Raw genomic sequence first — 72089 nt, 5'->3', positions numbered from 1 at the left:
CAGGTTAGCTTGGTCACCTGTGCGGCACGGCTCGGTTTGACACGGCACAGTTTATAAAATGTGCCATAACCTCCACCTTGTCAGATTAGTGAATTAGCTACTAATTCAAGAACAGAAAAAATTTTGAAAGGAATTACAAGATGCCACTAATAAACTTGAACTAATTAATCTTATGCTTTATTTTTAGAAGTGGAAATATGACTAATTCAAATTAGTAAGATTAGTGTTTCAAGTTGTCATGGAAATCGAATTAACCAATGAACTATCGATTACTTATTGTGACCACAGTTCATTATATTGCTCGTGTATTATGCAGACGAAGACAACATTCATTAAATCGGTACACAGTTGGTTAACCGCACTTTATTGGGCTTTATTAAAAGTAATAACGATTTTCTCCATTAAAACGGAACCGTTTGTATGTTCTAATTACATGTCGTCTCATAAAAACCGTTACTTTAAAGTTTTGTCAATTAACATCATTGTCGATGTTATTTTTTCTGCAATTGGAAGGATGTAGTTTATTATGATACACTTTACATCTTTTTCATGGAAAGGAAAAGTTACATCTTAAATTGCTTCTGACAGTTCAAATTCGATGCATTTTATACTTAAGTTGTGTCCTAATTGATAGAGGAACTAACATGGGCTACAAGGGGAAATCAAAGGGTGAAAGACCGAAATAATCGCCCTATCTAGCAGGAACAAACTTTAATTTTGGGTATACATTTTTGATGGTTATAATTTTCGTGATTTTTATATCATTTACTATTAGGTTTCCTCAATAAACTTTATTCTCATAGCTAAATATTATCACACAAGGATCATCAATTCATAAAAATCAGAATCTATTTGCAGTTACACAAATGAGCAAAAAAATATTTACTGTTATGGCAATCTAAAAAAGTTTCTATAAATTGTTTGACGTTAAATAAATGCATTCCTGGAGATATACCTTTTGTGGGGAACGAGGAAACACAACGCATCAATTTGTCGGAAAATTCTCGTTTCTATGATTGTTTTCATGCAAGGTTGTGATATTCTAAAAGGTACGATAAAACTCCTGTTCTTTGAATATTTTTTTCAACTCTAATTGGTAATGATGTAATGATGTTCCTAAAACATCCAATGTCAGACAAGGTGGAAAAAAATGTCAAACATTGTCATATCGCTGGAATGACTCGGCTTGTAATCCACAAATATTTGCAACTTAAATGCAGATGACTAAAAGTTAAAATCGAACGAATGACATTTCATAATTTCACTGCCTTTGATGTGCTCCCTCAGACAAAACTTCGTTGCAAGATCAACAGCTAACCTATTTTCAAAGCTGATGACAATATAATTACTGTTTAGCTAGTTGTTTGTTTACATTCTTGTTTATTTTTCTCCTGGCAAAAACAAAGCCACAGAATATTAACAGGAAACATGGACAGGCGTGAACTTACGTCAATTTCAATTAACTAAAATTGCCAATATTTGTTGTTAATTTCCGATTGGTTTCTTTGGTAAATGTTGTCAACAAAAACAACACGTTTTATGAACTGAAAAGTACTGGCCAATATAGCGTATACGTCAATTCATTGATGCCATAAAAAATGTTGATTTACGTTTTTTTAGATTGCATTCATATCTCTGCACACTATGAAAATTACTTAACTTTATCAAAATGATTCTGGACTCTTAAAAAAAGTTTAAAATCTCTGTGATATATCAGTTTAACATTTTTCTATTCGACATGTCTTCAACACAACTAAAGCAAAAAGTCAGTAAAATAATACAATGCTCCATGAAAACGGTATAGTATCATAATTCTGTTTACCAAAACGTCATAGTTACCAAACACCAATTAATTTATTGTTGGTACAAAATTTTTAATTATTTCTAGTCTTTATGTCGAATAAAACAATAGACAAGCTAAACACTGACTGAAGTCAAAAGATTGTTAGAAGGCCTGATTGTTCCAACATTACTTGATGCAAAAAATGCTTTAAAAGAGTTATTAACTTCTTGATATGAGAATCATGAAAACATCCGTGGGTGTGATTGCTAAAGATTGGCACATATGTTTCACAAAACAACAAATCAAATCAGTTTTTAGTTGATAAGTGAGTTGTTGTTATTGTTATTGTTTTGTTATTGTTTTTTGTTTCCCTCATGAGTCAAGTCGCTTAGACAGAGCTCAATATGAATAAGAATAAGATATGTACTTGTTCGGGGTGGCTCAATTAATTATTACGTTTAAGCTCATACTAAAGTTACACAAGAGACGACATTCGATTCTGTCATTTGTCAATTTTTCAATTTGAAATGTCTATACGGAAAGGTGCGCAGGTTAAAGGTTATTTCCATGTTGTATGTCGGTATTTGTTTGTTTGCTTTTTGTTTTTGTTTTCTTTTTGTATTTGCTTTGTTTGTTTCCTATTTCGTTTTGAAGTTTCTCTTGCTAACATCTGTCACTCAGTAAACAACCGTGCCTTATTCCGTGATTCATTTAACTTGGATAAATTACCTCAAACCAAAAAGAAGTTTCTTTTGAATTTTTAAGCTTTTCTTTAAAAGAGGATGGGGAAAACTAACCTTGACGTCACACGTGCGTTGACATGATTAGAAAGGAAATGTTTTGGAATGACTCCAAAACGGTGTGCGCAAAGGGATAAACCTCAAAATAATTTGAGCATTTTAAAGGGAATAGGAACATTAAATCTGAAAGTATCGAATGGCGCTCTTTTTTAATATTGGTAATCATTTTTATTAGTCTCCAACTTCGCCTCCAGCGCATTTTTGTCTCTTACCAGTGAAAGTCGGCGCAAAATGCGCTGGACACGATACTAAGTTGTACAAATATGTATTTTTTACCTAATCAAGTCAAAATAACCTAACAATAACCTTTTTTTTTATCCGTTATATCTGCAAAAATTTATGGTTAATAGGTTAGGAGCCCATGAAAGTAGAGTATCGTACGGAGGCTTATTGAGCTTGAAATTCTTACAGTATTACATAGAGAATTTAGTGGTTGGTACCTTACATTGTGTATGGCCAGTTGTTGTTCTTTTACATCGTCAGGTCATATCAGATAATAGCCCCCGAATGTTGAAATGAAACAGGAAGATTTCCCTTACAAATTTTAAAAACCCATACTAAGTTTTAGTTTCTTTAAATATTGTGATTTTTATCATTTAACGAAGAAAAAAAAAAGAAAAACATTATTTCGTGCAACCAGTGTTGAAACAATGCCATCATCAAAAAACGTCTAAAAACATTTTTAGGCTGCAAATTGGAAGAAAATTAGAACATCCAAAGAATTGCATTTAAACAAGTTGCATCCTAACTAAAACTTCCCTTTTCCAAAGAAATTTTAGACTCTACATTTCAAAAGAAAAAGTTATTTTCTTTTAAAACCTTCAAGATTCTCTTAGCTTTATAAAAACTATAATGGTAAGGAAAAAGAGATACAATCTCAGCCATGATGATGTCACTATTCTAACCCTCAATTGTCATTGTTCAGTTATTTCATGCATGTCCGTCCAAACATTGTTAATCGTCTACATCTGTATACACGTTTATATAATCTAAAATTTGATCGAAATATTTTGATTCCAGATAAGGTAGTGTTTATGCACTTATACATACTGACTAATTGTTTTTCTTTTGAAACAAACGCGACACAAAAAGACTACACAAGCTCGAAATAACTTATTGTTATTCCTAAAATGCTTGCTTATGATTTAAATTTTTTTTAACATGGCACAAAAGATATATATTCGTTTTTAAAATAACTTTTGGTGATTCCAATAAAATCCATAGCATTGCTTATCATTTTATTATTTTTACACATTTTGCACGTCCATTCTTACGATTAAAATAACTTTAGGATAAATTCTTTTCGCCGATCTTAATCATTGTTTGCTCTTTGCCACCACAAATGACTCTAACATTAGCATTAGCAAGCTTTCATTTCATCACACAAATAATCATTGCTAAAAAATAAATAAATAAAAACAAATCTGCGCTCGGATTTTTTTTAAAATTGGAAATGTTGTCAGATCTCTCTCTTATTTACCCAACTGTAATGACTTATTGAACTCATGTTTCAGTGCTACGCATCTTCCTTATATCCATCTAGATGACTTTTTATTCCATTGGATAGACAGCTTTTGTTTTTATTCCGCAATGCCTTGTATACTTTCTAAAAGGGTAGCAGCACCTCGTTACAATTTCGTTACAAGTATACGCATCTGCATGCTATTTATGCTATTTTTAATTTTTTTTCTGACATTCCAATTTTATGTTAACCAGACTTCTGTTTCGTCCAAGAAGTACAAGTAAGTTACCCTGTTTAAAAATACAAATAGCTTTCGCTTGTACATAATCAAACTTAAGACAACTTTTTATCAAAACGTCTTTGGCCGCACCATCCAGCGTTTAGTATATGCGCATGCACATTAGATTTTTTTTGAGCGCAGCAAGTCAACATTCAAGCGTTCGCATACGGACAACTCTTTAACATCCAATAAAAAATCCGAACGCTATCATTTTAATGTTATGGAATCATTGAGCATCTACGTTTAACCGCGTGTAGTGCAGTCATGAACGCCTTCACGTGATGCAATATAAAAAAAAGTATATAATATAAAATAATTCAGTTATGGTACTTTTTTCTTCTTACAAGTCCCTTTCGGGTTGAATAACATATCGCAAACAAACTTAAACGACTGCTTGTCCATTATTAGCGTCTTACCCTTCCCTTAATAAAAGTTGGGCAAGGTATTAATCTATTTATGCGTCGGCACATGCACTACGAAAGCTGTCATCGGCCCATTCTATAAACCTAACCAAAACCATAAAACTGAGCCAAGCCGAATCCAACAGAACCCTATCAAAATTTTCACGATGGTAGCTGTATTAAACAACAGTTTTTTTGCTAAATAAGCAGTTTTTTGAAACGCAATGGGCATGCCGCAGCACAACGCCGGATCGACATTTCGTTTTATTCAGTCGAACCAGGTCAAGCAGGTTAGCTTGGTCACCTGTGCGGCACGGCTCGGTTTGACGCGGCACAGTTTATAAAATGTGCCATAACCTCCACCTTGTCAGATTAGTGAATTAGCTACTAATTCAAGAACAGAAAAATTTTTGAAAGGAATTACAAGATGCCACTAATAAACTTGAACTAATTAATCTTATGCTTTATTTTTAGAAGTGGAAATATGACTAATTCAAATTAGTAAGATTAGTGTTTCAAGTTGTCATGGAAATCGAATTAACCAATGAACTATCGATTACTTATTGTGACCACAGTTCATTATATTGCTCGTGTATTATGCAGACGAAGACAACATTCATTAAATCGGTACACAGTTGGTTAACCGCACTTTATTGGGCTTTATTAAAAGTAATAACGATTTTCTCCATTAAAACGGAACCGTTTGTATGTTCTAATTACATGTCGTCTCATAAAAACCGTTACTTTAAAGTTTTGTCAATTAACATCATTGTCGATGTTATTTTTTCTGCAATTGGAAGGATGTAGTTTATTATGATACACTTTACATCTTTTTCATGGAAAGGAAAAGTTACATCTTAAATTGCTTCTGACAGTTCAAATTCGATGCATTTTATACTTAAGTTGTGTCCTAATTGATAGAGGAACTAACATGGGCTACAAGGGGAAATCAAAGGGTGAAAGACCGAAATAATCGCCCTATCTAGCAGGAACAAACTTTAATTTTGGGTATACATTTTTGATGGTTATAATTTTCGTGATTTTTATATCATTTACTATTAGGTTTCCTCAATAAACTTTATTCTCATAGCTAAATATTATCACACAAGGATCATCAATTCATAAAAATCAGAATCTATTTGCAGTTACACAAATGAGCAAAAAAATATTTACTGTTATGGCAATCTAAAAAAGTTTCTATAAATTGTTTGACGTTAAATAAATGCATTCCTGGAGATATACCTTTTGTGGGGAACGAGGAAACACAACGCATCAATTTGTCGGAAAATTCTCGTTTCTATGATTGTTTTCATGCAAGGTTGTGATATTCTAAAAGGTACGATAAAACTCCTGTTCTTTGAATATTTTTTTCAACTCTAATTGGTAATGATGTAATGATGTTCCTAAAACATCCAATGTCAGACAAGGTGGAAAAAAATGTCAAACATTGTCATATCGCTGGAATGACTCGGCTTGTAATCCACAAATATTTGCAACTTAAATGCAGATGACTAAAAGTTAAAATCGAACGAATGACATTTCATAATTTCACTGCCTTTGATGTGCTCCCTCAGACAAAACTTCGTTGCAAGATCAACAGCTAACCTATTTTCAAAGCTGATGACAATATAATTACTGTTTAGCTAGTTGTTTGTTTACATTCTTGTTTATTTTTCTCCTGGCAAAAACAAAGCCACAGAATATTAACAGGAAACATGGACAGGCGTGAACTTACGTCAATTTCAATTAACTAAAATTGCCAATATTTGTTGTTAATTTCCGATTGGTTTCTTTGGTAAATGTTGTCAACAAAAACAACACGTTTTATGAACTGAAAAGTACTGGCCAATATAGCGTATACGTCAATTCATTGATGCCATAAAAAATGTTGATTTACGTTTTTTTAGATTGCATTCATATCTCTGCACACTATGAAAATTACTTAACTTTATCAAAATGATTCTGGACTCTTAAAAAAAGTTTAAAATCTCTGTGATATATCAGTTTAACATTTTTCTATTCGACATGTCTTCAACACAACTAAAGCAAAAAGTCAGTAAAATAATACAATGCTCCATGAAAACGGTATAGTATCATAATTCTGTTTACCAAAACGTCATAGTTACCAAACACCAATTAATTTATTGTTGGTACAAAATTTTTAATTATTTCTAGTCTTTATGTCGAATAAAACAATAGACAAGCTAAACACTGACTGAAGTCAAAAGATTGTTAGAAGGCCTGATTGTTCCAACATTACTTGATGCAAAAAATGCTTTAAAAGAGTTATTAACTTCTTGATATGAGAATCATGAAAACATCCGTGGGTGTGATTGCTAAAGATTGGCACATATGTTTCACAAAACAACAAATCAAATCAGTTTTTAGTTGATAAGTGAGTTGTTGTTATTGTTATTGTTTTGTTATTGTTTTTTGTTTCCCTCATGAGTCAAGTCGCTTAGACAGAGCTCAATATGAATAAGAATAAGATATGTACTTGTTCGGGGTGGCTCAATTAATTATTACGTTTAAGCTCATACTAAAGTTACACAAGAGACGACATTCGATTCTGTCATTTGTCAATTTTTCAATTTGAAATGTCTATACGGAAAGGTGCGCAGGTTAAAGGTTATTTCCATGTTGTATGTCGGTATTTGTTTGTTTGCTTTTTGTTTTTGTTTTCTTTTTGTATTTGCTTTGTTTGTTTCCTATTTCGTTTTGAAGTTTCTCTTGCTAACATCTGTCACTCAGTAAACAACCGTGCCTTATTCCGTGATTCATTTAACTTGGATAAATTACCTCAAACCAAAAAGAAGTTTCTTTTGAATTTTTAAGCTTTTCTTTAAAAGAGGATGGGGAAAACTAACCTTGACGTCACACGTGCGTTGACATGATTAGAAAGGAAATGTTTTGGAATGACTCCAAAACGGTGTGCGCAAAGGGATAAACCTCAAAATAATTTGAGCATTTTAAAGGGAATAGGAACATTAAATCTGAAAGTATCGAATGGCGCTCTTTTTTAATATTGGTAATCATTTTTATTAGTCTCCAACTTCGCCTCCAGCGCATTTTTGTCTCTTACCAGTGAAAGTCGGCGCAAAATGCGCTGGACACGATACTAAGTTGTACAAATATGTATTTTTTACCTAATCAAGTCAAAATAACCTAACAATAACCTTTTTTTTTATCCGTTATATCTGCAAAAATTTATGGTTAATAGGTTAGGAGCCCATGAAAGTAGAGTATCGTACGGAGGCTTATTGAGCTTGAAATTCTTACAGTATTACATAGAGAATTTAGTGGTTGGTACCTTACATTGTGTATGGCCAGTTGTTGTTCTTTTACATCGTCAGGTCATATCAGATAATAGCCCCCGAATGTTGAAATGAAACAGGAAGATTTCCCTTACAAATTTTAAAAACCCATACTAAGCTTTAGTTTCTTTAAATATTGTGATTTTTATCATTTAACGAAGAAAAAAAAAAGAAAAACATTATTTCGTGCAACCAGTGTTGAAACAATGCCATCATCAAAAAACGTCTAAAAACATTTTTAGGCTGCAAATTGGAAGAAAATTAGAACATCCAAAGAATTGCATTTAAACAAGTTGCATCCTAACTAAAACTTCCCTTTTCCAAAGAAATTTTAGACTCTACATTTCAAAAGAAAAAGTTATTTTCTTTTAAAACCTTCAAGATTCTCTTAGCTTTATAAAAACTATAATGGTAAGGAAAAAGAGATACAATCTCAGCCATGATGATGTCACTATTCTAACCCTCAATTGTCATTGTTCAGTTATTTCATGCATGTCCGTCCAAACATTGTTAATCGTCTACATCTGTATACACGTTTATATAATCTAAAATTTGATCGAAATATTTTGATTCCAGATAAGGTAGTGTTTATGCACTTATACATACTGACTAATTGTTTTTCTTTTGAAACAAACGCGACACAAAAAGACTACACAAGCTCGAAATAACTTATTGTTATTCCTAAAATGCTTGCTTATGATTTAAATTTTTTTTAACATGGCACAAAAGATATATATTCGTTTTTAAAATAACTTTTGGTGATTCCAATAAAATCCATAGCATTGCTTATCATTTTATTATTTTTACACATTTTGCACGTCCATTCTTACGATTAAAATAACTTTAGGATAAATTCTTTTCGCCGATCTTAATCATTGTTTGCTCTTTGCCACCACAAATGACTCTAACATTAGCATTAGCAAGCTTTCATTTCATCACACAAATAATCATTGCTAAAAAATAAATAAATAAAAACAAATCTGCGCTCGGATTTTTTTTAAAATTGGAAATGTTGTCAGATCTCTCTCTTATTTACCCAACTGTAATGACTTATTGAACTCATGTTTCAGTGCTACGCATCTTCCTTATATCCATCTAGATGACTTTTTATTCCATTGGATAGACAGCTTTTGTTTTTATTCCGCAATGCCTTGTATACTTTCTAAAAGGGTAGCAGCACCTCGTTACAATTTCGTTACAAGTATACGCATCTGCATGTTTTTCCAGAACGTTTTTATTGGACGCAAAGCCAATTTGTAAGACATTTGGCACACTTCGTTTTTTCATATTAATAATAAGTGGGAATACTGCTATTAATAAAAATTTTGGATTCTTCACGCAAAAGATTAAACATTTGAATAACGAAATCTATGTTACTTTTTCATAAGTATGTATTAAATAAAATTGCGAAGAGCAGCAGTTATATACAAGTCATATCATATATATATTTTCTTTGTATATATACATATTTATCTGTACATTTTATATATATATATATATAAGATTTGTTAAACCAAATGCATTTTATCTAGGTTTTTCTTTCTCTATACTTTTTTGGTAGCTTTTAACCAATATAATTATGGACTATCAATCATAAAACGACATTTAATAATCCATGCCTTATGCTGTAATAATGGTCATGATTTGCAAGTGCTAACTCTGACATCCATTGTGGTATACAAGTATTTGAAATCGACCTTGTTACCTTCCAAAAGTTTCTATCCTCCTATTTTATCACATTTTCTTCATTTATCAGGGTTTAAAAAGAATTTTTGCTCTTCTGCACTTGCAGGCTTTGATTGTAACATAAGTGTACTTTCTTCTGCCTCGCTTGCCACATTTTAAAGTAACAGTTTTCCTCTCGTAAGATGCTGGAAAACAAGACGATGCGTACTGCAGTTGTTTTTTATTTGGAACATAAATACTGTTGCACTGTCCTGTACAATATCCATCTTCCATTATTTTCTTCCTGCATCCTTTAATTTTGATTATTTTCATGGATTTTACCAACATACAACTCATTTGGGTCGAAGATACCTCAGATATTTTGAGTTTAGTTTTATGTGTTGGTTCTGCCACAGTCTGTAATCTTGCTAATTGAGATGGCTCTGTCCTCTTTGTGTATTGCACTGTGTATTGAACGCAATGGCATATTGTCAACACGACAAAATATATTGCTGGTACGACAAAATACTTCATTTCTAAAGAAAGAAATATATATTTAGGACATGATTTACTATATTGTGGTGAACGACATTCCCCATCAATTCCTTTGACGAAGAAATGGATTATATTGCAAATAAAATAAGTCAATGTTCGGCGTTCAAAAAGAAAGAGAATATGATTTCCCTTTTATGGAAAATTTCTGGGAGTAAAAAAAAAACAATGTTGATCACTGACATTTTGATGATAACCTAGCAAGATATATAAATGTCTGTTATAGCCTATTGTGCTTTCTTAACCATAAATAGAAAATGAGAACCGAAATAGATTACTAGTGTTGTCTGTGGTTAAATTCCTGACTGTTTATAATTTTTATACGGTCTAAATTGTGTGAAGTCTTGCCAATATGTCTATTCAATTACGCGTGCAGGATAATTCTGATATTTTTTTCTTATTCAAACGGTAGACAGTTTTCATATTATTTTTATTCTTGGCTACTTAATCACATCCTGTCCAACGCAATGGCATAGAAACAAAACGAAATGAAAGTTATGTGTCTTATATTTTAAGATCTCAGTAAAAACTTTTTCAGTTACTCAGAAGAGACCTTTGAACAACGCAATTAGCCTGTCATGCGTTATTCCTAGAAAATATAAAGTTTGTACAACGCCCTTTTCGCTTGTTTGGTATATATGTCTCCCTAAGTTCTCATCTTGTAATATGTAATCTTTCATAGTCCTGGCAAGTTATTGCACTTAAAGCTAGCTAGGATAGATAGAGTTTATGACATCAAACAACCTGACTACAATTTTTTTTGATTCCTTAATCGCTGTTTATTTTGGCACCGTCTAAATTTTTGATTTTTTTGTAATGTTTTGAATTTTGCTGTGTTTTATTTTTAAAACAAAAATAAATTATTCTTGGATATCTATGTGTAAATATACCAGCTAGGACAGAACTTGTTGTTCTGATAAAAAAAATATTCGAAGGAACATTGACATGTCTAAGTAAAAGATTTTTAAGAGTTTGACGTGGTATTTACTATGCCAGCAAAGTATTTTCATAATAACTAGATGCTTTTATATAAAATCACTGCAACATTTTAAGGTCGACTCAATTTGCGCTAATTGAAATAAAGACAAGCCTGATCCCATAGCTAAAGCGTAAAAGAAGATTCAAGTTTTATGTTGCTAATTACAATGCCGGGGTTTTTTTTGAGAATAAAAGCCACAAAAATATTTAAAATCCCATTATAATCCCATAGACAGTGTAGCTAATATAATTCCAAGACATCGTTAGCCTACGCTAATGACATTTTTGATAATAAAATGCAAATTAATATACAACTAGTTACAAAAATAAAAACGATTGTTTTACCTTTAAATATGCTTCCAAATTCACTTTCTGAAAATGTGTGAAAAACACTGTCTTTTCCTTCACGATCAAAACAAACAACTAACTCGTTAAATATATATTTCCAACCTCTCCTATACTGCTCATGTCAATATATAATATTAATAAAATTGTTCCTTATTTGTGTCTGTCAGGTTTTAAGTGTACAAAGGAAGGTAATTGGAGCGCATACACACCATCGTAGGATGTTTTCAACAACGCTTTGGAGAATATTGTTGAAATTATGCATAAAAAACAACACACAAGAAGGACATGGTCTTTTCATTGAACTAATAGCTTCATGTAGAGGGACGCCTGGTCTAATTACATACTATTAGCGATATATTTAGTGGTAATTCTCTTCAAATTGTTGCTCCAACATGGCAATTTCTTGTTTTTGTCGCAGCTGAAACATTGTCGGCAAGGAAGGAAGTGTATGAAAAAAACAATTTAACATTCTTAAAAAAATAAAGTAACCTATATTAAAAGAGAAGGACAATTTTTGAAAGACGCAATGGTGTCACCTAATGTCCGTTTTTAAAGTGATGCTGTTTTTAAGTCAATTATAAAAAACATGACAAGTCGATTTGTGTGTTTGTATATATAAATGTCGACCTTTTTTAATCAGACCACATAAGTTGACACTGAGGAGTCGATGAAATCGATGAAGTCGATGTCAAATTTCTTATTTAGTAATTAACTTTTTTGTTATCCTAGACAAAAATAATTTAAGTTCAATGTTGTAGGTCTTCTATTGTCGCCACTCTAAATGTTAGCTGGTATCAGCCTTGAAGTAAATTTCAGAAAAACGGGCTACTAAGAATATAATTTTCATATGATTTTTATTGCATGGAATTTTAAAATTTAGTCAGCTTCAAAAAAAAAGTATGGTGGAAGAACCACTAGAGATTATTTTGATCTACTTTCATATCAGCCTGAGTTGAGGTAACCATTTTTGCACTTTAGTCTTCACATCACTTGCTATCCTACTAATTTTAAAGGTCCAGGTTTCCATTCCTGTTTTAAAGTCTCCTCCGACAAACACTAAAGGAACACATTTCCACACCGTTGCAGCATGCGTTCTGCATTTTTCAGCTTCCTTATCTTCCAGTAAATTACATAAAATTGGAATATTATCTCAGCGATCTTGCGGTGATTTTGACGTTACCACTGCCACACGAAACAATTTGATTGTCCGTTCTACAAAAACTCTTCTATATTTATTTCTTATAATTATTGTTTAACTTAGTTTTGGCTTGTACAGAATAGTTTATTTTCCGAATACAATATTTCATCCCCCTAAAAAACATTTATCACACAGCCACACATATAGGTGAATGTAGGCGTTAATTTACATACAATGGTAATATAGATAGAAATCAAACTGACCAGACGTAGCAATGATGCAGAAACTGAAGATAAACGCAGGGGCGTGGAAAAACTATAATACAACAGCTTTTCCAAAGATAAAATCCTGAAAAAATTTCTGTATAATTTGTTAATCTTTAAATTAACAAGTGAAGTCTTCAATATTATGTTTTGATAAAAAAATGATTACGCAAAGCAAAAAATAAAATAAAATCGGATACATTGTTCCTCTTTCCATTTTATTTTTCGTGCTGACAAACGCCTTATTAACGACTCTGAGCCGTTATTAAACTTATGAACAATTACGAGTTAATTAGTGTTTATAAAAACACACACCATTGTGGAGCTAATTAAAAATGGTGCCACCCTATGATTTGAAGAGGAACTTAACACACAAAATTAGGCCCCCATCTAAAAATGTGTGTCTGTCTTCTTCCAGGGGTGAAACTTTTCAGAGCGAGAAAATGGTATAAACTTGCAAGTGCGTGTTAATTAAGAAATTACGAACGTTTGTTTATTTTCTTCTGTTCAACCATTTTTATTTAATTGAAAGTCAATTATTTAAATTGTAGCATATCCCTCTTATGTTGATATTAATTAGTCGATGACGGCTTGTATGACGTATTTAGGATATTCTAACAGTTCACAGACGACAGTGGCCGTTTAGTTCCGATTCGTTTTTTTGCTATTGAAAAATCTATTTCTGTAGTATGGATATTTTTAAGATTGTCTATGACCAGACTACAATTTTTTACATCAGTACTAACTCGAATTAGGCAACACAATTGTTATAAGCTAAATATAATTATCACTCTTATTGTAAGAAACAAAAGCTAAAGTATAACGGAATTTGATTACGTCAGCATGATGTGGCTAAACATGAATGTTTTGGCTAATAATTATCTTGTTATTGTAACGTATTGTTAACGTAAAAAATATGGGTAAAAAATCTAAACGCAACTAAGCTATATTAAATCCTCAATATTTCGGCGTTGCGTCATTCTTTTTACACATGATTTATTACATTTTCTTTTCAGAGCCACACATTGTACGAGCACTATTTTTGACTTACTATTCATCATAAGAATGTTCGCATACAAAATTTATGATATGTATGTGATATTAAATAGGAGATGTGAGTCATGAGAAGGTTACGGTTTAGGTTGTGAGAATTAAAAGTTATAAGACACTACGATAATTATGTGATAATGCTTCTTATGAAATTACATAATACATGTTGTGATTTTTATAAAAAATCACAGCGGCGGACGTGGTCATGATAGACATATAATTTTAACATTCGAAGAGAAAATGGAAGGAAGTTACAAAACCTATCGACTGACACAGCGTGACGTGAGCAGTGTACATGCAATAACTTGATAATAATAATGAGAATTGGTTACATTACCAATAACATTAAGTACAAACAGAAATATGCTACTGATCCAATACCCTATTTGCATTAAAGGTTCGCCTTATATTTTCATTGACTACCATTTCTACAATTTGAGACTTTTTTTATTAACACACGTGGAATCGAGTAGCTTCAGTGCATTTTTCTTTTAATGTTTTTCTTAAAATTATTAAAATCATATGTGGCTTTTGAAATTATAGATTATTGTGTTTTATAATTGCGTGATTATGTTTTTTCACGGTCTAAGTCCAATACTTCTTGTCTATCGAGTCTCCTTCTGGTTTTTATAATCACTGCGGCTACTGCACACCACACTTTGTTAGCATGATTTTAAAATGTTTAAAAACAAAGATTCTGTAATCCTGAAATAAGCGAGAAAGTTATTCTCTGTATAAACGGCTAAGTCTTTGTGGTAAAAGAATACGTTGAAAAGAAAAGGATTATCGGGAAAAATCAGCAAAGTACAAAAAAAAAAAAAAAAAGCTGATCATTGATTTTATTGTTGATATTTTAATGTAATTCGTACAACAGCGCATGGTGGTCCTTATTGTGTGTCCGCTATTGTGGAAATAATGTAGCTATGGTTAGTAAGATTGGTGCACCTTTGGGAAAAATTGCAGTGAAATTAAGTTGTTGTTTTTTATTTAAATTAAGTAAAATACAATTTTAAGGTAAAATTTCAGTGTTGCCTTCTGGCGTATAACTGAAATTATAATTACAAGAGTACTTCTAAGATCCAAGCATCGTGTAGAAATTCGAAAAGAAGTGTACTATAAAAACTATAAATTATATAACAAAATTAATATGCTTTATGGAATTTTACGAACATAATTTAGACGATCCGTAAAACGTGGTATCTTTTTTAACAACCGAGGAATATGTAATTGTCACGGAGTATGAGCTGTAAATAAAAAATAGACATAACATTGAAAGCTGCTTTTTCATCTGTTAAAACATAGTATTTTCTGATAAAATGGCAGCGTTATTGGGTACTGTTTCTCAACAATCAATTGTGATTTGTAAGTCAAATACTCAGTTTTACTTCCATAATGTCAACATTTTGTGTTGACCAAGCCTGCATTCACTTTTAAAAATTCAGAAATTTAACAAATACGCTATTGACAGGGCAATAGTACAGTGACAAGTGATGTAGTTGTACTTTGCAATGGTTAGAAAAACATTTAAACTTGCGTTTTTGCCCATGAAGGGGTATAGTTGATGCGCAGTTAGTGATAACATCACTGCTTTTTATTCATTTTGTTGCTCAGTAATTTATCGTATATCTATTTGCCACGTTTATTGTGAATTTTAAAGATTGCCTAAGTTATCGCCTGAAAATAACTCGTAATTAGGGTTGACAAGTTGTTTGTCTGTAAGTTAAAAAGGAAACAAAAGGTTTTCCGTTAGGATAGAGAACAGACCACATCTAATACTTGAGGGGTGTCACGCCAGAAAAGGAATTGAGTTTATCGGCAGGTGACTTAGAAGTTGAACACTATTGTTTTAAAATCACACGATGATGCAATGCATGAAGGAACATTGTTTTTTTTGAATACTACTCTGTTGATCTATATTAGCAGAGATTATGATCTACAACCTGAACACTTCTTAATTTAATATCTAAAATACTGCATTTCTAAATACTGTTTGTTTTACTCATGTACAATACAAGTATTATCCCACGAAAGACTCAATGCGCTGGCTAAATTTAAGGTTGAAAGGTTATGCGTAATTTCTTTTCCTGAAATACATAGGATTGTCTGGTGGGAAAGTTTTCTTTAGCATAAATTCTTTGAAATTCCGCGGTCAAAGCATCAACAAGGTAATGGCGTTCATGGTTATGTAAAAGGTCGCAGAGCTTAAAATGTACATTGGTATTTATATTCATAAGTGTAGGGCATGGATAAAAATTTTTTTTAACTGTTTACTTTAAAACCCTTATTATGCAAATTTTTTAACATATCTGATAATTTTTAAGTGCCATAAGGAGGTTATAAGAACACGCCATTTTATTGTCTATGAAAAATAGATCAAAGAGAAGACAGCCAAGCAAGCTAGCTAGGAAATGTGTCGGGGTTTTAATACGCAAATTACCAGTGCGTCTGGTTGTCACATTTTCAGTCCATTATAATATCCATATACCAAAATGCTAATAATAATTGGAACAATGCCTTTCAAAACGGGCGTTGCACACCAGCTGCTGTAAATGTTTGGAATTTTTTAAAAATTCGAGGCAAGGTTAAGAACATGATGAAGAGTAAAAGAAAAACATTGCATTCGATGAAAACTGAACTAGAAAAAAAGATAACGAAAAAGATGAGACAAGCGAACATAACTGATTTTTTTAGATGTTAATCATGGTGTATGCTATAGGTACATTTTTTATCGACATGTGTTAAGCTTGTTGATATTTTGAAACAAAAACGTACTTTCGTATTTTTTCTAGATTTTTGATATTTTTTCTTGTGTTGAGAAAAAAATCTTGAAATAATCCCATTTTTCTCCCAAAACATCAAAATACAAAATTATGTCAAAATAGTTATTTTCTTGCAAAAATGGTGTCAGTTAATTAGAAAGACTACTGTAGGGCCGAGCGAGCGAATAATTGGAAAATGGAAATAAAATTACATGCAGTGCAAGGTTTGCAGGAGTTTTAAGGTTGACCGAAACACGGTTTTTATTGATCGATATGTGAAACTTTATAGTAGAGGAAATTTGCGTTTTCAGCCGAAAGAGTAAGAGGTATTATATATAAAGGACGGGCGACCCTGTGGATTTTTCCACGAGTTAGCGACTAGTCTCTATAATAATAGCCGTCGTCTGTCTGTCTCTGCGCGGACCCCCCGCTGAGTTTGAAAATAATGTTACGGAAACACGAATATCAAATGCGATATATTTTTATCCACTTTGTTGCGACGGGTAAATATAAAGGACGGACGAACCCGTGGATTTTTCCACGGGCAACGACTAGTCTCTATTATAATAGCCATATTTTGTCTGTCTGTTCAAAAGGGTTACCGCGTCCTGTAACGGAAACATGAAATGTGATATATAATATGTGATATAAATGCTAGTCCGCTAGCGCAGGGACAAAAACCCGTCGAGCCCCTGCTGGCACAGGGACGGGTTCCCGCTGGTCCAATCTGAGGCATAGTTTTATATAAATGACCAATCAGAAACTAAAGCTCTTTATATTCCTTAGCAAACGATTTTTACGTACCCCTAATATCAGTCCGAAATTTGGCAAGCAGATTGGACCAACTCATTGCTGGAGAAGTAAGTTTCTTAAATATTTGCTTTATTTTTTCTTTCTGATACTTCCATTTTTGTAATATTTGTTTTCTATATTTTTTGTACATGCTAAGATAAATATATTGTCACGTTTTTTTAGCCATATACAAATCTTAAAACGAAGATTTCGAAGGCTAGCTAGCTGGAGCCTTACTTATTACTATTTCGTATAGTATAAGAGCTTTTTATCCTAGCCAACATTTATTTTGGTGTTAAGGTTCTTAAAATTTAGCTACCTCCTTAGCTATATCTTTGGCTAAACAGTGAAAGTATAAAAATGCAGTTTGACTACAACATTATTCTTAAGCAAAATTTTTATACTATATGCAGTTAGCTAGGTAGGTACATATTTTATTATTTTTCTGCAAACTTTTTCTGCAAATGAAATAGCTTAGCGATTGTTTTGGATGGACGGGTAACGACAGGCTGTTCCCTGTGTTTTTATTTAAACCGAAGCTGCACTGAGAATTTTTGGAAAAAGGTAATACGCCGATACGCCCGTTCAACTATGTTTAACTGTACTAAGCACTTAGTCCAGTGTTAACAACAGATTGTTTTTTTTGGAAAACGCTATTACGCTTATGCGCATGTACAGTGTGCCCACTGTAACAATTATTTTTTAAACTTTCTTGGTTATCACCCCTGTGCGGATGCGCAACACTGTTTACCTGGACTAACCCAGGGTGACCACTAACAACATATGAACAAAGTAAGGCTATTAAGGAGAATTAAGAAGACAAATTGACATTTTTTAAGGGTATTTTCCTGCGAACGACAAAAAAATATAAAAAATAAGGATAATTAAGGAGAAAACCAATTTTAGTTCTCTATCTTTAATGTTACATACTATGTTCTATATGAAAATTATACATATTATACAAATATCTATGTCATAATACCCGTATACGTCTGTCTGTCTGTCACGCAAAATGGTAGCTTAGTTGCGCAATAGCGAGAAGCACGCAATGCAGTATAAAAAGGACGAGCGAACTCGTGGATTTTCCACGGGCTAAAGACTAGTACATATAAATTATGCCCTGAAAGATAGAAAATATAGGATTTTAGGTAACAGAGAAATATGTCTTATTTAACGGGTGATGAACAAATCATGAACACATTTCCAAAAATTTTACGATCAGAAAATTTAAGAAATAAGGAGAAAATAAGGAGAGTAGATTAAATTTCAATTTTTTAAGTATATTTAAGTACTTTTAAGGAGATTTTCTTTTGTTAATGGCGTACCTAAGTTTCGTCCTATTCTTTCTGCTATTGGTACTCCCACGTAAAAGCTTGCAAAGTTTCTTGTACCTAAGCTTGTAAGTCTCACTATCAATGACTATACCGTGAAAAACTTCTTCAGTTTTGCGTCTGAAATTGTTCAGCAGAATCCTAACTGTTATATGGCTAGTTTTGATGTTAATTCACTTTTTCCGAATATTCCATTACATGAAACGATTGATATTATTATCAATGAGATAGAATCTAATTGTATAGATGGTATTCCTAAGAAAGATTTGAAACATCTTCTTACTCTAGCGACTACCGAGTCTATTTTTGTTTTCAACGGCGTATATTATAAGCAAATTGACGGTGTGGCTATGGGGTCTCCGTTAGGGCCTACACTGGCCAATATTTTTATGTGTCATTATGAAAACATTTGGCTTGAAAATTGTCCGTCTGAATTTAAGCCGATCTATTATAGACGATATGTTGATGATATTTTTGTTTTATTTGAATCACGTGAGCATGTTCAAAATTTTTATGAATATATTAATTCTAGGCATCAGAATATTAAATTCACGTTTGAAGAAGAATGTGATAAGGTTTTGCCATTCTTGGACGTTTGCGTCATGCGTGAAGGTGATTCTTTTGTCACCAACGTATATAGGAAACCAATATTTAGTGGAGTTTATACTAACTTTTCTAGTTTCATACCCATGGATTATAAACACGGCTTGATTTTTTCTTTACTTTATCGTTTTTACCATCTGTGTTCAGATCTTAATAAATTTCATGTAGAAATATCTCAGTTGAAGACTATTCTTGGAAGGAATGGATACCCTTCAAAGGTTTTTGAATTCTGTCTCAGAATTTTCAAGAGCAGAAATTACGAACCGAAGGAACAAGTGTCCCTTGCTCCTAAGAAAGAGTTAGTCCTTGTTTTACCTTTTTAAGGAAAGATTACCTTACAAATTAGAACACGTTTGCACCGCTTGTTTAAGCAGAAACTGGCACATTGTAATGTTAAACTTATATTTTTTCTAAGAGGAGGCTACGTAGCTGCTTTGCCTTTAAGGACAGAATACCCGAATCGTTACGCTCCGGACTCGTTTACTGTTTTAAGTGTAGTGGCTGCAACGCCACTTATTATGGCAAAACAAAACGCCATTTTAAAGTCCGTATGTCTGAGCATTTAGGTATTTCTGCACTTACAGGTAAACGCGTTAAACCTGGTCCCCAGGCCAGTGCCGTTCTTGAACATTTAATGTTTTGTAATTACTCTCAAGCATCGTTTCACAACTTCTCAGTACTTGCGGAAGAGTCTAAAGATTTTAAACTTACTCTGATGGAGAGCTTACTAATTGAGCGTGACCGTCCCATTTTAAATAACACGGTAAAATCTATGCCTTTAGAATTACTATAATAGCTCTATTTTCTTCCTATTATATCTTGTTTAGTATTTATCTCTAACTTGTAAAATAAAATTTAGAAACAGTGTGAACATGCCAACCTGGGCGTTGGCGAAAGCTTGCTGAAAGATATATTTGGATATGTCGTAGATTTTGTCGTTCTTATTTTTTAAGATTTTCTTTTATTAAGGAATTTAAGGAGGAGTGGTCACCCTGTAACCGCTCAGCCCCCCGTGTCAGCAATGGACTGTTTCTTGTGGTTTTACTTAAACAGAGTCTGCGAGAAAGTTTTTTTAAAAAGGGTATTATCCCTATATGCCAGTGCAACACCGTTTAACTGTAATAAGCGCTCAGCCCGGTGTCACGATTAATTTTTTAACTTTTACAAAAACTTATTCTGTAAAGTAAAATAATATTGTTAATAATAATATTTGAATGATTGTTTTTGCTATGACGGAGTACCAACGGTTTGTAGGCTCTGTTTTTATTAGCTATCGTTGCGGGAAAGTTATTTTTAGAAAAATATGTTTCAGTCGCAACACTTTAATAGTGTATGCGCTTCACTTGCTTAACGAGATACTGCATACCTACTGTAAGCGCTCCACCTGATTGTTTGGCACAGTTTACGGCTCTTATTAAGTGCTTCACAGAGTGTTTAACGCCGGGTCACACCTTGACTTGTAACGTGTCGACGCTGGGTTTCCCGGCTTGTCTCTTTAATAATAGCCGTATTCCGTCTGTCTGTTTGGTATATGGAAATTGCACACAGCTCTTTGATCTTTTTGCTACGCTATTTTAAAATTTTATTTTTATTTTGTCTTTCGCTTAGTTTAACAAAAGTTTAATTTAAAAGTTTCTTACCTATACATATATAAAATTCATGGTTAATTAACTTTTAATTTTCCTTCTTTTCTTTGTTATAAAACTACTCGGGCAAACAAAGTTGCGGACAATTAACATTGCCTTGTCTGTTTCATTAAAGAAGTTTTAATTACTCGCGCCTTTTAAAGGAAATTAACAAAAACAAGTTTTTAATAATAGAATGAAAACAACAAATTTTAGAAAGTTGTGTAAGTGATTTTTTGTTTGTTCTAAACGTGAATTTAAAATTTAATTTGTAAGTTTTGTTTTATCTTCAACCATTTATTATGACATCACTAAAGCTGGGTGTGCTTATTTTTTGCTTAAACTTATTACGCTTTTAACTGAACAAAAAATGAAGAAAATGTCAAACTTAGTTTTTTAAAAGTTATTTGCAAAAGAAGCCTCTTTCTTAACCTCAATCAGGTCGTAAAAATGCGCAAATTCCCAGTAAATACAAAGATGTCTTAAAGACGGCTTTTTTTCGTCCTTAATGTGTCCGGACGTCTTTTGATTAAAAAAGACGTCTTTGAGACATCTTTATTTGGTCTCTGTATTCGAATGCCGCTTAATTCGAACTTTCTGTTATTTCGAACAAATTGCCAATTCCTTGAGTTGGGTTTAATAAAGTCTTATATTTTGAGCTGCTTAATTCGAACTCCGCTAATTTGAACATTTCGCTAATTCGAACAATTTTTTAGTCCCAAGGCTACATTATGCTCGTTAATTCGAACTTTTGTGCATCGATAAATAAAATTTTATGGGAAAATAAGCAAAAGTTTTCATTTTTATTGCATCAGTGGTGGCAAAATTTCTTTTAATTTATCAATTAAATTGGCATTTCCAATAAAATGAAGTTTACAAGGAATTTGGAGGCCTTGGCCATCGGCAAGCAAACAACGTTAAAAGATTTTCATAAAAATTTGTAGTAAAATTGTAACTAAAGCTTAAAACCTTTAAACGTTTATTAAAATCCTTTTTTTTCTGAACTTTCGATAATTCGAACAAATAATTTAGTCCCTTGCATGTTCGAATTAAGGGACGTCTACTGTACGTTATTTGTTTGCCCATTCGCAATAATTGGCGTACAAATAAACGTTTTTGATATTTCAGAATTTCTTATACAGAGGTAGGTAAAAAATTCGAATTAAATTGTCTAAAAGAGTGCAGTTTGCAATGAAAACAGCGTTCGAAAGACCGCATAGAATAAACTTGTAAAGAAACATCGTTCTATTTTAACAAATGTTGCATTTGACGTTTGCTTTTAAAGTTGAAGGAATAATGTGCTCCATAAAACAACAAGTAAATAGCAAAGCAAAAGGCTGTATTTATCCGAGATATGAATGTGCAATGAAGAAAATATTGTGCTGATTAAAAGCAAGTATCTTAGATTCTTATTGTACTTTCTCGGGCAGAAACATTTGCGATTTTTGGTCTTCGCGCTGAAGACTATGCTTATAGGTTTAAGGTAGAGGTATAAAATGATGTTGGACATATATTATCGAGCTCAAAAAGTTGGTTAACAAGTCTTTTTAATTTTTTAATTAATTTCTATCATCAGTAATTTTAGACCTGTTAAAGGATGTGCAATGAAACTGCAATGAAATGCTTAGATATTATAAAGCTTACCCAGAAAATTTTATTGCAAACCTAGTTGCAGATCCCGAGTTATTGGGTCATTGGAAAAAAATTAAGAGGCCTGGGACGTGCAAACGAGTGTCATTTTGGCAAAAAAAAATATGGTAATCAATTCACCTTTATAATGTCTATGCATTGATAAATTTGAATGCGCAGGTCTAAAATTAGTAATGACAGAAAATGACAAAACTTGCTATTACTTAAATATGACTTCATAATCATCATAGGAAAAAATGACATCATAGTTTATGCAGCATAATAATTAAATCTGAAATTCTTTAAATGTGAATATTTTGATAACGAAAAGAAGTTTTTAAAAAATTTGAAACAACTTGTTAACCAACTTTTTAAGCTCTTTAATATAAGTTCAACGCAGAATGTATTTTCATTTGTTTAAAATCAGCCCTTATCGACTAGAGTCCTAAATAATAGATCTGAATGGAAAGTTGCTTCCCGGAAATAAAAAAACAACAAATTTTTATAAGACTATATCAACTTTCTACCACTTTAATTGGAGAAACTTTCGCGAGAGAAACTTTCGCGAATTCGCGATTTTTCGCCATTTTCGAACTCTCCGTAATTCAAACGAATTTTTTGTTCCCCATGCGAATTATAAATTCTACTGTATATCCAACATAACTTTTTTGTATTCAAAAGGTACCTACATAAAGCATGTAACTTAATGTATACAAAACATGTGACTGGTTAGCTTCATAACCAATATATTTGGAATCTAGTAATTTATTTCTTAACCTTCGTTTATGCCATAATAAGCTAATATTTTATGATAAAATCTTTCTTCTAGCATTTCTGCGTCTTTTTTTTTTCGTGCACTTTTTTTCACTCTCGCCTTGTTATAAAATATACAAACTCCGTCCAACTCTCGCCGTTTTTATTTGAAAGGCGAATCCAATTAAAATCCGTGTATCGTCAGCCTGAACCAGGGCTATTACGAAGCCGTCTCGTCAAAATATCATAAGAGAGCCCAAGGAACCATGTTGGTAGTTGATTTTATTCTTACTATTTTATATCTTGTTCTTCTACCTTCTTATTAACACCATTTTTAAATTTGTAAAGCTTTCCTTAAATTACGCGTCTATTGTTTTAAAAAGGATTTCCGGTTATCGTAGTATTTAAGTACAGAGTGGTCAAATTTTTTTTCCTAAGATAAGGCAGATTTTAAAGATTTTGCATTAAATTTAGAGGAGTTTAAATTTCATGTGACGCAATAAGGGCTTCTTTTAAATCATTTAACAGTGTGTCTTTAACAAAAGAAGCAACACTATGACAGAAAATGTAACTTAATTTTGTTTTTCCACAATGAACTTTTGAGAGCTATTTTACTATCTGGAACCATAGAACAGAACAGCTTACTTTTTGATTCTGGTTTTTTCAAAAGTTTTAATGACCAAATTAGCTCTGCATTCAATATCGGATCTTTTGATACTGTATTGACCAAATTGGTTTGCTTTTAAGCTATTTTCTGTTCTGCTGGAAATAGTTACTTAAGAAGGCTTTTCAACAAAACATATTTTATTGCTAATAGATGACATCTTTCTATATGTTTTTCCTTTAGCATACTGCCTTATATTCTTAATTCCACTGTTTGCAATGCTAAATGATTTGCAACAAACTTTATGTTAAATATTTGTTTATCCTTCCTTTCTCTCTGCAATCAAGATTTACATTCCTCCACAATGTGTCCTGAATTTTACTTTTGTTTAGGCATTATTTTTACTTCTAAACCAAAAAAACAATTCTAATGGTGGACATATCAGAAAAAAACTACAAACTTCATGCAACCTAATTTCCAGACTAAAAGTAGGCGCGACTGTCTCTAATATTTCTATGTATACAAGAATAAGTGAATACTGATACTTTGAAAAAAAGCAAAAATTGCTATGCAAAACAATTGGAATATTTCTGTATCTGTCAAGTGAAAATAGCAAGTGCAACTATCAAATTATTAATAACGTTAATAAAAAAATAGAGGAGTTAGCTGAAGAGCCGATTCACTCACATTCACAACTTTTTAGATAAAAGAGAACTTTAGGGACTTAAGACGAGGAAGCTTTTGCCTGTGCTTGTGACCCAAGTATCAAAACACTTTCACTAAGTTTAGTCAAACCTACCGATGTAAGGCTCTGCTTGTTGTCTTGATGAACTTTGTGTAATCTCCATCAACTTGAAGCCACCATTCACCGTTGGTTAATGAAGCACCTACTGCTTTGAATTTATACATTCTGTGTGGATCTGCACCGTACACAAGGCACACTTATGCAACTTCTGCAGATGTCGAATAGGATTCCTGTACTGTCTAAAACCATCATCAAAAGGCATGGGCACTTTCATTCTTCCTAGTATACGTCGCATGTGGTAGTAGACATGGAATCGAAAGATAGAGTTGATAAGTGGTAAAGATCCTGTCATCTTTTTGGCAGGTATCCTGAGTGCTGTTGTTGAACAATGGGCTTCAAAATTGACCTGAATGTCCCAGTAATCGAATGCTTGCTCACCCATTGCAACTTAAACGGGATCGTTCAAATAAGTAGTTGAAATATTGATTGAATACTTGCATGTTGGTACGCAGGCAGCAACGCGGAACATAGTTCCAAAACGCGTAGCTGTGATGCAGACTTTGTTGACGCGTACAAATCTTGATGTTCAAGCTTCGTGATGCCCAGAGGCCATTCTTCCCTGTTCGATTTGCACATAGTTTTGGGATTATACGAGTAAATGTTCATCTTTCTTCTACAAAAAAGAGGCCACCCAAACAATTGTATATTACAGATATCGACAAGCCCACGCTTTTTGACGATTACCTGGGGCAGTGTACAGGTTCGCTTTAAAGTCGATATAAAAAATTCATCAGTAGTATTGCTCCTGGGAAGGTGGGTTGTAACATCTTTCATATTGGAGTTTGATAAACATTAAGATGGATTCCTTTAAAGGATATTGAACCAGTCAAAGATGAAACAACACATGTGTAAACACCACTATCTTTCAATGATGTTGGTAGTTGCAAAGTGTTGTTTACTTCATCGTCGATAAATCGAGCATGCAACTTCCAATTATACTTTACATGTAGAACACTTTTTACATCTTCACACGGTAATGTAACATTGCACCAGACTTTATACTAACTTTGTCTTGGATTTTATCCGTGTTAATAAATTTAGGCTCCGGAGTACAGTGTAAACTTATCTTGTGAATAATTGCTTAGCGCTTTAACAAATCTTGGCACGTCTTATTAAATTATTTAAAGAGTTACTAGGATACACATTTCGTAACTTATATTTCAAGATAACTATCTTGTCGAAGTATATTATTCTTGATGTACTTAAAATTGTAGGCAAAGCCAGCAAAGTATCAAAAGCCCTCTCTACATAGTCAGGCGTATGTGTCTCTGATGATTCGTTTATCATCGTTTTAGGATAGGGCGATCTAGTTTACTGTTTCTGTGTATATTTCATGTTTATAGCTCCTGATGACGTTCATTTTCTGTCTGTTTTCTTTTTCTTTAAGCAGGCAGTCTTCATACGCATCACATGTTAGTCGTTATCTGATGGCTCTCGTTATTCACTTTGCCCTTTTTCTTTTACTTTTATCAACCTTCAATGCATATAATTTTAAATTTTAGACCCGCCAAACCTTTCGATAACCTTTCCACCACACTCGTTCTTAAACTTTCCCAACACCTTTGTGTTTGTGTCGTCGTAGTTTAGATGATCGTATTTGGAGATTGTCGTAATTGGAGAAATCGAAAAGGTCTTTATTTTCCAATAAATTGTGATTACGTCATCTGTTTGGATTTCATAACAAAGGAAATCGGTGTCGGTGAATAACAACTTTGCTCTATCATCGTATTTCTTCTTTATAACGTTGCAGTGGAAGTCATACATTACGATTTTGATATGTCTAGGATATATGCTCCAACGTAGACAGGTTTGTTGAAAGTTAGTTTTGTTTGGAGTAGGTGGATAGCAACTAGGTTCTCGCTAAATATTATCCGCTTGGTGTAATTAGGTTTTAAGCAGAGCTTTACTGTTTTGTCGTGGTTGCTCGATAGGACTATGCTAACCCGATTTCTGGAGTTTTCAATTGCACCGAACACCAAATTGTTCATGAGTTTGAAGAAGTCTTTTTCAAACTCGTTATTGGCTTTTGTCCTTTGTTAAGTGTTTTTATCGATTTATGACTTCATCAAAGACAATTATTTGAATCTGATTCCACGATGTATATTTGTCAGTTTTAGTTCTAGATCGATGTATTGTTTTAGATTCTTGTAATGGAGCGCGTATTTAGTTTCGATTGCAGGTTTGAGATTAAGAGTGGATAATCGTTGTGAAAGTCATGTAGTTCTTAGATCAACCTCGAGCATGCATCCTTCTTTTTTACTTTTGTAGTTTATGTTTTGTAGTTCGTGTTCCTTCATCCATTTAAATGTACCTGTGGATAGTGGTTCTGACATAGCCCATCCATACAGGTTATTATCATCTAGATACATCAGGTATTTTGATGTTTCTTCTGGGTTATAGCCATCTTTCATGTATTTGTTGTTGGCTTTTGAGTATTTGTTTGATATCATCCTCTTATTGATTTTCGGAGGATAGTAACATATCGTCGTCGGATAATAATGTTCTAGTTCTATATCCGTCGATTTAAGTAGAACGTCCCATAATAAACCAGGTGCTGTGTAATACCAGGCTGGATCTAGTTCGTAATTTGTCATGAATATGTTTCAAAAGTTCCTGAATACGTCGGCTAGTAATAGAACATCGGATTTTAGATATAAGTCGTGGTATTCACTCATGTTCGAAATGTTGAACGTTTCCCATACATTCTTTGCATGCTGATAATCTTCCTCAGTTATGTGTTTTTCGTATAGTTTACTATAAAACTCTTCGATAGGTGGTAATGAATTTTCGCTGAATCTATCGAAGCTATCCATATAATCGTATGAAAAAACACCTTTTTTGTTATAAAGTCCAGCTGCTTACCTTCATAATGGCTTGAATCATTTTGTATTCCGTGAGATTGCTAGATAGTTTGTCCAGGGATGATGCCATAAACTTGAAACTGTCTATGAATCTTAGTTCCATGATTTTTTTGTCGTCGACAGGTATGTTTTTTTTGAGATGGATATTTACTTTTCTTTATTCAGTGAAATGTAGTTTATATCTCCTTCTATTTCTCCTAGTTAGTTTATGAATAGGTGAGAGTCATATTCTTGTAGGCCATGGAAGTATACTTGTATGAATGATGGTTTTTGTAATTTAGGTTACAGCTGTTATGTGCTGGACCTCTAAACTTTCCCGTGATAAGGTCGTGGTCCTTTACTCTTGGGTTTTTTACCGATTTCTTACATATGTAGCAGTCTTTTGTGGGTAGTGTTCCTTCCAATCAATTTTTGAGGTGTCTGCATCTTTACATATTACACCTTTTTCGTTGGTTATACACTTTGAATACACCAGCTAACCCTTAATTGGAACTCTTCCGTTCTCTATTGGTTTCTTGCAAATGTGACATCCTTTATTCCAATATCTTTTCCAATCATCTTTAGTCACTTCGATTGGTTTTATAGGTTTTAAGTGGTCGTTGTATATCCTTTTTGCTAACTCTTCCAGGTTTTTTGACGGAAGACCTTGCTGCATCTTCTCCACGATAGAGTATTGACTTGCACTTTGTTAGACCTTCGACAGGAATGTTAAATCCGCAAGGCTTGTGGTGTTGGTTCTTTGTTGTGTATGAACCTGAAGGATTCAAAATCGGCATATGTTACATAATGTACTTTGTTGTGTATGAACCTCTTTATCCACCTCTTGATTCGATTCATTTTTTTGTGTAAAGGATTCAAAATTGGCATATGTTACATAATGTACTCCAATTGACCTGTTGAAGTTGTTAAACCTTATCTTGAATAAGGCTTCGGCGTATCAACCGTCACCACATTTTTTGTTCACCGGACTCAATGTGTTTTTTCTATTTGGATTCAAACTGAAAACGATTTATACAACCCTTGCATATAAATTTTGCATGACCATGATTATTTATCTGTGATGATAGTAACCTTTCGAAGTTCTTTTTCCAACAACAATGATAGGCTTGTTCAATGGATAGTAAAGAGGAGGTCAATTGCATTTCCTGATCTGTAGGTCTTATGAGGTAGATTGATCTTTCGTAACCGAACACGTTAACTTTGAAGTTGTTTTATTCTTCAAACTTAGCTATGTCTCTGATGGCCACTGGGAATTATATACCGTTGAAGCTGAGATTGTCGAGGTAGTTTTTATACTTGGTTGGTCTCTGTGGGTTTTTGGGTTGTGGGTGAAGCGCTGATTGTATTGGGTATATAAAACATTTGTCGTCATTGTTTTTAACATTTTTATTACGACTTTTGTTGCTTGTAACTTTTTTGGTAGTTCGATATAGGTTGATCCTCTTAGTGGTTGAAACATATCAATTTCAGTATCCATACTCACATTCCTTGATATTATCCAACCGAATCCATTGTTTGGGGATTCACTTAGTTTTTCAAACCTTTTGAGAATATCATCTACCAATTCCTCAAAAATCTCATGAAGTCCATCGGGATGTAAATATTTTATCTTGGGTGTACGCAGATAATGTTTTTTATATATGTACTCACCCGTGATTGGGTCTAATTGTTTCAATTCTATTATCACAACCATGGCAACTATATGTTGCTGCTCCATAACCTTACGTTAACTTCTTTTAAATATCCTTACATACCGATTTACATCGAGGCTTCGCCACCATCAAAATGATAGATTTTTACAGCATTACCCATTCCGGTTTCGATTAATTTAGGCTTTTTTCAAAACGTAAAAACCTGCCTTAGATTTTTGATTACCCTTTCGTGATTTTTTTTTACCTTTCTTTAATTTCATGACGTCGAGCGGATTTGGTGAACGAGATTAAGTAAGTAATTAAGGAATGAAAAACCGGTGGGAGTATTTGTATTTTCGTAGTAGTTATAAAAGATCGACTTCTGGTGCATAACTTCTGGCGCAGTCCATTTTTTATAAAAATTTACGAAATTTCATCCGTCAGGCGGGTGTGGGTGACGCGTGAAAGTTTATGAAAAATGGACTGCGCTAGAATTGTGCGCCAGAATCGACCTTCTATAACTATTGACTCAAATGTTAAATTTTCTGACGTTGCAGCGCGATTTCAATATCACTACTTTAACGTCAATATCTTAATTTAAATTAATGAAGCCATTGCAGTGCACTCAAAACTTTGAGGCCAAATAACTTGGAAACGAGGTGGTGACGTTAGTCATTTTTCACTGCGTGGGTAACTAGGGACCACCTGGGACCAAATTGGGTAAGTTTCCCAAACCTGTGGCCCCAAATCCGTTTCGGAATGGACGGGTTTGTGACGTCACCAAAAAACCTTTAAACCCAAATATCTCTGCAACCGTTTGTCAAAGATACATGATCCTATACATTTTCTTGATCAACGTTTCAAGATCTTTACGATGAAGGCAACAGGTATAGTCAGTTCTCTAATCGTTGCGCACCGCGAATCGTTGCACAGGAGGGGAAGATATTCACCAATTGCATGGAATAAAAGCTGTTTATGATATGAAACGAAGTGAAAATGATATGGCTTCAAACATAATACAATTTGAACACTTAACAAGCTGGTATTTTAATTACAAACACGCCAAGTAAGAAAGTTAAGAAAAAGATTGAGACTCCGTGAACGGTGGCGATAAAGATTTTCGTTTTATTGACAACTTCCACTATAATTTTTTTTAAATGATGGGGCAATTCCGACACTTGCATCTATCATACTCATCAAGTATGCGTTCACAGTCGTCACATTGTTGTTCCATCACTTTATCTTATGCTTCTTATGAAGCATAAGATCCTGTATAGTGTCATTACGAATCTCTAGATATTTTTGCACAATTATTCAAGATCCTCTTTCTCGTCCTCTGGAAAGCACCAGTCTACGACTCTGTCGGGATGGCAGGCTAATCCGAGTAGCTCTTTCTTAATTCTAGCTTTCTGCGCTTTCTGCTGGTAATAAGCATCATCATTTTGGTAGTAGTCGATTCTCTCCATAATTTGGATTGTACCAAACCATTCAAGCATATACTGGAGTATCCATGGTTCTACTCAAACAGCTCTACTACACATGTCCTAAGTCTTGAACTGATCCGGAACTTGCTTGAGCATGCAGGGGATTCTTTCTACAGCTCTGCTACACATGTCCTAAGTCTTGAGATGATCAGGGACATCTTCGAACACAGAAGGTTCCTCTTAAACAGCTCTGCTGCACATGTCCTCATAAATTTCTTAAAACCAGATTTCATAAGAGCTTCGTTAGTCCGCGTCATAATATATGCAACGATTAACTATAAAGATGGCGGATTTTGTTACAAAAACATTAAGTGATAAAAAAAGGATTTCTGACAAATGTTCAAAAAATTGACTAAAAAAAACCGGTGAGCCAAAACACCAAATATTTTTATAGATGTTATTTTAGCAAATTTCCATTGTTGACATTTTGAATGAAAATAAAGGTTTTTCTTATTTTTTATTTTTTTTCTTAAAAAACAATTACTTTTCTTCTTCGGCGCCGTCATCTCTTATACCAAGAAGGCAAATAACCCTGGGGGGGGGGGGGCGAGGGTGTTATATTGTGCCTTTTATAAAATGTTACGCATGGCTGATATTTCGGAGGACGTGAGAGAACAGGCACAACCTCATCCAAGAAGATTTCCTGAGACGAGGTTGCGCAATAATGTAAAATATGAGTTTATTAGATTAGTTTAATTCAGAAAATAACGTTATACAAAACCATTTTATTTTCCGCTCCGTTACCACACATTTCTTACTTTTTGAAGAGATAACAGCGTCCTTCTTCCAGACTTTGAACACACATTGCCCTAGCACTTACGTAGCGCACAAGTTTTATTATATCTCGTTGCAACCAAAATGTTGAACATAGTTATCTTGGTAAAGACGTTAAAAACAAAAGAGATTCATATTATGATCGAGTAACATGGGATGCTGTTTAGATTTTTTGCTCAGGACTATAAAAGCTTTGTAAATGTTTCTTGGTCAAAAATGCAACTAAAAATCTGATCATGAGGGTTGAGTATAATCGGGATATATTATGAGCAAGATTAGCAGTTCTGGTGACGTCACATCAAGCCCTTCTTACTGCATGCCACTGGTAGAGATACAGAGTAGTTAGCTAGTTGTTCTTCTTTCTCTGCATAATGACGGTATTGTTTTTTATAGAACTGTTTCTTTTAAAACCCGCCGCAACTAAAAAGGTATACAAAGCGCGTCATTGTATCGTAATTCATATAGAACAATCAATGAGATATTAACAAAAGAAATTGAATTGTTGGCCAAACCATACTTTCTGTATTTTCTCATAAAAAATACAATATAATCTATATTTGAAATACAATAATGGAGACTTCCCGCTTGAATCTAAACGGTTAAATTTAATTTTTATTTATACGTTACCAAAATCTACAAATGCGCAGTATCGCAAAAAAGGCTTTCAAGCAGATCGCTTAAATAACCGATCCACTACTCTTCCACATAAATTATTTTACAAAAAAGTATCACGTTTGGTTAGACAATTATGTAGCATGATATTTTTTTGTTTTTTCTGTCTGTCGACCAAAACGCTGAAATATTCCACGAAACAGACACAATAAATAACACGGCACGAGGACACGTACAAAAACACATTGAAAACTGTTTCACATAAAATTTATATAAAGGGAGTGGGGCATAAAGTAATTGCAATAACTAGTCGGTATCCCGTGGAAAAATCCACGGGTTCGCCCGTCCTTTTTATACCGCATCGCGTGCGTCTCGCTACTTGCGCAGCTATGCTACCATTTTGCGTGACAGACAGACAGACAGACAGACAGACAGACAGACAGACAGACAGACAGACAGACAGACAGACAGACAGACAGACAGACAGACAGACAGACAGACAGACAGACAGACAGACAGCTAAGCGTAACTCCTCTGCTGCCTGGAAAATCTTTACTCTTCTCCCAATCGTAATAGGCTTTTTAACAGATCACTTCCACATGATACAGATCTTCAAACAACACTCGTGGCAGATCTAAACACATGAAAAGAAGTGAACAATCAAAGTCACCTCATGTCAGCCTACCGCTAATATTAACCGCTCATTTTTCAGGTGTGTGTATTTTATTTCACAGATACCACAAATTTCTTTCCCAAGGCCGATTTCCATTAAACGAATTTTGGTCGCTCGATTCTAGCGAAAGGTTTGTTTACGTAAAATTGCGTAACATGAGCTTTTCGCTGAGATCGCCGAAGGAGTTTAAACAGTTAGAACTCCTTCAGCGATCGTTGGTGATCTTTAACGTCACAAATGTTTAGAGGCTAATCTGAATCAAAATTATAAACATTATGCTGAAAAAATAGGGAAAATATTTTTCTGCAAAAGAATAATAAATCCATGTTTTCACTTTAAACATTTGCTGCTCATCTTTACTTCGCTACGGCATATGGAGATTACATCTTTACAAACGAGAACTACATTAGAAAAACTTTTTAAATCTACTTTGCATTGTCCACTCGGATAGCTAAAGCCAGAGCGACTAAAATTCGCATAATGAAGATCAGCTTTTAGCGTGGGCAAATTCATAATCTGAATACTTATGGATTTTCAGTACATTTTGATACGAACAAAAATCACTTAAGGTAATAGGTTCTGTAAAGCGCCGAATTCTCCGTTGTGTTAGACCTTTTCTAACAAAAAAATCTAGAACACATTAGCCAGAGTAATTTTGTTAGCAGCAGGAAATCGGAATAGTTGAGGTGGGAAAAATTACGCTGGGTCGCAAACGCAAACGAAATTCCTCTTTCAAGAGATTATCTGGAAACCCTTTGTTTTAAGCGCGAATAGCCTTATTGACTCGGACAAATATAATTATTCTTCGTAATATATAAGAAGGTAAGATGTGAAGACGCTGGCTTTGTGCTCATCGGTTGATTTTAAGTCAGGGTTCACTGTCAGAAATTATTTTGTGTTTATTGATGGAATTGAATTTCAGGGATTTTACTCTGACACATTCGTTTCCGTCAAGCATTCGTACGAGAGAAACTGAATTTTATTAGTTTCAAAGAAAACATTAGTTAACTAGGCTAGAAACACAACAATAATACCAGAAAATACAACTAGAATATTTCTCAGTTGAGACAAAGAGCACTTATAATTTCTCTTACCCCAGCAAGTTCCACAGCCACAGACAACGTTTCATCCACTACAAGTTCTGCTTTACTTTGTTGAACGAGTGGTTCTAGCGTGTCTTTTACTTTCTTTAAAGGTAGGGTTCCATCATAGACGACCGGTCCGAGAACTTCACCAAAATATTTGTATATAAAAGGCACATCGCATGCCAAATCTTGTGCTAGTTTAACCACGGACGCAAACCTACAAAGCATATACTCACTTAGCTAAACAAACTATTTCTTCGGTAGTCCAGCATATTTCCATTTAAGTAAAAATATTCTTTTTTGCAATTTATTACCAGAATCAACACATACACGTGAATACACTAGTGGGCTTAAAACCTGAAAAAAGGATGGAGCTAGTGACCACTAGAACGACGTACCCTTGACACATATCTTCTGTGCTAAATAACTGCTCCTTAATAAAATAATGCAGCAACGTGCCTACAAGACGACGATGTTCGGTTTTTTTCTCAAGGACAACGCAAATGCTCTCTTCAACAAATACATGATGCATTGACGGACAACTCAATTTTTTTATACACAACAGAGCTTCCTGGAAACAAAAGCAAACATAAGTACGACGTATGTCAAACAATATCTTAATGGAAAAGGGACCAGGCACTAACCTTTACATCTCCACAACTCAAATATTCTTCCACAGTTGATTTAGTAGTTTTTCTCATCTTTTCTTCTGTAATCAATGCAACTGGCGATTGAGATTTTTCAACCAGAGTCTGAGCACCTGACGAAGGTGCACTGTATGTATCTTCAGATGGACCAGTCATATATTTAACTGGTTGTAAAGCAGAACTACTGCCATCGTCATTGCTCATTCGCTCACAACCACTTGTTGAAGTTCTTCTGCGTGATGGCACATTAACACAACTAAACAGTTAGTTTTTTGTGTAATTAAATAATGTATATACACAGCCATGCACCTGAACAACAACTTAAAAACAACAATCTGTCTTACACTTTTCTTGACCATGCTCCAGGTTTACCACCACCTGGTCCAAGCGAAATCTCATTTGAATCTGTAACTTTCTACAAACAATAACAAAGGTACATTTTTAAAGAAAATACAAACTAAAAAACGTATTTTACCATTATAATTACATCTTCAGAACAGAAGAAAATACTGAAAACAATACTTTTATAGATAGCTATGATATTCTTTAAAATTATTTTAAGTTTTGTAGTGGTACAAATTGAAAACGAAGAACTGACCTTTGTCAATTTAAATTTACTAGCAACAATTGGTGTTGTACTACGATTTGATTTACCAGCAACATTTGTCCACCCATCACTACTTGGGCCACCTGATCGTACATTTGGACTATCTCGTCCACCTAAATGCAAAATGATATGTACAATCAATATGATAATTAGATGACATAAATTAAGAAATTTACTTTTGCACACGAAAGTTTACCTCTCCCGCCTCTTGGTTCTAGTTTTCGTTGCAATTTGTCTTGCTGACGAGCCATTTCCTCTTTTTTCTCCTTCTGTATAGCCTCCCTATGAATTTGATCAATGGTTTTGGGGTTTCCTTCATCGCGTCTTGGCACCCAATCTCTCACTCTGAGATCCATTACATCTTGCAGGGCAAATTTTATGCGAGAGGATATTTTCTTTTTCTCTATTATTTTGTTAATTTGAACAAAGTACTGGTCCATTCTTGGCTATGAAAACGAGATTGATTGTGCAGGATATATTAAAAAAAATTTATTTATACCACCCACTTCACAACTACAAAGACAACATTAATTTTTATTTCTAGATTTGCTTTTTATATATGCAAACAATGCCAAATTTAAACAAACCCCTACAAAAAATCGCAAACAGCAATTTAAGTCAGTGGTATAGTTTGTCAGAGATAAACCCTTGTAACTTTACCTTAGTGGTACTTTGAATAAACATTATGAAAATTTTAATATAAAAAAAAGTGAATTCCCACAGAGCTAACTTACAAAAGTAAAATGATGACGACTAACTTTTGTAATAAACGAGAGTAAAAGTGAACTAGCTTGTCAATATTATGCCGATTTCTTCAAAGCTATGGACGTAACAACAACTAAATTCAATACCTTAGCTTTTGCATGATCGAGGTCTTTTCCTATTGTTGACAAAAGTTTGCATAAGCATTCCAGTTGGTCTTCTAAAGAGTCTTGCTTTTTGGCTCGCAGCAGTTTTAAAATACAATCATGCATGATATTTTCCGAAATCATCTAAACAACAAAGCATGCAAATATTTCTTCAAAAAATGATAGCACTTTTTTGTTTTAAGATTGGCAGCTGCTAGTGTAAACAAACACATTCACCTGTTGTACTAAATCTAGGTTTCATTCTTACAATACATTTAAAAAGATGTATGTTCTTTCTTGGTTTTAGAAAAATGGACGAAGAAACTATTTGTTTGTTGACAATAGTTGAAATGTGGCAAAATTAAAATAAAATTGAGCAGCACTTCTATCAATGAGATAAATATTAAGTAGACACTAAACCGCATGCTAGGTGTAGCATAGCATTATAGCATAATATTATGGACAAGTTATGTGGCTAAAGCAAATGTACTGGTTTGCTAAGGGCAGGATAACTATAATTAAGGTCAACCAAATAGCCAGATGTTCCACTATAAAAAACTTTCGCAATAATTATTATACTGGGTTGCGATTATTCATCTCGTCATAATTTTTTAAAAAAATGTCGAATTTATGTTAACATTTCTTGTGCTTTTACAAAAAATATTTTCAATTTACTATACTTGAAATTTTGTTGCATAAATATGTCTCCTTAGAAGAGAAGTAAATATGTAAATATTGAACAGTTTTCTTTATCTACCTGTTTTAGCATCCTTACCCCAGGAAAGGGGGAAAATTAAAATTTCAGGTATCTGTGACTTAAGTGCCTTCCTTCTGGTTGAGGAGACCACATATTGTCACAGTTTAACAAACAAATTAACTAACTTATAGAACAGAGGTTAAAATAAAATACTATTATTTCTGGCAGAAATACCACCTGTCAAGAAATTAATGAACTTTCCCCCCCAAAAAAAACTCTTTTAACATTCTGCATACAACTTTATTTCGAAAATATTTTTACTCCCATATGTGCTGCAGATAAAATTAAAATAAAGCAAGTTCAAATATAGTAGACAATGACACGTTTTTATAACTGTTACTTAAGGGATACAGTAATCCCCTGAACCTTAATATAACCCTAACAACCCTAACCCTATGTATATTCTGAAAGCCACACAAATAAAGTACAGAATAATGATTAGAATAATTTTTATGGCAAAAATAAAAAAATGAGAAACAGATTATTTCCTGAAACAATTCCATTAGTAAACTTTTGTTTGTTGACAAATATTATGGTCTAAGCTCTTATACAGTTCTGAAAACTTTTTTAAAACAACACGTTTTGTTAAACAGCTTATTGTTAGAAAAATACAACATACCGTGCGTTAAAATAGTCGTCTTAAAACTAATTTCTCTCATTTCAAGCATCAAGTATAACTATATATGTCCTCGCTTTCCATGTTTTGTAGCCTGTGATATAACTATTACAACAAATTTGTTTTTGTGCTTTTAAGGCAAAATGGAGGTTGGTTTTCGAAAATTTATAAATAGCAGATAAAGAATTTTTTCCTGCTAAAAAGGACGCCGGAGAAATGCTACAACCAATTAAACGCCATGAATGTATCAAAAATATTTTCTTACAAATTAAAGATATTTTCTCATGATTCTGAGTTTAGTTTTGTTACACTGATAACAGTTTTTCTTAACTCTCCTTAATTTTCACGTACAGTAAAAATATTCAAGAAATTTTAAGGGATTTGATGTTTTAAACACAATTTTGAAAAAAATAAATATAAAAGAGATTTTTTTTCTCAATTACTCCCTCTTACCAATAAAGATTTTTAATATTTTATTAAAAACTTAAAAACAATATACAAAAGAATTAAATTTAAAGAAAGACCCTTAAGAGGGTTATCATTTCCTTAAACACTAGACACACTAACCCTAAAAAGTTTGTATTATACAAATTCAGCTCACCTTTAATTTAAATAGTCCACCTATGAAACGGATATTTCCAAGCATTCTTCTTCTGTTCATCATTTCTCTATAATTAAGTTCTTCTTCCCATGCCTTTTTCTCTTCTTCCTATAAAAATGAATGTCAGATTTTTTTAAATTAAAAAACTTAACTCTAACTAACCTGTTACTTAGGTGTGTAGATGTATACTCAGAAAAGATTTTTCATGTATGAAAATAACGTGAAGGGGAATCTTTATCATCATAGTACATTCACACCCTATTTATTCTTAGAAAAAGAAATAAACAGAAATATCACCACAAAATTTTAAAGGTTTTTAAATTTGCACATCTAGTTGCATTAAACTATGGAAACAAAAGTTTTTATGGGTTCAATTTTATAAGTTAGGCCAAAATTAGCAAAACTTTAATTCGTAGAAAAATTTATCTGTTTTACAGAATTTCTGACTTTCTTATTTATTGTTATCATCAAATAAAATAGATTTCGACATTCTTTTTATAATTTTTGTTGCAATTGCATTTTGTGGCTTTTACAAACTTTCACAAACATGATTGTATATACAATTATTTACAAATGCACATACAACTCCATGCGTATGTTGTTACATATGTACCACTTACTGTTTCAAACTTTTTAAGCCTATCTTCCTCCAACAATTTTTCATCTGAACTCCCTTTTTCAAATTCCATTTTACATTTATTTAGTAAAACCTTTCTAAACGTAACTGTACTTGTCGACGTTTTTTCGGCTGTATTTGTAGCAGAAAATTTGAACTAAATGAATAACAGTAGATAAATTTAACACATACTACAAGCAACATTTTCCTGTTAAAATATGAGAAATTTACTTACATTATCTGTAAGAACTCTGCACATGTTGGCATAGGCAACGACGTAGAGAGGTACACTGACAGCAAATTCAAATATCAAATCTACAGCTGATTGTAATTTCTTTTCATTATCTATGTTTAATTCCAACATTTTAGCAACCAAAGTTTTAAACTTTTGAGGTGTAAGTTTTTTAAGTATACTTCTAACATTACGCTCCAATTCCTAAAAAAAATTTTCATTGAAAATGCAGCCGTTCTTCGTGTAATTTAAAAAATATAAAACATTCGAATTTTAATTCATTCTACAAAGAAACTGGCTGACTTTTTGAAAATGTTCCCTGGTAAGAAATATTTACGCTCATTTAAATGTCTTTGCTTGCTGGTTTAGCTCCACAAAAAACTTTTAAAGATAAATAATCACTTCAATCCACTTTGCAACAGTCAAATGTAGACTAAAAAGTTACATGCCCTGTGATGGTTTAATACTTCAGTGGAAGTCTTAGGGCAAACATAGGACAAGCAAAATAACTCAGGGGACAATTTGCTCATGGTAGGGCCTATATATAAACTTGTGCCTTAGAACAAAACAAAGAATTTTTGTTTCTTTTAAGCATGTTATAGTTTGGACAAAAAAAAGTATAGTACATAAAGCACAGTTTAACGCAAGAAGACACGAAAATATGTTGTTGCACTAAAAAATACACATAAAAGCTAAGAAAATTGCTAATCTCTTGCTAATATAAAAATGTTAATTTCAAGGGCGTCATTGTCATTTGAGACCCATAGATTTTGATTTACGCCAAACAGTGCCATTTATGCCTGATGCAATACATGACATAGGCATGCATGACACTGGAGGGCGGTAAATCAAAATCCTAGGGTGTGAAATGACAACAACGCCTGAGTAAATGAACATTATTACTGTTATTACAAATATCAAAACAATGTTAAATCTATTGATTAACTTTACAATTTTTAACATTTAAAAAATTCTCTTGCTTGCACTCCTTCGTTTTCACTACATTACACCTCCATTTTTAATTACATTTTTATTACATTTAATTATTTTGTTAAAAGATTAGCTTTTTTAAAACCATTTGTAGATAGCATTTCTTGTACCATTACTTACTCCAGTTACGATGGAAATGCAGCTAAACATTTTATCACTTATGGCTTATGATGTTTATGCTTTTTATAAATATACCAACAAACTACTAAACGATATATATATATATATATATATATATATATATATATATATATATATATATATATATATATATATATATATATATATATATATATATATATATATATATATATATATATATATATATATATTTATTCATTCTTCTATTTAAAAAAAAAAAGTAGTTTTCTTCTTCGACGCCGCGAATTCTTCTCAGTCATTGTTCATTTCTCCGGAAGCCCATATTTTCTACGATGTTCAGATAATTCTACGATCTTAACAAATTTTTCGATCTTAGTTCTAGGATAAATTTTACAAATTAGATCGTAAAAATTATCTTCAGATCGTAAACTAAATATAAAGTATAACATGTCTCTAATCGAGAAATTTAAGCGAAGAGAAAGGGGGTGGGCTGGGGGATATCAAAGACTTACTTCACTTAAACTCTGTAAAGGCACTCTCGTTACCAGGACTTTTTTACATTTTGATGAGAGAAAAGGGCGTCCTCTCTCAGACCTTGAACATACATTTTTCTAGCACTTACGTAACGCTACAAGATTTTATTTTATTACATCTCACTGTAACCACAATGGTGAACATAGTATCTTCGTAAAGACGTGAAAAACAAGAGATACAATATCTTATGATCGAGTAACATGGGTTACTGTATAGATTTTTTGCTCTAGACTATAAAAGCTTTCTAATTGTTTCTTAATCAAAAATGCCACTACTAATATGTTATGTTTATCCAAGGTTTATCACGGCTAATTCGTGTAGTAGTAATTCACTAAGAATATTTGCGCCACTCTAAATCTAATCAAGTAGGTTGAGTATCGGGACATATGATGAATCCGAAAGTGTACTGCTGAGTGAGCAAGATTAGCAGTTCTGGCAACGTAATTTGGGCCCTTCTCACTGCATGACACTGGTAAAGAAAGAGTAGTTAGCTAGTTGTTTTTCTTTCATTGCTGAATGGCGGTATTGTTTCTTATAGAACTGTTTCTTATATCACTTACAACAACTAAAAAGGTATACAAAGCGCGTCATTGTATCGTAATCTATACAGAACAATCAATGAGATATTAACAAAAGAAATCGAATTGTTGGCCAAACCATATTTTCTGTATTTTCTCATAAAAAATACAATATAATCTATATCTGAAATACAATAATGGAGACTTCCCGCTTGAATCTAAACGGTTGAATTTTTTTTTTTAACGTTACCGAAATCTACAAATGCGCAGTATCGCAAAAAAGGCTTTCAAGCAGATCGCTAAATAACCGATCCACTAATCTTCACATAAATTATTTTACAAAAAAGTATCACGTTTGGTTAGACAATATGCAGCTTGATAATTTTTTTTGTCTGTCGACCAAAACGCTGAAATATTCCACGATACAGACACAGTACAATAATAACACGGGAAGAGGACACGTACAAAAACACATTGAGAACTGTTTCACATAAAATTTATATCAAGGGAGTAGGGTCGAAAGTATTTGCAAAAAAAATGGCGATGATAAAAAAGAAAATTGAACGCGAACCAAACGGCTGTAAAGCATTTGCATACTTGAAAACAAAAAATAAAAATTATATGTAAATTTGTAAATCCAGAAAAAGAAGCGCTAATGACACGTAGAAGCTATCCAAAATATTTTACTGTATAAATTTTAACCTCAAGCCACTAAATTTATTTATGCAACATTTGTCGTCAGTGTTGCGCTAACGTCCTCTTCATTCTGTTCCTCCTCTGCTTTTTTTAACCATTCTAAAAATGACTTAACAGTGCTAAGCGCAACACCTTTGCCGTCCGGGAAATCTTTACTGTCCTCCCAATCGTAATAGGCTTCTTCAGATATCACTTCCGCATGATACAATTCTTCAAACAACACTCGTAGCAGATCTAAACACATGAAAATAAGTGAACAATCCAAGTCACCTCAAGTCAGCCTACCGCCAATATTTACTGTCTTGTATTTAATTTCACAGATCACACAAATTTTTTTTTTAAGGCTGATCTTCATTAGGCGAATTTTGGTCGCTCCGCTATAGCGATTGGGATGTGGGTATGCGCATAAGATTTGTTTACGCGAAATTGTGCAACAGGGGCTGTTCGCTGAGATCGAACAGTTTGAACTTTTTCAGCGATTTTTTGCGACTTTTGACGTCACAAATGTTTAGGAGCCAATTAGAATCAAAATTATAAACATGCTGAAAAACGTGAGTGAAAATATTTTTCTGCCGAAGAATCCATATTTTCATTTTTAACTTTTGTCGTTTACTTACTTCGCTATGGCATATGGAGATTTAATGGTCGCTTGTCCACTTGGATCGCTAAGACACGCGCCACCAAAATTCGCATATTGGAGTTCAGCTTTTAGAGTGGGCAAATTCATAATCGATTACTTATTAATGCGTTGTACGTTTTTGTAATCTCGTCTATAGGAGCAACTTCCTGCCCGTGCGAGTCTTACCTCGAGGGTGGTTCAAATCTGTCACTAACTCTTGAAGAACGTATAATGCATGTAGCTCTAGCGTCCTATTCTTATTGATGTAGCGGCGCATAATATTACTTCGCTTCTTTAATAGTTCTTTATTACAGGAGCACGTAGTTGAATTATCTAGTAAAGAGATATTACAGAATAGGTTTTCTAGCCTTAAAGATCACCAAAGAACAAAATTAAAACATACACCTGTTACTCAGCCTTAAAACCAAACTTGCCGTGTCACGTGCAAGTCTAGCGGTAAACCAAGTATTGTTTTTGCATGCAACATCACGATGGTAAAGTTAACTATCTACCATCATTCGGGTGGCATGCGGCAATTGGGTTCGAACATTTAGCAAACATTAATGGTGAAAACGACAGTTGGGCATCAAACTTTACTTCTATACGAGTCCATGTGAAACGCACTAATTATTTTTAATATTTTTTTCATCATTTGAACTTTTTAAAGCATCCGGCAGAGAAAAATTTTTGAACTGTCATACTGGAAATTTTAGGAATTATTTTTTGTTGTTAGATATAAATAGTTTGAAATTATACCTGAGGTTGATATAGTGGAATTGCAAACAACTCCAGTCAATTGTCGAATGAAATCTGGAGAAGATTGCTGCTCAGCAGGCACTTTATTCTACATTAAAATACAAATTATCAAGCAATTGTCCTTAGAGCCATACTTCCACAAAAAATGAAAATGCTTTTAGTCACAAACTAGACAATATAAAAAAAACTGCCTCTTAAAAAACGAATCCCTTTTTTACCGCGTATTATACATATTTTTCAGTGTAAAATAACAATATAAAGAGTCAGTCTATGTGACGGACACGTAAAAACAAGAATTTGTCATCACAAATAGCATCAAATTATTCATTTTTAAAGGATTACCGTGATCAGGTTCATAATTTCATTCGTTACGTCTTCTTTTTCCTTAAATATTTTTAGCATTTCTTCTTGTATCTGACTGGAATGACTTGGAGATGACTGCGTGGAGACTGTCTTTAGAGTAAATTCCATTTTCTGTAAAAATATCACAGGTACATGAGTTTGAATTCCAAAATTACAGCAAAAAATAGCAAACTCTTACTCCTTTTAAATCAATTACTTTACCTTTTCTTTTACAAATGTTTCGACATTTTCATCGTTATTCAAAAGCATATCCCATGTGACACGAGATTCACACCATAAAGCTACAACGGAATCTTCCTTCTAAAAAAAACAGTTGATGTGGGCTCAAAACCTTTTAGGAAAAGGAAGCACAGATTAAGGGTAAAAAATGTCATGAGAATCACATATAAATGATATATTTTTGGAAAACAGAACTGATTTTAAAAATATTTTCAGTGGATTTTCATTATATAAATAATAATCAATAATACGAATAAAAATCACGTTAGATAAAAAGTTAATTCCTTTACTCTGCAAAGCACTGAATTTTTTCCTTTTGTTAGACTCTTTCTATCAAAAATATCTAGAACACATTAGCCAGAGTAATTTTGTTACCAGCAGGAAATTGGAATAGTTGAGGTGGGAAAAATTATGCTGGATCGCAAAGGCAAACGAATTTTCTCATTCACTCGGACAATAGAGTCAGTGTTTTTTTGTTTTTTTTTAATTTGCTAAATGTTCAGGGTTCAACATTTTGAAAATCAGCTTTTTTGGAATAATAAATAAAAACAAATAGGATTTACAGAAAAAAATTTTGGGAGGTGCTGTCTTTTAAGACCATCGAAATTTTCCCGTAATTTTGAGGAGTCCGTTCGGAATGAATATTCCAAAAACATTAGTTTTTTAATTTAGCTAATAACTAAAGCACGTAATTGCTAAAATTGTTCCTAATCAACCCTTTATAAATCATTATATTCAATAATAAATCATCATTAATTTCGACATATGTGTCGAAAACTTCGTTGGGCCTTATACATACGTCTAGTGGCAGAATTTCAAAATTTGTTAAATGAAATGTTTCTAGAGCGTACGTCTTAAGATAGTTACCCTTGAAATATTTTTGCCCTGAAGGAATAACGTGTCGGAAATTGCATCACTTGAACATCTTTTCTCTGAAATTTTCAGAAAATAAAGGGGTTCAGCACTGACTCCTGTAAAAAGCGTGACGAAGGACGGAGTAGCAACGAAATCAAAAATCTTATCCTCGTTATCCGCGGAAAATTCTCCATCCTCAAGATTCGCATCATTGGTTTGATCCTCCCCATCATTCTCTTCAAGTGTAACTTCGTCATTTTCGCAATGTACCAAAGTCCAATAAACGGCATGAGACACAATCGCATAAATATTTCCTCAGCAGAACGTACTTTCCCTTTTCATATACTATCATATGCTGTTTTATGCAATTCTTGATCTCCAACGGAACATTTGGTCTCATTTTCTTTGTAATTACCTCCAACGCAGAAACGTTTGTGTATGAACGTTTTTTCATCGCTAGGTAGTCGACAATGACTTCACTATTGTTAAAAAACCCATCTTGTGTAACAAGAGCGTGCCTGAGAATGTTTTTTGCCCCAAAGCTTGACATTGCGTCTATCACTCTAATTATTCTTAAGTTGAATCCTCGGCCAAGTTTTGGGAGAATCTAAAGGCATACTTATTTTTATATTGGGAGGGGGGCATTATCGCTTTGTATCCAAAGGTTCTCGTTTCTGATATCATATTTTTTGATGATATTCCGAAGTACGTGATCAACGAAAGCTGGATCATGTTTCGTGTCATTACTGATGTGATAGCGATAGCGATATTGGACGGGTTCGACGATATCACAGTGCAATGTACCTCATCTTTTGGTCTCGATGACAAATTTTGGGAAAAATCTAGCTCAACATATTTCCCAGTGTACGATTCTTTCAACAGAGGCAACACTGAACTACAGTTATCAACATAAATTCTATGCTTCAAGTATTTTTCACTTAAGCCCTTAAGTTTTTCGACAAGCATATTAACTGGTTCTTCCAGATCAACTCTGGCGGTCCTATTCTACATTTTCCCCATTTTCCTGATGTAACTTTCTTGTACTCGCCGATATTCATAATACTTGCAGTCGTTTGTTGCTTTTATCTCCTCAAATCTTGTCCTCGATTCCAAATTCTTCAAATATGCGGTCAGAGAATAATGAGGTGCGAGTTTGTGATTGATTCGAAAGCCATTGGTGTATTTCAACACAATGTGTGGATTGAGGCAGTTGATGCATAAACAGCTCTGCTTTTCTTTTTCTGTGGGTTTCTGGCAATAAAAGGGTTTCAGAGCTTGAAAAATGAAGACAGTGAAATAGGCCTTTCTTGGGTTTAGTTGAATCGCTGGAGCACCTTTCTGATAGAATCGGTATAAATTCTTTTAGTAGCCACGATCATTTTCACCATCAATCCTTTTTTCGTCTTTTAGCTTCTTCTCGAACATTGTCATGTGTAATATATTTGAAAGTTCTAAGAAAGTTCATTTTCGAAATTCGCTTACTGCTATTTGCTGAATCGTTCGATGTAATAGTGTTTTCAACCCAAAAGTCATAAACCTCTTGATGGTTAAAAAGGTTGTATTGGCGGGGATTTGGTTCTTTGGTATTAGCAAGATTCTTCAGACTGCATAGCTTATAGTCGAGTTTACCTGCAAGCCATTTCTAGAAATGTTCGTCATCGAGTAGTGTTTCACAACATTCACGCATGTAAATAACCGCCTTTTTTCGATCATTCTTCAATTTGGCTTTAAGATGGTCAATGACGCAACGATTTATTTATCTTCGTAATCAACGTGTGTAACAATCCTTTAAATCATGCTTTCTAAACGATATTTCTTTGAAGAATGTGAGCCACCAATTGGGTTAGTTGATAACGGATTTGTTGGGCGCGGGTCTGTAGGCAGCGGGCTGGTAGACAGCTGGTCTGTAGGCAGTGGTTCGGTAGGCAGCGGGTCGGTAGACAGCTGGTCTGTAGGCAGCCGGTCGGAAGACAGCGGTTCAGTAGGCAGCGGGCAGGTAGTAATTGAGCTTGTACCTGACGATACTGCTTCGATTTCCATCTCAGAAAATGATGTCTCCATCAGTGTTGATATGCTTTGATAGGCCATACTAGGGCATTCACTGTCATTGTCATCTTCTATTCTTGGCAGATCTTCCTCAAGACTATGTACAGTTGCGACATGTCGGTCTTGGTTTGATTTTCTTTTAAATTTCTTTTTACAAATATTGCATGCCTTGTTGTCTGTTTTCTTTTTACTATTGGAATCTGTATTTTAAAGATGAATTGCACGTATCTGTTGGGCAACTGAAGAGTTGTCGTCGTACAGTATATGGACTTTCTTTGTTTCTTGAAAGTGTCCTTTAGTTCTTTCATGTTTATTCCTGTTGAATTTCGTTAAAAATGTTTTCTCGCAAGTGTCCTTACGACAAGGAAAAACCATCTTTTACCGTCAATGTTTATTGTTCGTTGTTTTCTTTAAAAGTAACAAAACATTCGAAACTCGAACTTCAAATTCGAATGTTTTGAAAAAAGTTCGAAAATTTAAAACATTCGAAATTCAAACGAAAGAGTTTTTTTATAAGAGTTTCTCTAGGGAAAACAGATTATTTTGATGAATTTTTCTTTGTATAAATGCTCCCATTATATTTTTTAATTCACATTTTTTGTATGCTTTCAGCTTCATTAATCAATTTGAGTGGATAAATTTTTGAAATAAGGAATCATAATTCCAAATTTCAAGAGCCTATTTTACCTTTATTTTGGAATATTTCATCCCAGGAAGCTCCAAATAATTTTTTTTTCTTTCATTGCTGTGACGTACCTTAATGAAGGCTACACTGCTAATTACTAACATTTTATTCAAAAACCACTAGTCATATGTTAGGATCGAAGACAGACACCAATTTACGTTGGAAATTTTAGGCCATTGTATGTTCTATGGAATAATTCATTCCTTCCTAAGGTGCTTCAATGGAATAAAACATTTCATTTGTGACTTTACAAACATTTCTCCATTAGGATAAATTAAAATAGCATGAATTTTCCTGCTGCAGAATTGGTAACAGGGCACTTTAATATGGTAAATATTTTTAATTTTTTAGGAATAGCTATTCCAAATGCACTCTTTTTCTGTTTTAACCTGCAGAAAAGTGAAATGGAATACAAACTTCCCTTTGTGTTAAATTTGAACATACAAGTACTTCAAATTCAAAAGATATGGTCCTTGGAATTTTTCATCAATTTGTTTAGTGGATTTTTTTATTCCTTATTTGCTCCAGACTTAAAGTATCAGTATCTTGTGAACGGTATATACGTTTAGCTCTGGGTAAAAGAAAATGGAATTTTTAATCCTTTTTGCCTCTGAAACCCTTTATACTGAGTGAGTTGCCTAATTAAATTACCATCAAATTTGGTCTCGGAAAAAAAGTCCTCAAACTGAACATTTGGCAAAGTAAAAAAAAAAACACTGACAATTAATTAAAAATATAATTAAGAGGGTAAGATGTGAAAACGCTGTCTTTGTTGTCATCGGTTGATTTTAAGTCAGGGTTCTCTCTGAGAAATTTTATATTAATTGGTGAATTTAAATTTCAACACACCCTCAAACAGTGTAAAATAGTCCATAACAGAATACTTCAAGGACTTAAAATTTATCTTACCCCAGCCAGTTCAACAGCCACAGACAACGCTTCAGCCATTACAAGTCCTGCTTTACTTCGTTGAACGAGTGGTTCTAGCGTGTCTTTTACTTTGTTTAAAGGTAGGGTTCCATCATATACGACTGGCCCGAGAACTTCACCAAGATATTTGTATATTAACGGCACATCACATGCCAAATCTTGTGCAAGTTCAACCATGGACGCAAACCTAGAAAGTACATCACTCACTTAGCTAAACTAGCTAAAATAAAAACAATAAAACCACAATAATATATTCGGTAGTTCAGCTTATTTTCAGCAGATCCGAGGAAATACACTAGTATAAAATAGCATAAAACCGGAAAAAAGGGTGGAGCTAGTGACCACTATAACGACATACCCTTGACACATATCTTCTGTGCTAAGTAACTGCTCCCTAATAAAATAATGCAGCAATGTGCCAACAAGACGACGATGTTCGGGTTTTTTCTCAAGGACAACGCAAATGCTCTCTTCAACAAATACATGATGCATTGACGGACAACTCAATTCTTTTATACACAACAGAGCTTCCTGGAAACAAAAGCAAACATAAGTACGACGTATGTCAAACAATAAACTAATGGAAAAGGGATCGGGCACTAACCTTTACATCTCTACAACTCAAATATTCTTCCACAGTTGATTTAGTAGTTTTTCTCATCTTTTCTTCTGTAATCAATGCAACTGGCGATTGAGATTTTTCAACTGGAGTTTGGGTGCCTGACGAAGGTGCACTGTACGTTTCTTCAGATGGACTTGAACGAGCTGGTGACGAGTTCCTACTTGATCGACTAGTCATATCTTTAACTGCTCGTAAAGCAGAAGTGCGGCCATCGTCACTACCCATGCGTCCACCACCACTTGTTGGAGTTCCTCTGCGTGATGGCACATTATTACGACTAAACAGTTAGTTTTTTGTGTAATTAAATAATGTATATAAACCAATGCACCTGAATTACAAAGTAAATTTAAAACCTAAAATAAAAATCAGTCTTACCCTCCACGTGATTTTCCATCAGATGGTGTTGGCATCATACTTTGATCAGCGAGAAGATCATATCTATTAGGCCTTTGCTCGAATTCACTGGTAGGGGTGTTGGCACCAGAACCAGATCTGCTACCACCACCACTTGCACCTCTTGACCATGCTCCAGGTTTACCACCACCTGGTCCAAGCGAAATCTCATTTGAATCTGTAACTTTCTACAAACAATAACAAAGGTACATTTTTAAAGAAAATACAAACTAAAAAACGTATTTTACCATTATAATTACATCTTCAGAACAGAAGAAAATACTGAAAACAATACTTTTATAGATAGCTATGATATTCTTTAAAATTATTTCAAGTTTTGTAGTGGTACAAACTGAAAACGAAGAACTGACCTTTGTCAATTTAAATTTACTAGCAACAATTGGTGTTGTACTACGATTTGATTTACCAGCAACATTTGTCCACCCATCACTACTTGGGCCACCTGATCGTACATTTGGACTATCTCGTCCACCTAAATGCAAAATGATATGTACAATCAATATGATAATTAGATGACATAAATTAAGAAATTTGACTTTAGCACACAAAAGTTTACCTCTCCCGCCTCTTGGTTCTAGTTTTCGTTGCAATTTGTCTTGCTGACGAGCCATTTCCTCTTTTTTCTCCTTCTGTATAGCCTCCCTATGAATTTGATCAATGGTTTTGGGGTTTCCTTCATCGCGTCTTGGCACCCAATCTCTCACTCTGAGATCCATTACATCTTGTAAGGCAAATTTTATGCGAGAGGATATTTTCTTTTTCTCTATTATTTTGTTAATTTGAACAAAGTACTGGTCCATTCTTGGCTATGAAAACGAGATTGATTGTGCAGGATATATTAAAAAAATTTATTTATACCATCCATTTCACAACTACAAAGACAACATTAATTTTTATTTCAAGATTTGCTTTTTATATATTCAAACAATGCCAAATTTAAACAAACCCCTACAAAAAATCGCAAACAGCAATTTAAGTCTGTGGTATAGTTTGTCAGAGATAAACCCTTGTAACTTTACCTTAGTGGTACTTTGAATAAACATTATGAAAATTTTAATATAAAAAAAAGTGAATTCCCACAGAGCTAACTTACAAAAGTAAAATGATGACGACTAACTTTTGTAATAAACGAGAGTAAAAGTGAACTAGCTTGTCAATATTATGCCGATTTCTTCAAAGCTATGGACGTAACAACAACTAAATTCAATACCTTAGCTTTTGCATGATCAAGGTCTTTTCCTATTGTTGACAAAAGTTTGCATAAGCATTCCAGTTGGTCTTCTAAAGAGTCTTGCTTTTCGGCTCGCAGCAGTTTTAAAATACAATCATGCATGATATTTTCCGAAATCATCTAAACAACAAAGCATGCAAATATTTTTTTTAAAAAAATGATAGCCCTCTTTTGTTTTAAGATTGGCAGCTTCTGGTTTGACTTGGAATGGTGGTTGAATAAAGAGGTTGAGCAGTGTATAACGGAAAAGAGAAAACTTTGGAAAGAGAAAAGTCAGGTGGTAGTTATAATATTTACCTAGAACTCAAGCATCATACTCGTACAGCAGTGAATACGGCAAAATCAGAAGCAGAGAGAAACAGATCTGCAGATGTGTTAAGAAGGGAAGACCAGTGCAATGAGTTGTTCAAGATAGCAGAGCAAATGAAGTAGTTGTAGGTGAGAATGCATATATAATGATGGTGTCTTGGCTAGCAAAAGAAGAAAAACTCAGCTTAGAAGAGTTATTATTAGAGGTTGCCTAATACTAAGTTTGATTGGGATGAGGATAATTTGCCTGATGATGTTGAAAATGGGCCAACTATGCAGATCTATAAGACAGAATGGGTAGTAGGCGATTATAAAGGATGGTGTTATCAGGAGTGACTGGTAATCAAGTGTAACAGTGAATTATTCTATGGCAAGGGTGATTGATCAAGTAATGAACGTTTTGGAAAGTGTTTGATAAGTTACTTAAGAAAAGAATTAATATAGAGGAGATGCAATTTGGTTTTGCTACAGAAGCAATAGTTTTACCCAGACAGCTTCAGGAAAAATATTTGGGAAAGAGAAAGAACCTCTATCCTGCCTTCGTAGATAAAAGAAAGCTTGTGATAGAGTGCCTCACAAAAGTTATTGGGTGGGCTATGAGAAAATTAGATGTGAATAAGTGGCCAATTGCAATGGTACAGTCTATGTACAGCAAGAAATGCTAGAAGTCGTGTCAGAATTAATGATTAACTTAGTGATGAATTTAGTGTAAATGTTTTTGTACATCAGGTTTCTGTACTTAGTCCTTTGTTGTTTGATCTAGTCTTAGAAGCGCTGCCGATGGAGTTCAGAACAGGTTGTCCATGGGAGTAATTGTATGCAGATGATTTGGTTCTTATAGCTAAGTTAATAGATAAATTAGTTGAAAAGTTTGAGAAGTGGAAGAAAGGACTAGAAAAGAAGGGTTAAGAGTGAATGCAGTCTAAAGTGTGACCTTGTAGTTGGAAAGTGGCCTTGTGGAGTTTGCATGAAAGGGATTGGCAGTAACTTAAACTTTTGTCAGATTTGTCAGAAAAAAGTACAGTGGTATTGAAGAAAGGTTAATAGTTCACAATCAGTTTGTATGCAACCATTGCGAAGGTGAGATTATAGAGAATGAAGTATTTTCAGCTTTAATGATGTACAACAGTGGCTCGTTAGAAATAAGAACTTTTGTTCCTTAGGTGATATGTTGGGTAGTGAAGGGGTGTTGTAAGACATGTAACTTGTGGGATGTTCTGCCTAGAAAAAATCCAGAGAGTTACTTGCTTTGTTGACTAGTATAGTTTTGTCGATTAAGGTGAAAGGTAGGTTGTATGAGGCCTGTGTAGGAAGTGTAAGTTGTACAAATGTGATTCATGGGCAGTGAAACAGGCAGATCTTGACTGTTTAGAAAGGAATGATATGAAAATGGTAAGGTGGATGTGTAACGTTAGTGTGAGAGACAGAAAAAGTTCAGATAAGCTAAGAAGCAGGCTAAATATATATAGCATTGAAGATGTTATCTAGATAAGAAGATTGAGTTGGTTGGGACACTTGGAAAGAATGGAAAAAGATATGGTTTGAAAGTTCTGATTCAGTTCTAAAACTTTTTTAAAACGGCACATATTTTGCATTAAAATAGTTGTCTTCTTTGATTTACCTCTTTTCAAGCATTAGCGATAACTCTATTTTGTCCTTGCTTTTTGTTTTAAAAAAGTTTTGTAGGCAACAATTATCATGACAACAAATTTGCTTTTTGACAAAACGATGGGTAGTTTTTGGAAAAAATATAAATTTTATTTGGAGAAAAAGCAAATCAAGATTTTTTACCTGCTAAAAGTATGGCAGAAAATGTTACACTTAATAAGTTAAAAAATTAAAGATAAAATTTGTTTTTTATTTACTCCCTCTTACCAATAGATTTTTAACCTCTTTTTTTTTAAATTTGAAAGCAATACACCAAAAAATCAAAACGTGAAGAAAGAACCTCAAGAGGGTTATCATTTCCGACACACCAACCCTAAAAAGTTTGTATTATACAAATTCAGCTCACCTTTAATTTAAATAGTTCACCTATGAAACGGATATTTCCAAGCATTCTTCTTCTATTCATCATTTCTCTATAATCAAGTTCTTCTTTCCATGCCTTTTTCTCTTCTTCCTATAAAAATAAATATCACAATTTTCAAAATCAAAAAACGTAACTCTAACTAACCTGTTACTTAGGTGTGTAAATGTATACTCAGAAAAGATTTTTCATGCATGACAATAACATGAAGGGGAATCTTTATCATCATAGTCATACACAGAAAAAGAACAATAAAATTTATTTTATGATTTTAAGTTCGAGTTCAATTACATTAAGCAACTAGAAGTTTGCATAGGTTAAATTATACAGAGAAAAACAAAATAAGCTTTAACTTTAACTTCAATCCATGCAAAGTTGATTCAAACAAAATTAGTTTAAAATAAATTTTGTGGCCTTTACAAACATTTGGAAAATTTTAATTAAATGTAGTACAACTCCAGTGTATGATGTTACATATGTACCACTTACTGTTTCAAACTTTTTCAGCCTATCTTCCTCCAACAATTTTTCATCTGAACTCTCTTTTTCAAATTCCTTTTGACATTTATTTAGTAAAACCTTTCTAAACGTAACTGTACTTGTCGACGTTTTTTCGGCTGTATTTGTAGCAGAAAATTTGAACTAAATGAAAACAGTAGATAAATTTAACACATACTTCAAGCAACATTTTCCTGTTAAAATCTGAGAAATGTGTTACTTACGTTATCGGTAAGAACTCTGCACATGTTGGCATAGGCAACGCTGAAACCAGGTTCACTAACAGCCTTTTCAAAAATTAAATCTATGGCTGATTCTAATTTCTTTGCATTATTTATATTCAATTCTAACATTTTAGCGACCAAAGTCTTGAACTTTTGAGGTGTGAGTTTATTAAGTACACTTCTAACATTACGCTCCAGTTCCTAAAAGAATTGTAAACTATTCTATTGATGGACAGAAAATGTGGATCCGATCACATACTATGAACTTAACTAACTGTCAAAAGAAGAATTGAACCTTTGAGAAACTTACCTTTGTTATTTTCTCTTCTTCTGGTAATTCCTTATCCTGGTCTTTAGGCCTAACCCAGGCATTCTCTGATTTTTTTAATTCCACTTTTTGGAATACTGGAGCTTGTATTACTTTTTGGGGTCGCCCTCCTCCACGTCCACCTCCACTTCCTTTTGATCTTCCACCAGAAGATGACCTGCCACCACTTGTGGAGCGCATAAATTGGGGCATAAAATCGTTTGGTGCAGAAATCCTAAAGACATTATACTTAAAAACTTAAACAAGATATATTTTTACATAGATTAGTTACAAGCATTAGACTTTATGCAAAGTCAAAACAAGCCTTTAAAAAACAGTCTTCAAATCAGAGTATGGCTCTTGTGCACAAACACAAAGCCATACTCCCGAACAGCCATCAGGAGATATGATCTGCTGTTTAAAAAGCCGGTAAACCAAGGAGGAAGCTGACTTTACCAACCACAGAATAAAAAAAAAATAATCAGGTTCTATTTTGTTGAAAAAAACTTGCCTTTGTCCAGGAACCAATGCTTTTACAGGTGCATGAGCCTGATTTAACACAATATCTATATCAGGTAGTCCTTGAGGTTTCGAGGTGCTTATAGATGCAAATTGAAGCTTCAGAAGAAAATCTCGATCATATTGGAGCTTTTCATCATCAGAAATTGTTGTATTCGGTGTATCTACAAAATAAATAGGCTTTTTAATTTATTTTGCAAGCTGAAAAGTCCCTACTGTTAAAGGGGAACTAACAATTGATAACGAGTTGGGCTTAAATTGTTCATTACAGTGTGAATAAAACTGATCTTACAATAACGCTGAAATTGATTTTGTAAAACAAAACGAGCCTCGGAGTTATTTGTTTTTTGAAAGTAGCAATATTTCATTTTTTGCATGTTATTAACTGTTGGTAATTATTCCTGCTTTAAGGTTAAATGTGAATATCTTGAGAAGAAAAAGAGCTTTATAGGGTATAGATACGTATTCAGTATATTTATTACACTTTAGCATTACTGTCACATTTTTTCGAAAAAACGCGTTGTTCGTTTTTTATTTAAACATTTGTGAAAAAACGAATTTTTGCTCGCTCTTTTATGTTTTAACCTGTCTTTTTCTTTAAATAATCAAAATATACATAAAACGTGACAAAGTATTTGCAACAGGTATCGATGAGCACGTGTGCAAAGGTTTGTTAAGTTTCTCCATTGTGGGGGGAGTTTCGGACATTTTACGTGATGTATACATCGTGAAAAACAAACATCAAAAATTCCTTGTAAAAGAGTTTTTCGCAACCTGACCTTTACAACAATAGCCCATTCAATTTATACCTGGGTTTTCCTTTAATTACTGCTAAATAAAATCAAAACGTTTTGATTTTATTCCTCGTTAAACAAACTATTTTTTTGCTTCTTGTAATAATTTTTAATAATTTTCTGGACAATACACAATCAGCTGTTCCATAAGTATGCTATTTTTAGTAAACTTGATGTATAATTTATCGAATAGTTCACCGCCTAAACATGTAAGCATGTAACTTTTTTCAATAGTTCTCCTTTAAAATTTACATTGAAAAAAATCCACGAAAAGAACAATTGAAATAAAAAACTTTCTTGTGAAGCAGAGATAACATAAACCATTCCAATAAAATTTCTGGAAAGTTAAAAACATAGAAAATACTAAGATAGGACAAAATAGAATGCAAAATTTGAAAAAAGAGACATAGAACTTCAAAATTCAGGTCACAATAGTAAACATGTGCCCTCTATGCATCACATTTGTATCAACAAAGTATGGACTATATACAGTTCTTATATTTTTGACAATTATAATTGTCTACGCCATGTATGTAACTTAATGATCCCCTAAAATAAGTAGTTATGTTAGTAAGATTTTGCCCTCCTAGTTTACCTAGACCACAATTTAAATAGTCTAAAACCCTGTATTGCCTCCTAGCAAAATACTATGTGAAGATGTTATGTTAACCATAAGTGACAAACCTTCTGATTTAATGATTTTTGTTTCAGTTCTTTTTGGAAGTATTTCTGGTTCTTCTGCGTCTTCGTTTCTGATGACTTCTTTTTCTATACTTTTTTCCTGGCAGAAGAAATAGATATGAATAAAGTTTGTATTTTATTTAACAAACAAAAACAACATATACCATAAAATTGTACACATTTATACAACAGCTGTACCTAACCATCAACCTATTAAATGTTTAAAAACTTTTTTGCTAAATTGACTTTAAGAATTTTGCCTTGCATACCTTTTCCTCCCATGTTTTATCTTCTGGAGCCTTTTCAAGAACTTTTGGAGCTTCAGGCTGCTTAACAATTTTTTCCTCTACAGGGTTATCAACAAATGCACTTAGCATATCATTGTTGTTTGCTGAATCTTTAGCATCCATATCTTTAAATCTGTTCTTAGGCTTCTTTTTCTTGGGTACTGAAACTATTAAAAACGCAGAATAAAAATAAGCAGTTTAATAAAGTTTTTTTTCTCCTTATCCAAATTTAGTCATCATCATTTTATAGCTTTACACTAATAATGGAATTTATCAAAGCATTACATGGCGGTATCCAAAACGTGGGCTTTGACGATGAACTAATTTTTTGAAATGCAGGTAAAAAAACAATACTTACCACCTATATTTTATTTCGGTCATGTCGTTAAATTTATTAAAATATCCTATTTAAATGTGTATTGATAACAGTAGATTAAGAGTAATGAACATGGACCTTCAGATTTTGAGATGTCGAAAAACAGACTAACATGATAAAAGCATGTAAGAACAATTAAACTATTTTTTATATAAATGTGAAGTGCACTATTTTAATGGTGCTCCTCACAGACGCATAGTATAGATTACAAGGAAAGTATGGCTTTAGGACATATTACCTGTACTAAATGCTGAAACAGGTTTTTCTGAATCCTCCTGTTCAATTGTATTATTATCATTCTGAGAGTTATTTTGCATGCCTTTCTCTGGTTGGGCTTCCAACACATCTTCAACCTGGCTAGTGACCGTTTCGTCAACAACGGTTTTTTGTATTATTTGTTTGCTGTCTTCAGCAATGCTCGCTTTAATTGTGTTTTCACTTTGTATTAAGACATCTTTTTCTAGGGTTTCAACTTTTTCAGAGTCCCCAACTTTTTCAGAGCTCTCAATATCTTTAGAGTTTTCAACTTTTTTAGAGCTCTCAATGTTTTCAGAGCTTTCGACTTTCGCAGAGCTTTCAAGTTTTTCAGAGCTTTCAAGTTTTTCAGAGTTATCAGTTAAAGATTTTTTCTCATCTACTTTTACTTCTTTTGTTTTAAATTCTACCTCATTTCGTTTATGTTCAATTGCATTTTCTGATGCTTTGGATTTATGCAAATTTTCTGTTTGTGGAGGTTTTGTAATTTTTACAGGTTTGCTTTCCATGGATAAAGTTAATGGCTGTACTGCATCTGTATTTGATGTGACTTCTGATGATTTTCCATTATAAACTGTTTTAACGTCGGTTTGAGATGGACTTGAGCTTGATGCCACTGCAGCAACCTAATAAAAAATTCTACCTTGTAAGAGCAACATTATGCGTTTAATTAAGGCAAATTTTAGTTTAAAAACACAAACACAAATAAGTTGAAAAAAAAATGGAAATAATAATAACAGAATTAAAACTTATTGACTTCTTGTTGGGCCATTCACATTTAAACACCATTAAATAGCAATTTCCTAATTGGAAACTTAAAAAAGCACACACTTAATGGATACAAGATGAATAAGGCATGCTATTCCTAGCACATGCAAAACGTAAAATTTTAGAAGTGTGAGCAACGTTGCATGCCTGGAAGGAACATCTAAAACACTTGTGTGCCTTTTGCTTCCAACAGCATCTTTGTTTTTCTGTATGAATTTCATACATCTGATAAATTATGCAGCTATGAAAAGGTGTGGAGAAATATTTTTTATACATTTTTTTTTTAACATGGGTTGATGCAGTTTGGGATGCCACCTACAAATCTTTTGAAGAAAGAAAAGCCTTCCGTTAAAAAAAAATAAATGAAAAAAATCCCCACACCATTTCATCACTGTTAACCCAAAACTCATTTTAAAACAGTAGACAAAAAATCACGAGGTTACAAAATATTTGATCTTATAAAAGCGAATTTTTCTTTTTTTCTTGGGCATTTTTAAGTGGAAATTTCTGCTGATTTGGCAATTTTGATAAAAGTCAAAATCGTTTTCGTACGTGTTAAGGTCTACATTTTGAAAAAGTAGTAACAAAAATATGCCTCCATAAAACACTAAGTAAATAACACAGCTTAGACAGCTAAAAAAGGGTTAGTGCCACCTTGAACTATGTTTTACAATTTATTTAACTTATTGCAAAGTGTTCTTTGTAACAACTTTTTTTCCTGTAGAAAAGATTTCTCATAAAATGTTTCATTATTCATTACAATTTTAATGAAGGTCAAAATATGCCATCCTTGAAACAATCATAAAATTTTGACTTTCTATCCCCTTATCTGGATGCAGCCTAACTTGAAAAACGCAGTAAATACTTATTTCCTAATAGTAACTTTATGCAAAAGTTCTCACAAAAATGTTGATGGAATAATAAACATTTTAAATATAATTTTGCTGGATTATATTAGATATAAGCAAACCCTAAGTTATAAAACATACCACCTCAGTCAGCAAGTCTGTTTTCAGCAGAAGAGTAAGAAAAAGCTTGTCATCACTGATGGTATTTGAATAAACTTTGATTTACAGGTTTGCGCTGATTCTTAAGTTAAATAGGATTATAGGATTGAAGATAAAAATAATGTATTAGGCCCCTCACATTTAACGTCTGTGACCTCATATGCACTTTAAAATTATTTTCAATTAAAGAAACTCGCAAATTTAAACTGGCTTTCTTTTAGGGGGATAATCTTTCACACTATTTATCCTGATGCTTAGAGAGATGGCTTCAAAATGCACAACTATCCTTAAGCATATCATCATGCAATACATAATAATTACATAGCTACAAAAACATTGAAATTTTTTTTCGTATTTGTTTAAACCAGCTATCAAAATAAAGGCTTAATGGCAATGTACGACGGTATCTATATGGCAGCTGAAAGTGGCAGTGAATTACTGTTATTGGATACAAAGGCATGAAATTTGGGGATAACGATTGTTCTGTTATCTGGTCGTTACTCTGATCTTTAAATAATGTGAATGATTTTCTCTTAGCAAAGAGTATTAATATTTGGCAAATATATTTTTACCATTTACTTGTAACAGTCATTTTTTTATTTTTCACTTCTGTGTCAAATTCCTGTTGCCATGTTTGCCATTAATAGTAAATGGGACAATTTCATGTCCCTAGTCAGGGACAACAACTAGAACTTGGAGTTACTTAAAACCTTTGAACTTGTTCCAAGCTATTAAGTTTCTATCAATGAAAAAAATTGAATTTTGCATGCATAATGGTGGATATTGCAGTAAAACAAAAGCTCTACAGAAACTTGGTGGTCGGGTAGTGATGCAACAATTGCATAACAAAAGTCAGGAAACTGTTAGAATATGTGTTTATGTATGTATGTTGATTATGTATTTGCAGTCTTAAAGTTTAAAATAAGCTTTTCTCTTTCGTTAAGTATTATTTTCCCCCTCTTTTAAATTCTTGGCGAATACAGGTCTATTCTCCTCCCACTACAGAATTACTGGTAATGTAGTTATTGCAAAATAAATATATTTTTTTGACATTGCTTTAAAATTTCCTTTCATTTATTTTTAATATTTATGCTGGATGATAAAGGGTGAAAACAAATACAAGGTTGTAAAACACATACCACCTCAGTCAGCGAGTCTGTTTTCAGCAGAAGACTAAGAAAAAGCTTGTCATCATTGATGGTACTAGTGTACAGAGTGGCCACCCTCTTCTAACTTACACATTGGTTGACATATTTTTAAAACAAAATAGTACTAATAGCAGCATCAAAAGAGAACAACAAAAGTCACTTCGCAAGGACTTAATACCTTTGACACAAATTTGGCATTTGATCATCAGGTTATAAAATTGAATGGCCAATTGAAAGGCAACTAATCATTATTTAATTATTTATTTATTAATAATACTGTTTTTTAACAGATTTTTTTTTATAAAATATTGTAACAGATCCCTGATAAAAAGTTAATGTTGTAAAACTAGGGGGAAGCCAAAGTGCAAAATACCTACAGCTACAAATAAAAAAATTATGTTTTTTTATTAGTGATTTACTACGTAAAAGTTTACCTATGTGAAAACGATTATGACATGACCCCATAGGTATTGAGAGAACTACTGAGTTGGCTTAAAGGTAATCTCTTATGTTCCTTAAATCATGCTTCCTAACATGTGACTTTTAAAATTTAACTACTTTTGCACAACAAAAATTTACCAGTTTTTAGTAATTCTTTTCAACATAAAATTACCTTTTCTGCGAATTCTGCCTGTATTTTAGCTTTTTTATCATCTTGGGGTAAAGGTGGTGTACTTGATGCACTGGAATACCCACTACTTGGAGTAGTTTTATCAACTTTTTTTAAAATTATATTTGTCACATCTTTTCCTGTTGTAGGATCTTTTAAAACAATAGCAGGCCTTTTTTTCTGTTGTGGCGCCTGCTCTTGAGGTGCTACATAAGTATGCTGTGGAGTTGGTTGTTGAGGAGTAGGGATTTGATTGTACATGCGCTGACCAGTTATATGTTGATTTTGGCTTGTAGCAATTGACTGTTGTACAGGAAATTGTCCTAAAAACAAAGTAAAAAATCATGATAGCAACCAAAAAAAAAGCTACAACAACAAAAATGCAATCTCTCAACAAACCTTGTGGTACCACATATACTGAATGATATTGTCCACCTCGAGGAGTGAAGTAAGGCTGTGGCTGATACTGATATTGTGCATTATATTGAGGCTGCATGTAGCCACGAGGAGCATATTGTGTATTCTATGTGTTAAAAAATAAAAATTAAAACCAAACAGTTTAAAGCCATACCGCATTCTAGTGCTGTATAATTAGGGGCAAATTATATGTGTTCTAGGAATGATAATCATAATTTAACTGGATGAAGAGACCTCAACCTCAAAAAACTATTTAAAGTGTGATATTTCCTTAACAAGGGATCAAATCCACACAATCCTATTTACTATTTTAATTAGCGTCATCAAAGCTCTATACAAGGAAGTATCTGTAATACGAAATTCTAAAGAGATATTTTTGGTGCATTGATGAATTTTTGCTATATTTCCTGTTTGTTGCAAGCACTTAATTCTATTCATTATCTTGGTCAGAGTTTTTCACTCTACACCATAAAGGCAACGTGTAAAAAAAATTTGTGTGCAAAATAATTATTGAATTCTTTAATAATCCAATTATCTAAGACTTGAAGATAGGAGGGGACTACTTTAATAAGACCCGGAAAAAATGGGCTCCCTTTTAAAGTAAAATTACTATATTCTTTAAATACCTGAATTGGAACATATGACTGTGCATTAGTGAATTGAGTCATTTGAGGCATTCGTATAGATTGGCCATTTTGCACATACACTTGCGGCATTTGACTTTGCATAACAGGTGGATAGTTCCCTACCTAAATCAAAATCAATTAGAAATATTACACATTGCATTTCAAATTATTTATGACACATACATTTGCTGATCCTCTATTTAAATAAATTTATGTTAAACCCAGCTCAATTTTTTAATCTAGTTAATAACAAAATAACATAACAAAACGATTTTGAAGCAAATTTAGCTTTATAACGAAACCATTTAAAACGAATCAGAAATTAACAGTGTTCCAATTAGCAGTTCGCAATTCGCAAAGGTAATGATGAAATTGCGAATCGAATATTTTTAAGCGGCGATATAAATGCTTTTTTGATCATGTTTTAAAAGTTTAAGAACGAAGAACGGCGATAGAAATGCTTTTTTAGATCGCATCTTAAAAGTTTAAGAAAGAAAAGCAGCAATAGAAAAGCTTTTTAGATCTCGTTTTAAAAGTTTAAGAATGAAGATCGGCGATAGAAAAGCTTTTATAATATAATTTTCTTACAGCATGCTACAAAAATAAACTATTTGATTTTTACAACATTATTTCGGCTATCGGAGACAAGAAAGTTAAACGCTCAGTTCTTATGTTTATGGTTCCCCACTTACTTATCTCCAACAGAAAAAATAACAACGCAGGAAAAAGTAAAGCTTGCAAGTCAAAAATACAAATTCTCGTCGAAAAACCAAGTAGCTACCAATAGACATGAAGAAAAAAACAAATGATGAAACAAATACATGTTCAAGATAAACTGACATTGAAAAACATATGCATTACAGGGACTTAGTAAATGTAACATACTGACACTTCACAAAATAGTCGAAATAATTGTTTTCTAAAACTTCCGAATCAATATCAGGAAAATACTTCTATTTTATTTCTAACTTCTTGTGAAGAATTATAATCGAACATCGGAGATCAAAAGTATTTCTGGAAACATCAAACCATTTCGTAAGAGGCATGCGCATGCCCCTACACATGCGCAGATTTGTTTAGGCATGCGATTAATCTTTGCTTCCTATGTCTGTGATAGCTTTCTGAAATGATCGCAATGACAAAAAAAAACGAAATATGAAGTCAGAGAATAATTTAAAATGGCTTTGAAACCCTTCTTTTTAGTGTACGATGAAAACTGTGTAGTTAAAAATACATATTCTTATAAATTTGCCAATTCTTTTAATTTAAAGAGATCTAACGAAGTAAAAATAGAAGAAAAAATAAATTAATAACAAGAAAGCAAGAGATGCCACTTATAATTTTATGTTTAGATCTTTTATCATAAAAAGTTTTCTTGACCTAAAAAGAAACAAAATATATATTATTACAGATCGTCTGTAACAACGACATACAAAAGATTTTTTTCCCATGTTTTTATAACTTTATTATATTTTTATTTTCCCAATCATAGTGTGCATAATAAAGAGAGTGGCAGTAATGGGGAGGACAAAGTTTCATGTGCCTTATTAATTGCATTTTTTTACTTTTTCACATTGTTTGTGGCCATCTGTTGTTTGAAAGTAGCAAATATAAAAAAGAAAGGAAAGAAGACTATCATTTGAACATAATTTTAACATTTTTTACTATTTTTAATAGCATTTTCAATTATTAAAGGAATCAGCGAATATCTATATGTTCCGTTTAGTAGCGTTTTCGTAATTTATAATTCAAGCTTTATATTTATAATCCTCTTTTGGTAAATAAATAAAATAACTAAAAATTTTGTTCTTACTTTTCCTTCTTGAAAGTTGTTTTTTTGATGATTGCACACGAACCACACGCGCAGAATTATTTAAGGCGTGCGATTCATTGCACGCCTACCTAAAATCTTACGAAATGGCCTGAAACATAACAGAAACGCGCAAGATGTAATTTTTTCATTATGGTCAAGAAAAAAACAGTATTGAATTGGAACTTTTCCTGTCTTGGATGAGATTAACGTAAATAACAATGTAACAAAAATATTTTGTAAAACAACTGCCGTCCTACTTCATTTTACTGTGGGTAATTTTTTTGCTGTCTTATTGCTGTCGTATTACATCACAACGACAGCAAAAATTAAATAGTCATATAAATATAAAAACATATCGGAACAATATCAAAAAGTTTAATTACTGAATCAATGAACAATTTTTTGATATCTACAGTACAGTCCAGATGTAAGCGTACGCGTACGCTCAACTTGCAAAAATAATTGCTTTCATTAAAAAAAACAATAGGATAGCGAGTTCCTTTCAAATTGCGCGAAAATAATTGCTTCGTGTTAAAAACAAAAGCATAGCGAGAAACATTGTTTAAAAACAATACTCTGCGCGAGAATAAATTAAACGCGACGGCCATTGAATTTTAATTTTTTTTAACAACGAAACTAATTATAGTAACGCGATTTTAATCTGATATATTTAAAATCACAAGCTCTTACTTTCAAAATGCGATCTAAAAAAGCTTTTCTATAGCTGTTTTTCGTTTTTAAACATTTAAAATGCGATCTAAAAAAACATTTCCATCGCCGTTTTCCGTTTTAAAACTTTTATAATGCGATAAAATTACATTTCTATCGCCGTTTTTCGTTTTTAAACTTTTAAAATGCGACCTAAAAAAAAAATTTCTATCGCCGTTTTCCGTTTTAAAACTTTTAAAATGCGATTTAAAAAACATTTCTATCGCCGTTTTTCGTTTTTAAACTTTTAAAAAGCAATCTAAAAAAGCTTTTCTATAGCGGTTTTTCGTTTTTAAACTTTTAAAATGCGATTTAAAAAAACATTTATATCGCCGTTTTTCGTTTTTAAACTTTTAAATTGCGATCTAAAAAAAAAATTTCTATCGCCGTTTTCCGTTTTAAAACTTTTAAAATGCGATTTAAAAAAACATTTCTATCGCCGTTTTTCGTTTTTAAACTTTTAAAATGCATTTTTAAAAAACATTTCTATCGCCGTTTTTCGTTTTTAAACTTTTAAAATGCGATCTAAAAAAACATTTCTATCGCCGTTTTTCGTTTTTAAACTTTTAAAATGCGATTTAAAAAAACATTTCTATCGCCGTTTTTCGTTTTTAAACTTTTAAAATGCGATCTAAAAAAACATTTCTATCGCCGTTTTTCGTTTTTAAACTTTTAAAATGCGATCTAAAAAAAAAAATCTATCGCCGTTTTCCGTTTTAAAACTTTTATAATGCGATCTAAAATTACATTTCTATCGCCGTTTTTCGTTTTAAAACTTTTAAAATGCGATTTAAAAAAACATTTCTATCGCCGTTTTTCGTTTTTAAACTTTTAAATTGCGATCTAAAAAAAAAATTTCTATCGCCGTTTTCCGTTTTAAAACTTTTAAAATGCGATTTAAAAAAACATTTCTATCGCCGTTTTTCGTTTTAAAACTTTTAAAATGCGATCTAAAAAAACATTTCTATCGCCGTTTTTCGTTTTTAAAGTTTTAAAATGCAATCTAAAAAAATTTTCAATCTTTGTTAAAATAAAATAATTTCTATCGCGTAAAGGCTTTATTTAACCCGCGCAACCAACAATGCCTTCTCGCTAGTCTATTTAGTTTCCACGCAAAACCTTTGTTTAATAAAAATATTAAACAATGGCTCTTCGTGTCACATTGATAGAGTTGATAACATTTGCAATTATGCTATTGGGAATAGTTATGTTAACACTATTTAACAATAGTTACGCGCAGTTATAATAAGCTATTTTTTCTTCAATAATCTTTTGTTTATTACGCGCAAGTTAATGACTTACAAGACTCGCAAGATAATTAATAAGAACAAAAGACAAACAACTACCGCCTCCGAGAAAAAGGTGTGAAACTTGAGCGTACGCGTACGCTTACATCTGGACTGTACTGTAGGTTGCAATTCCCAGCCGTGCACATTGCTGAAATTTGTACTATACCGGTTCCCTATGCCAAAACAGCCACCCCTGTGTGGTGTACAGGGGCAAAAGTGACAAAATTCAAACCTATGACTTCTGATATCAATCATTTGTAAAACCAGTTTGACAGCTTGGGAAAGTATTTATTGATGAGAATTAGAAATGATTTTTAGATTTTCTTTTTGCAAAATGATTCCTTTAACGAAATAAAGTTCTGTTGTGAGTTTCTCCCAAGAATAATCCTAATCAATTTCCCTAATATAAAGATTTCATAAGAATTTTCAGGTGTTAGTTTCGAGAAATGGCAAAAGGCTAGTAGAGGTATATGACCTAAAAATTTCACATGCAGGTGTCTAATAGATAAATTTAAAAAGTCAAAAGTGTTATAGCCATGCATCATATCCCTCACAACAGGTATAGCTGTAAGTCAATTTTTAGGTTTTGTGAAATGACCCTGTTAATATATGCAGTGATATTGTGTAATTGACATTGACATGCCAGATCTTGTTTTTCTTGATATCAAAAAAGAAGCAATCTTGGAGACAATCCCTGAACTAATACATTTACCAAGATTCAGAAAAGCTGCAAATAGGAAAAATCCAAACAAGTTCTGCCTTCTGCTTGGGTAAATTTCACCACCTAGTACACCAGAAACATTATAAGTATGAGAGTAATTGAATAAAATATTTTTTTATAAACAAACCTGTTGATTTTGATAATGTGCTTGTCCTCCTCGGTTTGGTATGAATTCTAAAAATATGATTTTGTAAAAGTTAAAATGAATTCTGAAAAATCTTAAGGGTTAAATTTTTCAGTAATTATTGGCAACCACAGAAGGCAGAAAGAATGTTTAGAAAAAAGGTATTGAGGTAAGAAGACTAGTTCCATTAAGCCGAAAATTCACCTTAGGAAGAGCATATTAAAACAAAACAAACCAACTCGCTTCGGCACCGAAGTAATTGCTGAAGTATTAGCAGTTGTTAGGCTTTCGCTTCGGCAATAATATTGCCGAAGCGACTGTTGTAGTTTTTTTTATGAATTATCTGTTTTTTTATGAATATTCATATTATCATACTCCTAGATTTCACCAAACAGATATCGCAATAATTGAGAGATACCAGCAGAGATACCAGCAGGACAAGAAATAACATGTGTGTCTCGTAATATAGTTAAATACAAAGAGGCTATAACACTTCACTCTGTGCCTTATAAATCCAAATATAGAACAGTCTGTATATATGCAGTCTCCGACACTACAACAATGACATAAATAAGTTTCCACTGCCCATTTTGAAAAGGACGAAAAATAAAAAACATATAGTCTCGATGCCCCCAGCTTATAATTGAATGATGTAAAGTGTGTCACGAAAATCGATTAGTCGCCTGGTTTCCACGACGATGTTTTTTTAAAAAGTGCAGAAGAAAGTGCCGAAGTCTGCCGAGGCAATTGCCGAAGGTTTTCAGTGCTTTTGACCATTGTCTTTGGCATTTTTTCTGCCGAAGGACTGCCAAAGTGATTTAGAAAAATTGCGAAGTTACTTCAGCAATTATTCGCCGAACCAAATATATCTGAAATTCGAAGACTGCCCTTGGATAAATTCACAGGTTTGTTGTCCTTTATAAACCATGTTTTATAAGTCTCACTACTTGCAGTATCATTTCACGCAGAGACAGACAGACGAGGGCTATTATTAGGTGTTAGCCCGTGGAAAAATCCACGGGTTCGCCCGTCATTTAAATTTAATTGTCGCAACAAAGTGGACAAAAATATATTGCATTTGGTATTGGTGCGCATTACAAAAATTTCGTGATTCCGTTACGGGACGCGGCTTTCGCGGTCACACAGACAAACGACGGCTATTATTAAAGAGACTAGTTTGTAGCCCATAAAAAATCCATCGGTTCGCCGTCCTTCAAATTTACCTGTCACAAAAAAGTGGATAAAAATATATCGCATTTGATATTCGTGATTCCGTAGCACGTCTATTTAACTCAGCGCGGGCTCCGTGCAGAGACAGACAGACGGCGATTATTATTAAAGAGATTACAGGTCTTTCAATGAATCACAAGGTGTGAATGTTTGTTGCCTGAGCATTAAATCACTCACATAAATATTATTACAATATTAACAATTTTTCATCTGATTTCATGCTAGAAGTACTTCTATTACTTTGTGCAACACATTAAGACAGCTATTTTAGGAGCCAGGGGTAGCAGTGAACTCTGAACACTGCACCAATATCAAATAATCATTATCAAGCATTACCGTATTTTCCGTTATATAACCCGGGGGTTATAAGTTTATTTTTACAACTTCCACTGTTGGTGCGGGTTATAATGTTGTGTGGGTTATGTGATAAGTTTTATATTTTCTGTCATTTATTGTGAAATTTAAAGTTTATACAATCAATGAAGAAAATAGTACCAACGGGATAGAATGGTACAATAATATAACTGCATGCGCGATCCTATATCTACGTAATTTTACTTCAACTACGTGATTTAATTACGAGCTCTCTCTTAACACAATTCTGGAGATCATTTTTCTTTTGTGTTGAATGTAATTCTAATCTATTTATATCTTTGCAATCACATTGAGCACATTGAAATGATTTGCTTCTGGTAATAGAGCAATATAGCAGGTATCATTTTTAGGTTTAATTGACATGTATTTCACAACCTAGTGCCCAGGACTTAATTAATTCCTGTTAAAAATATTGAAAAATATTAAAATTAAAGTATAGATAATAATAATTTTCTTTTTTTATCTTCACTACATTCGGGCAACAGGTGGCCACTGAAAATATCAAAATAAATATAAAATACAATTGATAAGACACATGCAACTATCTCCTCCTCATTGCCGCCATTCATTTCATCATACACACCGTGATTGCTGAGATATAAATAGATAACAAAATTCTATAAACATTTAAAAAGATTGTTCGGTACATTGATGTTACAGACAATCCTGATAATTATTATGTTGTTTATTTTTATGCCATTACAACTTAAGGTTACTGTAAAGGAAAAAACTCACTTGATGAGTAGTCTCAGAAAAACCCTTATAATTTATCAATACTTTTATATTTTTTTTATTTTTTTTTTTGTTTCTGAATGTTTGATGAAAGACTTTTTTGATGGTGTTATTTTCGTGAGATGTTAATTTTCCAAAAATAAATATAATGAATTAAACACACATCAAATTTTTATATGTATGTTTTAGTATGTTTTAAATTGGCTTCTTTTTCCAAGCGCGTGGTCGCAGACTTGTCGTTTTTGCACTATTACATTCAGCATAAATTAACAAAAAAGTCCTCTGTTTTTTTTGTAACAACGTCGTTAATTAGATTATTAGATTTAATGATATATTTTTTTTGAAAAATATAAAAATAAAAAATATTTACTTCTAAAAAAATATTTACAAAAAAGTTATTAACTGAAAGAGTTTTATGACTGTAACTTGCATGTTTTATAATTTTTCTTCGTTCTGTTGCTACGTCGTATACTTTTTTTTTCAAAAATAATGAATAATGAACGCATCGCACATTTTAGTTTCGTCGCAACAAATTACCTGCTTTTCAAAACATGGCAAAATTAGTGTTGCTGTATGCAAGTTCTATGATTATTCGGAAAAAAATGGGAACAAAAATGAGCACACGCCATCGCACGCCATGGAAATTATGCCGTGCGAACAACGCATGCCTCAAAATTATTAAGAAGTACCATGACGTGCGAAGCTCGCACGCCAGCATTTTTCTTCCTGACGAGGCCTGTATTATGCATATATTTATACAGAAGTTTCATATTATGCATAATGTTTACAAAAAATATGCTCAACTCATTTTGCACATATTTTCTCGAAGGTGTGAAGGATATAACACCTCTGAAAAGGCTTTTTCCAGAAAAAAAGGATGTTCCAAATATTTTCATGGAATATAAAATATGTCATTCGAAAGAGATTTTTTTTTCTATATTTCATGAATTTTTTGCAAAAAACCTAAAAAAAAATTGTTTCCTTTACAGTAACCTTAAATATACATAAAAAGAGAGATTTTACTTTAGATTTATCACCCAATAGCATTTTTTATTTGTTTGTTTGTTTAATATCAGGAAGCAAGAGATATTGTTGGCTGAAATTAATGTTTACAAATAAAAGGAAAACAGCATTGTCAAATTAATTTTAATTCATTATTATTTCGGCAATCGGAGACAAGGAAGTTGAGACCAAGAGAGTCGCTAGTTCAGACACTCGGTTCTGGTGTTTGGGGTTCACGAGTTTACACGTCCCCCACTTCTCTCCATCATGAAAAAAACAGAACACACGCACATGTACATGTAATACGCTGAATTTTTTTCTTAACACGATGCGGTTTATGCAAAGATGCAGATAAGTGAAACACATCGATTGAAATTTTATGCGGGTTATACGAAGGTGCGGGCTATCTGATAGCATCTAGTTTATAACTCCCTAAAAAAGCTGAGCTGCGGGTTATACGTTGTGCGGGTTATATACCGGAAAATACAGTAACTCATTACCTCAGGTAAAAGTAACCCATATTTCAGTATAGCTGTTGTCACTAATACCATGAAACTTTCTATCTACTTGCCGCTACCGTAAACCAACACATTAATTCCACACCCAAGTTTGGCTGTCATATGTGTCCTAGTTTTCCTAATTGGAATGCACGACCAGCATTGGTTACAATAAATAATCAGCATATGACACGCCAGATGACTAATTTTGTGGGTCAATCCTAAATGTTTTGATTATTTCAAATATATGTCAACTAAAGTGGATGCCAGTTTCAGCCAATCTGACCGTAAAACATCTGATTTGGTACAGTTAAATCCACAAAGATACTATAGCTGATCTGATGTGATGGATTTAGTGTAAAATGCTGATGTACATCAGGGTTTTGTACTTAGTCCTATGGTGTTTTCATCTAGAGGCACTGCTGATGGAGTTCAAAGCAGATTGTCCAAGGGAGTTATTGTGTGCAGATGATTTGGTTCTCGTAGCAGAGTCGATGGAAGAATTAGTTGAAAAGTTTGAGAAGTGGAAGAAAGGACTAGAAGAAAAAAGGTTAAGAGTGAATGTGTAAAGTGATGATTATTAGCAATGAAGCCAAGTGTGACTTTGTAGTAGGCGAGTGAATGTTACCATAGCCCAGGGTTAACCCAAGCCATGTGAGGGAAAATGGGGAGATGGCACCCTGTGTGGGTCGTTGGATGTTGCCAGGAGTTGTCTAGTAGAGCGCGGGCACTAATAATTGGGTCTACGTAGCTCAAAATGAGCATTAAATACTCTAGGACTCTCGATCTAAGCCATGGCCCCTCCTGGAAATAATAGACAGGGTATATCCCTCAATATTTGTGAGGCTAGCCATGTAAAATACGCACATTTTTAACAAGTATTTCCAGCTTCAATGATGTACAACAGTGGCTTGTTAGAGAGAGTTGGGACACATAGAAAGAACGGAGAATAATTGGGAAATAAAGTGTAAAGACTTGATAGTTCCTGGAGGTAGACCGAGACAGACTTGGTAAGAGGTAACAAGAACAGACTTGATGTAGAGGAATTTCAGTTTAGATCTAACACAATCTAAATCCAATTGAAAGAGGGTTATTAACGTACCCCGTCCAACCATGCTAATATGAAAAACAGCTGTTAAGCCAAAAATGATGATGATGAACTATACAACAAACTACCTCTGATTACGAAACGCATGTGCCGACAAAAGCAAAAAACAATATTCCTGGTGTTCAGGTATCTAATGCCTGGATCAGGGGACCTGATCCCTGGTTTGCAGGTTGAGCCGAACTGGTTGACTGAAAGTCTCTTCGCAAAAACAAGGAACCAAACAAATTTCCATATTTCGAAAAAAAAAGATGACAATCTTTTGTTGAAGGCCGCTAATCCACCTGGTAGAAAACCAGCCTTATTAAAAACTATGATGTGAACTGCCATAGCATGTGTTTGAGAAACCATTGACCTGCATAGAAATATACTATTAGCCATTTAGTTTTTAAAATATTATTTATCTTTTAAGAAATGGCACAGACACAGAAAAACAAATGTATAAGAACAAAATTTCCAATTAATGGAACTTGTTCCTGTTAGCTAGCTGTACTTTTTTTAGGATTATTCTATTATAGTTAACAAGCATGGTGGTGATACCCTTAGAGCTGAAGTATATTAATGATCAGTGAATTTCCGCAAAACATAAAGTTATGTACGTAAAGAATAAAGTAAGTTTATATACCTTTTTGCATTGTACAAAATCAAAAATTTCCATATAAAATTCCATTTATGTATGACATTCCAATTTTGCTTAAAGTATAAAAATAATTTGTTTAAAGGTTAAATTACATTTAAGTCATCATTTCTAGATGCTAACACACAAAATAACCCCACTCAAATTAACAGATATTACACGATTTTGATTCATACTTTTTTTACTAATGGCGGCTCTTATCTCCTGGCAAAGGAGTAGAGAGCGCTGATCATTAGCCGGGTGACGTAATGCATGTTTAGCAACTTTAGGCGCAGTCTCTCCTATTAAATGTGCTTTCTAAGAAAAAACACGGTAAATAAGTTTGACATCGTTTCGAAAAACTACGACTTTTTAGAGAAGATAGCGGCTTAACAGAAATTGCTTTGAAATGGATGTTATAACAGGCTTTTTCAAACTAAATACGATTTTAACAGTGTCGCAA

General features: G+C 33.1%; 3 protein-coding genes across 3 annotated transcripts; all 3 read right to left on the bottom strand.

The window, feature by feature from the left end:
- Positions 1-9792: 9792 nt before the first annotated feature.
- Positions 9793-10239, bottom strand: LOC130640713 (gremlin-1-like). The gene has a single exon (XM_057447229.1). It carries the CDS (start codon positions 10237-10239, stop codon positions 9793-9795), a length of 447 nt encoding a protein of 148 aa, XP_057303212.1.
- Positions 10240-32184: 21945 nt separating this feature from the next.
- On the bottom strand, positions 32185-41966 carry LOC130640793 (eukaryotic translation initiation factor 4 gamma 3-like). The gene is made up of 12 exons (XM_057447347.1): positions 41826-41966; positions 38983-39183; positions 38752-38904; positions 38132-38239; positions 36161-36301; positions 35506-35755; positions 35301-35422; positions 35047-35117; positions 34700-34958; positions 34454-34626; positions 34065-34272; positions 32185-32931 (listed from the first exon to the last, which is right to left on the bottom strand). Exons 2-12 carry the CDS (start codon positions 39109-39111, stop codon positions 32887-32889), a joined length of 1659 nt encoding a protein of 552 aa, XP_057303330.1. The 5' UTR covers positions 39112-39183; positions 41826-41966; the 3' UTR covers positions 32185-32886.
- On the bottom strand, positions 41250-71802 carry LOC130640792 (eukaryotic translation initiation factor 4 gamma 1-like). The gene is made up of 25 exons (XM_057447346.1): positions 71636-71802; positions 66073-66119; positions 61415-61537; positions 60771-60894; positions 60375-60694; positions 56822-57464; positions 56190-56374; positions 55924-56020; positions 54438-54609; positions 53930-54161; positions 53620-53820; positions 53387-53539; positions 52883-52990; positions 50539-50679; positions 49885-50134; positions 49679-49800; positions 49290-49495; positions 48897-49191; positions 48651-48823; positions 48272-48479; positions 43759-43857; positions 43537-43668; positions 43195-43282; positions 42625-42771; positions 41250-42053 (listed from the first exon to the last, which is right to left on the bottom strand). The coding sequence occupies exons 1-25, from the start codon at positions 71643-71645 to the stop codon at positions 41845-41847; spliced, it is 4485 nt and encodes a 1494-aa protein (XP_057303329.1). The 5' UTR covers positions 71646-71802; the 3' UTR covers positions 41250-41844.
- Positions 71803-72089: the final 287 nt, after the last annotated feature.

This window comes from Hydractinia symbiolongicarpus, chromosome 4 (genome assembly GCF_029227915.1).
Source record: "Hydractinia symbiolongicarpus strain clone_291-10 chromosome 4, HSymV2.1, whole genome shotgun sequence".
Classification (NCBI taxonomy): domain Eukaryota; kingdom Metazoa; phylum Cnidaria; class Hydrozoa; order Anthoathecata; family Hydractiniidae; genus Hydractinia; species Hydractinia symbiolongicarpus.
The sequence above is the reverse complement of the archived record's forward strand: the minus strand, read 5'-3'. Positions and strand labels throughout refer to the sequence as shown.

Coding starts and splice junctions, on each gene's coding strand:
- LOC130640713 (XM_057447229.1), bottom strand. CDS start 10,239: ATGAAGTATTTTGTCGTACCAGCAATATATTTTGTCGTGTTGACAATA.
- LOC130640792 (XM_057447346.1), bottom strand. Junction 61,538..66,072: donor CACATTATCAAAATCAACAG/GTTTGTTTATAA, acceptor ATTTTGATTTAG/GTAGGGAACTATCCACCTGT. Junction 49,496..49,678: donor GTAAATTTAAATTGACAAAG/GTCAGTTCTTCG, acceptor TATTGTTTGTAG/AAAGTTACAGATTCAAATGA.
- LOC130640793 (XM_057447347.1), bottom strand. CDS start 39,111: ATGTTGGAATTAAACATAGATAATGAAAAGAAATTACAATCAGCTGTA. Junction 35,756..36,160: donor TCGATCATGCAAAAGCTAAG/GTATTGAATTTA, acceptor TCGTTTTCATAG/CCAAGAATGGACCAGTACTT. Junction 35,118..35,300: donor GTAAATTTAAATTGACAAAG/GTCAGTTCTTCG, acceptor TATTGTTTGTAG/AAAGTTACAGATTCAAATGA.